This window comes from Apostichopus japonicus, chromosome 2 (assembly GCF_037975245.1).
Source record: "Apostichopus japonicus isolate 1M-3 chromosome 2, ASM3797524v1, whole genome shotgun sequence".
NCBI classification, from domain to species: Eukaryota; Metazoa; Echinodermata; class Holothuroidea; order Aspidochirotida; family Stichopodidae; genus Apostichopus; species Apostichopus japonicus.
The window spans coordinates 4,447,967-4,510,044 of NC_092562.1; the positions used below are offsets into that span (position 1 = coordinate 4,447,967).

Consider the following 62,078-nt stretch of genomic DNA (forward strand, 5'->3'; position numbering starts at 1 on the left):
TATTAACTCTTTGTAATACATCCACGTTAGGTCATGGAATCTTTCAAGATATCATTGCTTCCAACAGGTGCAGGAAATGTATCGTTTAGTCAAGTGTTTGGTGCTACAGTAAATTTGTAATCTAAATGTTTGGCTTGTATATCTGGCGAATAACTTCTGGCAGGAACTTAAGGATTGTATGATTTACTAAAACTGATAGCATAATGTGGTTGTATGTGTATTTGAACTGTTTATTTTTGTAATAACTGTACAGCTTTGAAGTAATTGTTAAGGGAAAAAAACTGTTTTGAAGTACAGAATAAAGCAAAAGAAAAACAACTTTCATACTAAAACCATTTAATGTTGAATCACACTGCAATAAATAATTGTTATTTTCATGTTCATTCGACAGTTGAACTGTATTTTCCATCGCCTAGTTTTTTCGAGTACATGATTTTTCAAATGTAATTGTAAATTCTCCGCCCGTTTCTGTTTTTTACCTCCATGGTTTTACCTGTGTGACAAAAAAACAACAAATGGAATGCAACCTTTAAGGGTGTGCATGATCACCTGCCAAGATGTAACCGTAGAACTTCTCTCTCGGCTAGGGGCACACCTGTTTCATTTACCTTGACATGCTTTTCATGAAGGTGTTGAATGTCAAAGTAGAAAGTTGAAATATGTGGGTGGCAAACAGTAATATCTTCATACTACACATGATCATTTCTGGACTACCATTTCACATAGTTGTGCAGGGATAATGCTAATCCAATCACAAGTAAACCCAATGTACTTCTGCAAATGTTTTATCATTGGTCCAGTCCATGTTTCCCAAGGCAACCCTCTTACCCTATATTGCCTCTTTGATCTTGTTGGTAGACAGAGGTTATAAGGCGGAGGAACGGGCAGTTCCCCTCTAAGAAATCTCTCCCGTCCCTCCCCTTGCCCCACTCCCTCCTTCCCTCTCCCTAATCTCCACTAGTCTTCTATCCCTCTACCTCCCATTATCCCCACTCCCTCTCCTCTTCCTCCCTTTTTCCTTTCCTTAATCCCTCCCCCTCCGATCCCCTCCCCTACCCCACCATCTGAAATATAACTGTGATATCTAAGTTACATGTACACTTCCTCCAGCTTTTGCAACAAAATTCTGATTTCTGATCCATTCCATTCCTTTCCTTTTTTTTTAACCCCAACTGAAGGATTACCATATAAGGTACCATCCCCTGCCCCTCCACATTTTCTTTTTGCCTTTCTTTTTTGTACAGGAATGGCAAACTAAGTATGATAAAAGGAGCATTTGGCCCTTTTGTACTAGCTCAAAGGTTATCAGGTGTAAGTTCCTACTATTGTAGTACCAGTGCTTGTAAATATTTGATCTTATTGTACTCCAGTTAAGTAATTGTTTCTTTTGGGGGCATAAACAATTTTCAGCCCTCATAAATTCAATTTCCATACCACCCCAGAACCACTTGAAGAGGTCAAAAAGAGTTGAAATTCCTGAAAAATGCAGAATCAGAAAATATACATGAATAAATAATAAAAAAACCTTTGTAACTCCAGGTCTTTTAGTTTTTTTTGATTGATTGTAATTATTTCTATATCAAAGTAAAGCCCTAAATTTGGTTAAGGCTGCTGTTGTATTCTTTATTTTCAGTCGTTGGCATAATAAGAACTAGCTTTTTTTTGGGGGGGGGGTGGGTGGGTGGGATGGGGCTCATCTGAGGGTAAAGCACTACCAGGATGAAAACTATAACAAATCCCAAAAGGAGAGTGGTACAAATGGAGATTGGAGGGTTGGGTAGGCAGTGGTAGTGGGGCGAGGGGGGGGGGGCAGGTGGTGTGTGCTGAGGGAGGGTTTTTATCTGAGGTATATTTTTGGTTGATAATGGTTGTCAGTGATTGGTACTGCATAGTGGTACCAATGCACTGGGGGCACAGGAACTGTCTTAAGTCCTTACCTCAGAGGTCAGACCATTATTCATTAATGTTAAAATCTGTTGTCTATGGCCGGGCAGTACCACATCCATGTCAAAATCATCATTGTGAAAGTTTCTGGATGGTCTGTCCCATTCCCCTGGCCATTAATTTACTTCCTGTACCCATACACCATTACAGCCTGCAAGATTGATTTACTATGGATGGTATGAAATTATGAATTAGTGTTTGTTTTTTTGGCGTGGAAAGTATGCCAATTAGTCAATATAACCTAAGGAATACACAACTTGCTTGTCTCACTGTTCTCACAGTTAGTTTAAGTTGTCTCCATCGGAATCACAGCTTGGAACAAACCTTTAAAAACGAGTCTCAGCTGAGTCGTTAGTGATTGTTGGAAACATTACCCCCTGCACTGGTCAAACCACGGCCAAATGGGAATGAACCAAACAGAACATTGACTAAAAAAACTTTTGTAAACATTCTCTAAGCCTTGGCCTTGTTTTTCATTGTTAACAAAAATATATCGAAAAACAAACTGATGATGATAATGTAAAGATACTCACATCTGATGGAAGAGCGAAAACTTCTGCTTAACAACAACAAACAGCATCTGTATCTTACTATACCAGATCACTTTTGAAATTCCAAAAATCACTAAACCATCTGACTTTGAACCTGTCTGTCATCCCTATTCATTAAATGGAGGCGGAGATTTTGATGAGTCTGAGCTATTGATGATTGTCAAAAGGGTTTGATTCATTGAACCTGGTATCAAGTAATAGAGGGGAGTACAATAGGTGGATTAGACAGTATTAAGTTTAACTGACAGTTCACTGCCTTTGTTGTTCTTTTAAATCCTCTTAGCCGGTCCAAAGGATGGGGGAGGGAAAGTTGGACAAGGGGAGTGTAAAAACATGAATAGGTTTTCTTTTGCCTTTCTTTCCTAGTGTTCATTGGCAGACTGTAATTATTGGAAGTTTGACAATGTAGGCATTTTTTGATTGGCTAACTATGTCATTAACTGTTTTTCTGGTTTGTTGCTGATTGTCAAATTTTGAGCATATATATATATATATATATATATATATATATATATATATATATATATATATATATATATATATATATATAATTATATATATATAATTATATATATATAATTATATATATATATATATATATATATATAATTATATATATATATATATATACATATATGTATCAAAAATTGAAAGGCCCCATGTTGAAGTATTTTGAAATACATTCATGTTGCAAAATCATGTCAGCATATTGTTATCATGTGAAAACCCATCAAATTGTGCATTTCGTTGCCTGCATTATTTTCTTTTCACATGATTTATTATAACCATGTCGTCATCACATCGCTGCTTAATCGGCGCTGTATAGCAATAACGTCATTTCAGTGATCATAAACAGCAGAAGTGCAAGGTACCATAAACCGTAGATCGGATCTATATTTAGCAAGACCGTAGTAAACTGTCTTCTTTTACAACCTGTATACATGCTACTATTTATTGGATTATCTGTAAACTTTGTAAGCAGCTCTATCTCAGCCTCCAGTAGTTCTTAAAACAATTAATCTTTGAAACTGGGAATTTATGTTGGCCTACACTCAGGTAATGGGACAGTTTAAAGGAAGACTTTAGGTAGAAAGAACTTAATGTTAAATGTATCAAAGAACAAAAAATAAAGGAAAGGTGGGGGGGGGGGGGGGGGTTGAACACTTTTCTTATAGTGACCTGTTGGTTTACAAAACTTGCACACAATATAATTGAGCTGTTCTTCAGTCCTTACTGTTGGTAGTGGCAATCACTATTCAATGCCCTCCCCCCCCCATTCCAACCTCCGTCCTGAGATGTGCCAACCAGAAGGTACAATGGCTGCAGCCTACCTTGTATACTGAATAACCATTAATTGCAAACCCAATTTCATACGATACAATCCTGTTAGGAATCACAAGAGAAATTCAGTGTTAGATGTTCTGAAGTATTTTTTTCTTTCTTAAATAAGTGAACGACAAAAAACTGAATGAGAAATTTAATGTTTGTAAATGTGTATCAATGTCATGTTAGGAGGTCATTGCTTCTATTCCCATTTTTTCGGCCACCAAATATCTTTAAAATTTTCCAGTATGTTTTTATAATATTCCAGTCAGTTTCCCATTGTTCAATTACAAACCATGAAAATCCAGGAATTGAGTGCAGGCAACCCGAATATGCTTGGTTGGACAACCAAAATTGTCCAAGTTTCAACCAGAAAAATTCATGAAATATTTCTCCTCCATATATAGATAATGATATAATAAAGATTAATGAATTATCTTGTGAGACTCCCGTCACGTATGGGAAGAGTTGACACTCCAAAAATGCTTGGTATTTGCTTTCAGGTATTAATGATTTCCATAACATTACTGTTACATTGGCATGATCTGGGAACTTTGCTATACTATGGATATTAACATTAATACTGCACTATTTAATAAACTGTTCCTGATGTTCTTTTCGTGGACTTTGCACCAGATAATACACAGGGGTATCATGTTTGCAACATTGAAAAAAAAAAATCTTGACTTATCACTCCGGTGTCAATCAAGCACAAGCTATTTAAGGACACCTTTCTTTTCTTTTCTCTTTTTTTTTCCTCCCCTATTCTATCTCAATTCTATGAAAAGGTTTGACTAACTAAACCAAATCACTGATACCCCAATTAATATCACTTCCTCAGTGATCTCCCTGACAAATATTATTTTCTAGTAGACCTTGAACAATTAAACTCCTTCCCCTCCCCAAACTTTGGTTCCCACCACAGAAGCCCAGAATGAATGACAGGTGATCATTAACTGGTGGGCTTGGAAATCAGTTAATCCCCAGAGGCTTGATTTCTCAGAACTGGCAGCTTACCTGTGTAGCCAATGCTGGAAGAATAGGGGTTGGCTGGAATGGGAAAAAACCACAAGAATGCTCAGGACTTTCTGCATTCCAAACAAAACAGTTAGTTTGACATTAGAGGTGTTAGAAAGTTTATGTGACAATATGCTTGGTAGGTGGGTGGGGAGGCAGGAGGAGGGCCAAAGGGTTTAAGGTATAAAAAGAAGTGGCACATCTGACAGCGCTCTTACTTTAAAAAAAAAATCCACAGTGGGACGTAATTTGATTGTCGGTTTTGTTCTGTTCGATTCTTCTTCGCTCACCTGCACAAGGCATATTTGATCAAGATAAATTAAGTCAACGAGGGAAGGAAGGAAAAAAAAAATATATATATATATATACATAGGAAGGACGAGAGATTCGCGTGTGTGTGTGAGTGAGTGGATACCCATTTCTGATTTGTATTCTCTGTTGACAGCGAAGACTTGCCAGTCGTGGATAGCCGGCCGACTGTATAACACTGACCCGAAGGAAAGCTGAGATCATCCATGACCGAGATGGGAGGAAGGAAACGCCAAGGAAGTCTAGCCGTAATATCTGGCACCTTGTTGGCCATCAGTGTGATTATAGAAACTTGCTTCAAATTTACAAATGCCATTGAAGGTGAGTTATTCTATCACAACTTTTTGTTTCTCTATTTCCTTTTTATTTTTTCGTGTTTTGTTTGTTTATTTGTTTGTTTGTTTGTTTATTTCTTTTATTGTATTACCATTATTTTTCTGGAAAGGCAATTTGCATTTCTTGATTTAGTTGTTTTATATAAATAGAAGGCAATTTAAAAAAATAAAAATTGGATTAGGATAGTGTTGGTGGGGTGGTGGTTGGGGGGGGGGTTATGGTGGGGCAATGAGAAGAAGAAAAGCAAACTAAAGTTTTACAAAGAAAACAACTTTAGGGAAGTAAAAACAAATAAGGGAAATTGATAGAAAGTACTGTATTGAACCTGTTTCTTACTAAGGTATATCTTTAGAAATGGTAGGGTGGGGGGGGGGGGTGATGGACGGGAGGAGTTTAGGACAGGAAAAAATAGGGGTATAAAAGCATTCACTCACTCCGAAAAAATCCACATTGGTATAAAATTTGATCTATCAGTATATTATGGGACACATTAAATCTTATTTGACATGCAGATCGGTGATTTACAGCTTCAGCAAATATTTTTTTTTTTTTTTACAATTGTCACAAAAGTTTGTTGGTATAGCCAGTTTCTTGCTAAGTAACTACACCTCAGTAACCAATACTAAATCTGCTGTAGGATGTAGGCTGACTGTGATCTCTTCAAGTGATAGTACCTATTTTGACCTTTATTCAGTGGTATATTTTGTAAATTGCTGCTAGTAACCATAGCGACCAGAGAGAAGCCACTTTAATTATTTGTGGGAAATGAAGGATGGGGAAAAAATTAATCAGTTATTAATCATTGCAAAACTTGATTAAAAAACAATATTTTAACTGACTGAAATTTTAAGTGGTCATTGGCAGTTAGAGAGGGAGAGGGTGTGGGGGGGGGGGGGGGTGTGGCAGGAGGTGGATTGGGTGAGGGAATGGGGATAAGAAAGGTAATTAAGAGTGGCAGAGTTTCAGCACCCACTCTTAATTGGGTATGGTTTATGATTAAAAGCATTGTTCACATCAAGTTTTGCTTTTTCCTATTCTGTGGAAACTGTAAAATAGTGCTTACTTAACAAAGCAAAGTTTGAAGTTTACATTGTTTTTATTATAAATTAATTTTTTGTCCAATTTCCCACATAATGTAGCCTCGGTAACAGCTGACCAAATTGCCCTTTGGGGGTCCACAGTGACAGTTGCTTGTACTATCAACGATCTCCAGCCTCTGTCCGCGTCTGAAATTCTCTGGTACAAAGATTCTCCGGAGGAAGCCCTGCCCGGGGCCCTCAGCCAAGTCGTCGGTAACTCGACCACGTCCAGACTGACTTTGTCGGTCGTCACCGATGAAGACACCGGTACCTACTACTGCGCCCTACCATCCGATGGCAAGGATGTGTCTCTCTACAAGTCATCTAGAGTTGTTGTCGGAAGTAAGTTAAATAACTCTCATTTTCATATCATTTCATTAACCGGGGGGAAGGGGAGGGTCAAAGATTGGTTGAGGAGGAGGAGGAGGAGGGGAAGGGAGGGCATAAGACATGATGACGTTTTCGCAGTTTTTCTTTCTGCATCCCATCGCACCCTACCCTCCATATTTACCGGCAGTGGTTTTGGGGAGAAAAACAAGGTTAGGACGAAAGGTAAGGGGATGCTACACCCAATCGAAAGCTATGGAAAATTGATTGTCAAAAAACCAAACATAAAGACAGTCATCCAAGCCTTCTTTATTCTGCTTTGTAATAATCAAAGTAATGCACAAAATGACAAAAATTATATATTTTGATTAATATTCAAAATTGTTGACTACTTCCCATCATTATTTGACGACATAATGAAACTTAGCATATGTGAGTGAAGACAAGCTAGTTGCCCTGGTTTGGGTATGTTACTGCCGCATTTTGGGAATTTTCCTGCAGTAGTTTGGGGATTTTACTTTAAATACTGTAGTACTACCCAAATGCAATCAAGAAAGCTTGTTTGACTACCAACTTAAGTAGGTTGTGTACCAAGGCACTGCAGCCTTGTGTAAATTTTATAGCTTTATAACAGAAAGATATTCAGTCCATTCTGGGCAATGTACATGATCTTGATAAAGAGCTGTTTTTTTTTTTCTTCCTATTCTTTGTGGTTTCTGAAGCACCTTTATCATTCATTCTATTTTTTTTTAAATGTCAACTTGTGACAGGCCTAAGTATACCCTGCACTTCTTTTTTCTTTTTTTTTTCTTTTTTAAATTCTGTTTGCTATGTCAACCCAAAAAAAACACAGGAAAGTTAAATAACTTAACTTAAGTGGGCTTTAAAGCACAGCACCTTTTGCATACCCTGGTAGCTATAAATCTGCTTGCATTTGCCTATCTCAGGCAGTCGGAACGACACTCTTTGATTCTTCGTACATAAAAAACAGTCTTTTCTTAACTGCAATCGGTCCAAGCCGCATCGCGTGCTAAGGTTTTTTTTCTGTTGTTTGATACTCATCAATGAAAGACCCACAAAATAACCACCACATGTAAACATGTTTTATTCTAGGGTAGGGCGAAGGCCACGGTGTCATTCGGCAATCTGATCAAACTTTGACTACTGTAGGTATTATTGAGTTGCTTCATTCATTTGGCAAGATACCCTCACCACAATGTAAAGAAACCTTTTACCAAAACCCTTGTTTTTTTTTTTCCCTTTCTTTTTTACGTCTCTCTGCGGTTTTTGATTTTCATAACTTTAACCTTGTCTTTGTGTTCTCTGGACAATTACCCATTGAACCTGACGCATGATCTTACTTTTTGGAGGTTACCTTGATTATATCGATTTCCATGGCGATTTTTAATTACATGATATATATTTGTTCAAGGTTGTCAATCGTGGCAAAAGTAGTTCTCGTTAGTTCTCGTAAGTAGTTCTCGTTAGCTAAAATTTATTCCTATAAAGTAGCAAGCAGCTGATCTGTCACTCGAAAAGTATTCCATGTATCGATTTTTGCAGCGTTCAACTATTCATTTTTTATGAGCTCTAAGAAATTTATCTAACTGTGGTGTCATAATTTTAATGGTCTTCTATTTAAGCAACTCAAAATCACACATATTGTAAATAATTTGTGAATTCCAGTGTTTAATGTAGCTCAACCCATGGAGGTAAAACCTCCATGCTCAACCATAGTTTTGAAGGGCAGGTTTGTGGGTGATGGTGGGAGGTGGTGTGTTATGGAGGGGTGGGGGTTGAAGGCCTGTGGGAACTGAATGCAGTTTTGTGGGGGGTGAGAGGTGGCATGTTAGGGAGGGGTGGGGGTTGAAAGCCTGTAGGAACTGAATGTATGAATGCACAGACTGAGAATGGTGCAAAATATTTTCTACTGGTTATGTTTCAGTAAGTATATATGCAGCATGTTATAGGGTTATGACACTCACCCCTATTAACTCATCAAAGGTCCAGTCTTTCTTCCTCTTGATCCTCTTGAAAATGTTGTCATCATTATTTTGTTAAAAATCCAAGATCTCATTTGTTGGATTGGGCATTATTAAAGACTGGGAAGGAGGGAAGGCAAGGGGTTGGGCGGGGGGTTGGGCGGGGTGGGTGGAGGTTGCTATTTCTCTGTCCCACACCCTCTCCCCTGGTTCAATACAATTGATTATTTGTGCTTTAATCACGCTTGCAAAAATATTTGTTGTTTACCATGGTTTTTTTTTTTGTTGCTCTTCTTATGATAGAATTACCTGCACCTGTAACCAACGTAGAGTGCCAAAGTAGAGACATGCTAGCATTCTGGTGTACCTGGCAGCCCGGAGAAGATTCCTTACTGGATACACAGTACAGACTTCAATACAGAGGATTGTAAGTATATACTACTTCATTCACTTAATTACAGTATAGAACTAACAATCCTTGCCACGCAGAGCTCTCTGGAATTCCAGGATCATGGAATGGCAGGTTTTATGTGAAGCAGCTATGATGTCTAAATATTTCAAGTCATAGTGTAAAAGCCGAGGATGTGTACCCATAGCGTCACAGTGGGAGACAGTTATGACATATAATTGAATGTAAGGAAATATCAGAGAGCTGTGCGGAAAAGGGGGGGGGGAAAAAAATAGTGAAAAACAACCGGTAACACTTGGAGGACATTCCTCTTATGTAAGACACTTAGGCCACCTGCAAGCTAGAAAGCAAAAAAAAAAAATGTTTTAAACAGAAGAAGTAAACAAGCAAAATTGATCAGGTCTGGAAGTTCCCAGTCTTTCGACATCGAAGAGTTTACGATCCAACTCCTCTGAAAGTGAGTGTGGCTCGTAAGCAGTGGTAAATAGCAATTAACTTTAATTAACTACCGCAGATGACTGGGTGCACAAACTATTCAGCTTAGTGATGGAAATGCGGACGCTGGCATCTTGGAGAAATCGAGAGGATATTTATAGCAGTCTCAGTCATGTATATGTGGAACGAATATAAGGGATATACCAAGAATTACCGCTCATGAAATAAATAAAAATACATTTTCTAGCTAACACGATCCCATGACAGATAGTAATACAGCAGCAGCATTGCCAAATTCATTCGGGGGGAAATAATTAGGTTTACGTGAGAACTGGACTGAACCCTATTTGTATCATATATAACATTATATGCCAGTTACTCCTATTTGGGTATCGCAAGGGGGATGACTTGATTTATCGTTAAATAGTTACTGCTTAGGACAAAACCTCCTCCTGCTCAATCCCATAGCTAGAGAGACCTAAATATATGAAATGTTCGATGGAGTTACAATCTGGAATAGTTTGGACAACTCAATAAACAATTCTAAAAGTATTCTTTGCTTCAAACAAAATATGAAATCCATTTCACTTAACGATTATGATCATTGAGACAGGGACTCTTTCTTGCTTGCTTTTATTCCTTGTTCTTTTTTTGTTTCTTGTTCCTCATACTTATCTTTGCCATCTTTCGTTTTTGTTTTTGTAAAAGGGGGACTGCTCGTAAAAACTTAGTACTTCTTCAGTCCTCCTCCACCTTCTTGTAATTTTATATTATTCACCATTTGCAGGTTTTTGGTTAAGAAATGTAGTAGGTGGGTCAAGTTGAAAAGTAGGCGGGACTGTCTGTACGCGGACATGGGGGAGGGGTCTAATGGGAGGGGGTGAAAATTGGAATTTAAAAAGTCTCTAGAAGCCAAATGGTGCAATATACAGCTGTTTGGTCAATGATATTGCCCCCTCCCAATCACCCCTATCTTCTGTCCTATTTTTCACAAACAAAAAACAAACTCACGTTGAAGTTTCAATCACACCTGACCTGGTCGTGGGTATTTATTCCTCTTGATTTTTTTGCGTCATTTTTTATATATTTTGTTAGCCGGGTCATGTACGTGCAGTAGGCGGGTCATTTGACCCGGGTCCCGGCTACTAACGAAAACCCTGATTTGTATTTATATTATGTGGCAATAATTCAAACTGAATGATAGTTTTCATGAAGATAGAAGAACTGATAAATTGTAAAGTTTTGGTGAAATATTCTGTGAGGATATTCGTCTTTTGAACAATTGATATATCTTTACTCAGTGAATCCCGTCCTCCCACACTCCCCCCTCATCCCCCCCCCCAAAATAGAGGGGAAAAAGCTTGTTTCATATCATCAAATTATGCTGCATTGCATGCTTATCCAAAGGTTCATGAGGAGATTTCTTAAATGCTGCGAATTACTTAATTAGGTCAGTTTTATTACGTAGATCTGCTTAATTAACCTTTGTATTTTCTTGGAGAGATAGCCAACGAAAATGTTTACTTTAAGAAAATGCCAATACTTAAATTTACACAATAGTAGGGTGCACAGATTGGAGGCCTTTGATAGTAGAGATTTGTATCATAATCTTAAGAAAACAAACAGTATCAAGTTAGGTGGATGTTTTTTCTCTGAAAAGAAAGAAAGAAAAGTTAAAAATGCCTTGTTAAATTATACACAGATACTATACTCAAAAAGTTTTCTTTTGTCAAGTTGCTATTCCAAAAGTAAGAGTTGCTAGATTCTGTAATTTGGAGAAGAAAAATAAGAACAATTAAAAAGCATGTGATTTTTTAAATCTGGTCAACTAGGGTAATAGCTGTCATGTTTTATGAAATACATTCTTTGTGATTGGAAAGATTTTCTTTGAACTATTGAAATGTTTACAAAGGTATCGTTTAACATGTAATTAATGACCATTGTTTGTCATGGTTTTGGCAGTATCAGCAAGAGAAGCTAATCTGAAGTTACCTATTAAAGACTAATTATCTTATCTTTTCTATTGACTATAGTATAAGAACTTGAACAAAGTAACAAACAATATATCTGTTTAACTTTCCTTCAAATCCTCAGCTTTAAAATTTTGCCGGTTAAGATAAGTTTTTCTTCCGAGTTCAATCTTTTGTAGACTTAAAAGGCTACTCTCATGGTAGCAGCTGTTTAAAAGATCATCAAAAACCCAAAATACAAAAATTGTGAAATTGTGCCTTGTAATGTAGCTAAACGGAAAAGTTGCAGTTTTGGAAAGCTGCTACTATATATCTCCATGGTAACAAGGGAAATTCTTATGCTTCCTTCTGTGACAGAGAAAAGCCTGTGCAAATTAACTAATAAAACTCAATTTATTTATTGACCCCAACTTTGGCAGTTTTTTTGGGACCAGTTTGCAAGTGGCGAGAAAATGTCTTGCCATTTTTTTTTTAAATGTTTACAACCGATGTTTACATTGTGTTTTATCAAAATAAAATAAAACTGTTTAGCAACCTGCTTATCCACTAAAGAGCCTGTGTTTTATCAACAGTAATGCACACACACTTGGCTAAAGAAATCCTCTTACGATTCTTAGAAATGATAGCCATTCCTCTCATGCTTTTGAAAATAATTCTAAAATGCCATGATTTCATTAATTGATGTTGCAGATATTCAGTTTCCACGTGGAGGGATTGTCCAGATTACGTCACCAAAGGAGAAAATTCTTGCCACATCCCAGCTCTCAGCAACTCTGGACTAGAACAATCCATCAACATCACCGCTACAAATGCTCTAGGGAGTACTTGGAAATTACACAGATACAACCCAAACCGGAGCAGTAAGTACTTTAAATATCATCCGTTTGAAGAAAAAATATCTGAAGTGATTTGGAGGTGGAGGAAAGGGGGTGGGAGTTGGGCTGGATAGGGGAGAAGGAGGGGAGAAGGAGGGGAGAAGGAGGGGGTGCTTGAGAGGCGGAAAGTCTGATGATGTGTGTCTTGGGCAAAGGTCAGACTGTATTCCAAGAATTTTGATAAAGTTTCACTAAGTATACGGTCAAACAAAAGAAATTTTGTGTGGTTCTGGATTGGATGACTCAATCAGCTACCACATGTATAACTAGTGATTTGATTTACTTAGTTAGGTGGCTTTTGCAAACGATAACATTTACAGCAAACAAAATCAGATAGAAAGTATTGACTGTTTGATGACAAAATTCCCTAGAAAATGCCAGAGTAAATCAAAAGAATGAAAAGTGGCCGCAGCTGGTCAAATGTTTGCATCTCTGTCAATGACACCAATAAGGAGCAGTTTTGCCACACAATAGGGTCAAGGCATGGTTTGACCGTCTGAGCATAGAAATGTTGGGAAATTGGAAACTTCAGGAAAATATCCACTAAAATTTGGAAACTTTTATTAGCAATTTGTAGTGTTTTTCAGGTTATATATATAGCACAATCATCATCATGAGTTTATGAATGATGCATGTACCATGTGCAATGTAATATTGTCTGCATGTATCTCCGATCGTGTCAGGTTAGTCGATCATCAGTAAAATCATGGTTTGTCTCATTGCACTTTGATCCCTCCCTCCCTCCCCCCCCCCCAACTAGAGATAAAATTGTTGAACTTTGTCTAGTATACTATTTACAGCTTATCATATTTTGACTTTGTGTACATAGTAGTTACAGCTCCTCATATAGATCCTCAACGTGACATTCAATCATTGACTCCCAACTTTTTGATACTTTATTTGAAGGGATTTTATACAAACCAAGAGCAAAAAGGAATGGGGTTTTGGGGAATTACGTGAATTTGTTTGGTTTAACTAGGTACCATTACTTCCCACGTTTTTTCGGATTTTCTATGAGCAGCTGTCTTAATTTACATAAAATTGTGAATACTTAGTTATTATAATGAAAGTCGGGGGGTGGGGGAGTCATGGGAGGGGAGGGGGGGAATAAAACTTTAAAGAAAACCCATTAGAATCCACCTAATATCTGGATAACCTAATTCAATGTTATTATATAAACTCCACATGCTGTGAGGAATTTCCTCTTTACCAACTCAACCACTGTCTAAAGTTGTCTATACACAAGTTAATACAAGGACCTTTTCCCTTTCTCTCTCTCTCTTCGTGCAGCAATACCTCATCCACCGACCAATGTCAGAGCAGAGATATGAGCCCTAGACAGGTTCAGGCCCAGTGGGATCTACCCATGGAATGGCAGAACTACATGTCCACTTATCTTTCCTACAAACTCAGGGTTTGGGAAGAAGAGAGTCCTGCCGCGAGAGCAGAAAACAAATGGAGAGAGGTGAGAAATTATGTCCATGCCTTTCTCTGGTTGGTCTTCCTTTTCCTTCTTCCTTCCTTCCTCTCCACCTACTCCCTCCCTCCCTCCCTCCCTCCTCCCTCCCTCCCTCCCTCCCCTCCCTCCCTCCCTCCCTCCCTCCCTCCCTCCCTCCCTCCCTCCCTCCTCCCTCCCTCCCTCCCTCCCTCCCTCCCTCCCTCCCTCCCTCCCTCCCTCCCTCCCTCCCTCCCTCCCTCCCCTCCCTCCCTCCCTCCCTCCCTCCTCCCTCCCTCCCTCCCTCCTCCTCCCTCCCTCCCTCCCTCCCTCCCTCCCTCCCTCCCTCCCTCCCTCCTCCCTCCCTCCCTCCCTCCCTCCCTCCCTCCCTCCCTCCCTCCCTCCCTCCCTCCCTCCCTCCCTCCCTCCCTCCTCCTCCCTCCCTCCCTCCCTCCCTCCCTCCTCCCTCCCTCCTCCCTCCCTCATGCTCCTCCTTCTCCTCTATGCCCCCCTCCAGTCTCCTCCATTCCTCCCTTCCTCATGCTCCATCTCCTTCTCTTAATTGTCAAGCCAGAGATTACAGAATGGTAATTCAATAACATTGATGTGGTGGATTGTTTGTGGCAAATAAGTTAATTACTTTAACATGCATCGTGACAGAATCAGTCTTACCCTAATTCATTGTGATTTTTAGAACATCCCCCTTTTTCTCCAAATTTCTTTCTTGTGAATTTCAATACCAAACGTCGTAAAACAAGTTGTTTCCGGTCATGCATGCTGTGTGATAAAAAGTGGTATTTCCCTACCGAATAAAAAAAAACTCTTCCTTGGGCCACCCAACCTAGTGGTGAAGGTTTTAGCCATATGGATAAACATCAGCAATTGTTTTTTGGCCACCCGACCGAGTGGTGAATGTGTTAGCCATATGGATAAACATCAGCAGTTTGTTTCTAGTCACACCCTCCTGTTTTCTCTAACATTTTTATGGCTCTGAAATTCATATTTAAAGGAAGTATCTTTCAGGTTTCTGCTTCAATCTCGATCTTCACGGTTCTTGGCTGTCTTTAATGCCCTGACCAGATATCCAGCTAACCAAATGATGGTTGGGTTGTGGCTGTAAAAATTGGTCAGTGTTTTCGGAGAGATTTCTCCGAAAGCCGACCAGCGATCCAAACAATATCAAACTGCCCAATGAATGTCCTGGGGGTCCATTTTGACATGACCACACATTTGTTGGAACCAAAAAAACATAAAAAAATTCTCAGATGAAGCAACCCTTTTTTTTCATTTCTTTGAAGTCTGTGATAATGTCATGTTTCTAAACAAACAGTGGGTTTTTTTTTTTTGGTAACTCATTTTTTTTTATGGCAGATGTGTTAATGAGAATAAAGAACAGAAAAACCAAGTTGGACAAGTTCAGCCAGATGTCATATCTAACCATGACACTTTTTCATTTATGTTTTCCTTTTCATATTGTTGAAATCTTTCTCTTTTCCATTAATTACTCCTGTGTTTATGTAAACACCTAAACTGGTGTTTTCAACTTTTGGATCTTACAATGCCAGTGTTTTGGGTTTTTTTTTTTTGGCTTCTTTTGTGGACACATTTTTAACAAGTGCTATTAATTCTTAGTATAACAAATGTAACCCTGTTGTGTACGTGCCAGTAAGATAGAAGTCAATTATGTTCCTGTTTAACACTGACATTGCAAGCGGACGGGCTGGGGTTCACTAAGAGTTCATAGAGTTGATCCAAAAGGAATCTTCCCTAAAAAATATTACTTTTCAGTGGCCTTTTTCCCGAAACTTTCCTGATTGCAAAGTTTTGATGACAATACACAAGTTTTGTCTTAATTTACACCCAGACTATAACTCACACCATTTTCGTTGGTATTGTTGTTTGCATTTTTTTTGATCCACTCTTTGTTTTCCTCCTTTCCAGAGGTCAAGAATAACCCCAATTTTTAACAAAACTAATAAATAAACAGTTGTTTGCCCTTATCAGGTACCCTGAGAGTTGTTTGAGGTCTCAACTGTTTTGGTTAAACCCGACAAAAATCTGGGAAAAGGGTAACAGTTTGCCACTTAGTAATGGGTCACAAAAGTTTATGTAAACATAAACATTTATTTTGAAAAGTGTCACCTGTACTTTCAGCACAAAAAGTGAAATATTCTACCTTCTTTTTTTAAGAGAATAGAATGAAAAGGATCAAATGCTTGTTCCTTCCTCATTTTTGCATAAACTCCCTGGGAATAACTGGTTTGATTCCATAGCACAGTGCTAGTGAAAAAAATTATGGCAAGATAATACTACCCCCAAAACAACACATGTATGCCTTAGGTAACACACCCATTTTTGTTGTTGTTGCAATTTATGATAAACAAAATCCATAGTCATAAAAACAGTCACAAAAATACTATTAAAATGTGAAAATATTCCCAAGATCACCTTTAGTGTCAACATTGTTTTGGACTTCAACGGTCATAGTTATACCTTGAGCAACAGTGACGCTAGAAAGGTGTTAGAGAGGTATTCAAAACTAAGTATGAACATTTTTTATATAGTCTGGGTATGGGTATCGGTATGAAGGTTCCAGGTGTCTACTGGAGTTTGTTGTGAGTGTTGAATTTTTTATACGATTTCCGTCTGTTTTCAGATCCCGTCTCGACAGCTGATTCGCAGAGGGCGCTTCATCCAAGCGAGCTTCCACGTCATACAGAACCTCAAACCTGGTTCGGAAATCCGCATTCAGGCCGCTTGCAAGTACCGATTCTCGAGACCAAGGGGAGAATGCTGGTCAAACTGGTCTATGCCCGTCGGAGTGGAACTACCTGCACTAGGTATTTATTAATTAGTCACAGATTAATTCGTTAGTGTTCAGTTCAGTGATTCAGCTTCTTTACACCGGTTTATGTTGTATTAACCATGCATCATTTAAGCAAGAAAATGTTGAAATTAATTAATAGTCTATTTAAAATGGAAGTAGGAAGAGGGGGGGATGGTGAAGGGGGAGGGGAGGGGGATGTGGTGATGGTGGAGGTAGGAGTAAAGTTAACAATCTTTTATTATGTTATAAAAATATTCCTTTCCCTTACGAAAACCCGTCTCTGCAGCAATCTGCAAAAACTTTATCAATTAATTAATAGATTTTTTTTTAAATTTTTACAGCACCGTCTGGCACTGTGAATGACCTAGAGGTATCAGAGCACCGTCTGGCACTGTGAATGACCTAGAGGTATCAGAGTATCCCCAAATTGACTCCAACGAACTTAGACGAGACGTGGTCCTGACTTGGGAACCAGTACCCCTCGATTTGCAAAACGGTCACATCTTCAACTACACCCTCTTCTTGGGATCGAAAGTGGAGGGAGAATCGAACGGAACCCTAGAAATTTTCAACCTGCCCGTGGACGTCACCTCATTTCAAATAAATGGTAGGTATTAATAATAATAATTTTTAAGTCTGTACCCCCATGCTGCTACCCATGTATATTGTAGTGAGAGTATTTCTAGGATTGTGCTTTCTAGTAACTTGGAGCTATATATATATATATATATATATATATATATTGGTATGATATTGTACACTCAGAGGACAGTTCATTGTTTGAGTGGGGTTAAGGAAACAAATATATAGATATCTATTTGTGGCCACTTTAGATTTTGTGTGAAGGGCGGGTTAGAAATATTCCTTGAGATCTCTTGACGTGACTTCAATGGAGAAAGAGGATAGTTGTTAAAAGTAAATTTGTTTACTTGTAGCAACATTGACAAAAAAAAGTATAATGAGGGCAATGCAATATTAGTGATTTGAACTTTAAAAAAAAAGAGAAAATATTGTAGTAAATTAACCTTTCCATACGATTGATTGATTGATTTATATATTGATCCGTTTATTTGCAGACTTGAATTTATCGCAGGAGTACAACATCGGCATATCTGCATGTAACAGAGCTGGTTGCGGACCAAATGCGACGATAAATCTTGAAAGCATCAAACAGCTGGGTAAGAGACTAAGGTTGCTACTTGTTTTAATAGAAGTACATTCCGTTACGGGTAAATAACGGATTAATATCAGCATCGTGCAAGAGAGAGATTTATTCTGTAAAATTTGAGAGACAAGCACCTAACTGCTTGGATGGGCTCAACATGTGTGTAGAATACCCCAGCGTTGCTTAAAGGAGACAAACAATAAATTTCAAGGGATGTGGCTGTATCGCCTCCCAAAGTGGTTGCCATGACTCCAGTTCTCTTCATCACTAAACGTCCCTCCCCTTCCCTTCCCTCCACTCATAATTCTATACTTAAAACTACCATCTCTTCCATTAAGACAGTTATAATCATGCCTTGGTCTATCATATTTGTTTTTTTCTGTTAATATCCACAGTTCCACTTCAGCCAGTACATTTAAGGGTACTAGACTTGGCCAACCAGTCACTTTTACTAACATGGAGCATTCATGAATTTGGTAGTTATGTTGACCACTTCTTGTTGCAATGGACGGATACTCCTCAAGCTACTGTCTGGTAAGTATTCATTAAATCTCAGTTATTTTGTTCATCCATCCTTTTTTCTTTGCTAAAAGCATGGAATTGGTTTTGATATGTTGTAGACCCCCCCCTCCCCCTCCACTGCTATTCACCAGGTTGTATTCCTACAACTCTTTGTGTTTTTGTTGAGAAATGACCATTTAAACATCTGAGGTCTATCAATGAAAGTGGCTGGACTAGTTAGTCTAACACAACGACCACTAGGTCAGTTCTCCAGATGCAACACAAAACTCAAATGGGAAACATAATGCTCTGTTTAATTTTTATTTATTGCCATATGACCTAAAGTGAACTATTATTGAATATCAATTTTTTTTTTTTATTGTTCCTTTAGGCAAGAACTGGAGATTCCAGGAGGCGAATTACAGTACCTTATAAATAACCCCGAAAACCCGGCGACATATTCGTTCAGGGTCCAGGCCTTCAACTCCCTCGAGCAAGCGGGACCCTGGTCCAGGACACTAACGGTGCACCTCGATGGTATTCAATTAACGTTAGTTTAATCTTCTGAAATTTACTGAAACAAAACTGCTGGACGAACCTTGCTGCTACTCTAGATCAAATATTCACTTATATTTTATCCTTCCCTCTCTCTCTCTCTCTGTATTTTTGTTTCTTCACCAATTTTCCAGAATTTATTGCATAACTTATAGCTTGGAGTAAAACTGCATAAAGCTTGTTGCAAAGGTGGTGGTGGTGCATATTATCTATGTATATAAATATTTATGTTTTTTTTATTTTTTTTTCCCTAAAGTGCTAGTTCTGTCTGGGGTGGAGATCATAATCCAATCTCATATTGGAGAAACAGATTATTTTTTATGTAACATCATGTTATACATAGGCAGTATTATTTTGAACCTGAAGTTGTCGATATATATAAGAAAAAGGTGTAAAGAAAATGAAAGACCAAAAAAAAAAATGAAATATGAGTATGTACATATGCATATAAATATATATAAACCACTAAAAAAAAAATATATATAAAGTATCAAAATAAGGCTTCTCGAAAGATTGTTACTTTAATACTAAGATTTAAAATACATCGAGTGGAAGTTTGAAGGGAAGATAGTTGTGGGGGGTGGGGAGGTGAGGTGGTGGTCCTGGGGGTATGGAAGATGGAGGGGAAGGGGAAAGGAGTTCAGTGGTTCAGTGGAGTTGTAGATATAACGCATTTCTATCTTGAATTAGAAGAAATTTGTAAAATAGGTAAAATATTGGTTCAAGATTTTTTGTTTTGTTTTTTTGGTTACATCTGACTTAAAGATGAAGACGGATGTACCGTCATCATCATCATCATCATTCTTTTTTAGACGAGAGTTTACGACTGCTTCCTCTACGGCAGAGTGAATGATAAAGGAACTTAAGTAAGCTATCAAGAGCTATAATCTTGCCATTTTTAAAGAATCTAAACTCTATAATAGCTTTAATTTGAGTCACAATATACTTACAGAAAAGGGAGCACAGAATCATTGGCCATGCAGTCTTTGAAACTTTGAATTTTAAAGTTGCTACTCGTTTATGACTCAGACCTCTTACCTTGGGCTGGGCTACTAACTAAAAGGGTTTTGAGTACCACATGTCATTTCTTTAAGCAAAAGAGAAGTCTGTTTGCATCCGTCTCCTGATGCCATTTTAACATCTTTTTGAAGTCTGTGTCCATGCTTTGGTGCCCCCAATAGTCAGTGGCAGAGCTAGGGGTATTGGTCAGGAGGGGCGAGAATGGTCTGTAGGGGCGCTTTCGACACTATCTAAGCGGAGCGCCACCACAGGTTGGCGCGTAGCGTACATAATTTTTTTGAGTAAAGATACTCCCTAGATCGCCGGAAATGACCCTTTCAGGGCCTGGCTAATTTGCAGATAAACGAAGATTAAATAGGTGTCATCGCCAAATTACACCAACAAAATGTGACAAATGTCAATAGCTAAATGAGAGCGCAGTAAAAAAGTAAATAATCGCTAATAAGTAAAAAGTGGTAAAGAGCTGAAAAGGGCGCCAGTAGTCCATTTGAGTCCGTCAGGGGGCATCCGCCCCCCCCCCTGACTATATGGACGCTCCGCCACTGTCTGTCATTCTGACCAGCAGTAGGCCTCCTTTTCATTCATGGGAGACGAGTTCTCACTCGATGAACAAGGAAACCAGACCAATATCTGTCTGAGTACGACAACCTTAATATTGCTGGGCATGTTTTCTGCATAGCAGCAACATCAGTATATGTCATGATTGCATTGATGGCAGCAACATTATGTATCTGTAGTTTGTGTCTTTGGAGGAATTCTTTGCTTTGCAATGCAGGATTCCAATATTTGACTTTTATGTAACCAGTTTGTGAACTCCAGGTACCTCAGCAACCCTGACACATGTTTAGAGAGGGCTAGTAATCAGACCAGTCTTCAATGCAAGGTGTTGAAATTTGCTACTTGTGGTGCCACCATTGTCCATGTGAAAAACATTTACAGTGACAATTTTAGGGGGTCCATAGCCCCTTACCCTCTTGCCTAGTGTCTGGGACCCTGAGTTGTAAATATTCTCTATATAGTATTTCATATGGGGATATTGTTTGTTGAGGGGAGTTTAATATGCATCTCTTTCCCTATTAAGAGCTTTAGGAGTTTTATTATCAGTTTTGAATAACAATAAAAAAGTAACAAAATTTGTTGTCTGTGATCATATCATTAAACTCATACAAATAATGAGTATAATATCGTGTAATTTATTCAAAATCTAGTAACTTGACTTGTAAATCATAGAAGATGAAGAAGATAAAACAAAGAAGGAAATTTTATGAAAACTGAGTATATATTGAATTTCATGCAAATATTTCCATTTTGTGTGATCACGGTTACAAGAAATATTTCGTTAGGAGAGGGAGCTACTGATATCACTAATATTTTTGCATACATCATAATTAAGCACCGTTCCATCATGAAACATATGTACCTCTGTAAAAAACTGCCTATTTTCAGGATTGAAAATAAAATGCGACAGTGTTATTTATCATAGTAACAAAGACATCTCATCTCTGTCTCTGTCTCTGCTTTATTTTATCTCTCTGTTGTGTTCATTAAAGTTGGACAAATTCAAACATCCAAGTTTTCTCAAAAGAATAGAAAACCCCCATCATAAGTTTTGATCTTTGCTGGAATATCATAAATTAAGTTGATACAATTCATTGGTGACTACACAATCAATAAACTTTATTATTTTCGTGAAGCATTTTTGGAATGTGCAAGAACAGTTTGCAGACGAAAGAAGAGGAATTCCTTATGTTGCCCCCCCCCCCCCAGTTACTCTAGAAAAACGACCAGTCTGATTGATTGTGCAGTTTATTGCACAAAACTGATTGCAAGAAAGCAAGTTAAGTTAACTATGTTGGGTTGTTCATACTGTATAGTGAATGAATTTGCTATGATAATTCAATAATTTTGTATCCATTAACACCATTCATATAGAAAAGTTGGGGATGGGGGATGATGAATGTTCATCTGGGGACAGCGGCAGGGGAATGGAAAGAGGGAAGTGATTGGGGGGGGGTGTGGGGGGAGGGAGAACGAAGATCTAAATGTAGAGGGCCAACATTCTGACAACCTCATCCCACCAGAGTAGTGTGGGGCATGTTCAATAGTACTGAAAACTTCAGTTTATTGAGAGAGTCTTCGATTTCCAACAATTTTCCCCTCAATTTGATGGATTATGACTCGAAATAATGTAGACAGTCCAACAGAAATAGATCTTCTCCGCCTTATAAACGCTAAATTTTGTGAGCAGTTGGTAATTTCATTCACAGATTAAATTTTGGTATCTCAGACACACTAATGCATAGGTGGGAAAATTTGCCTTTGCTTAATTGCCTTCGCAAAGTTTTTCAAAACACCATGAAGACAGTCCGCCAAAAAAGTTGTCATATCAGAGCAATCGTTTCATCCACCATAGATCAACTATAACAATGAATTTCACGAAATGACCGAATACGCTGAGATGCATATCTCATTGCCAGCAAAACTACACTAAAAATATACATTTCACATGACCTTTGATCTCAGATAACCATTTCAAATACATAATTTGATAGCACTTGACAATCTCATTATATCTGTGAAGGTTCCATTTCAATTAATAAAAAATCACTGAATTTGAACTTTGATTTCAGAGGTCTGTGAGACACAATTTCCCACCATAGGGCACCTTCCTGAAACATTTGAAGAAAATCGGTGCAACCGTGTAGGAGTTTCGGAAATAAACATCTACATTTGACCTTTAATCATGTGACCTTTGACCTAGGTTCCCATTGTAACCACATATTTGGTAGTACTTGACATTCCCATTATAGCTGCAGAGGCGTAGGAGCCTAATTTGATTGGGGGGGGGGGGGGGGGAGGCTGTAACGACTTGCCCGAAACGTTCAACGTGTTAATGTGCATATTATAAAGGCATTCATAGGTTATTACATCACATGCCAATAACATACAATCATTTTCCGTGTTATTACCCTTCCATAAGTTGGTTATAATAATTGGGGAAGTCGTTACAACAATAATAATAATAATATAAGTTTAACCATTGAAAAACACATTGCAAATTATTATTCTTTCAGTAGGTGCCCGAAAAATTCTCAGCATATTGCCCGAATTTTCACCCAAACATTTGGTTGGGGGGGGGGGTGCAGCCCCCCATGCCTCCTACGCCTATGTATAGCTGTGATGGTTCTATTTCAATTTAATGTTTTCCCTTTTGCCAAAAAAATAAAGAAGCCATTTAGGACTTGTTGACACAAACTTGGACGAACACGCCCACCAAATGCACACGGACACGTTTTGAGCCCTCCCTCAGTATTTCCTCTTCCAAGTCTTTAGGTATCCTCTTGATTTAAATAGAAAACTTATCGATGAACCACCAGTCCCAATGTGCGTCCCAAACTTGACGACCGTCGCCCAATCACCGGGATTCCCACACCTTTCACTATGCGTAATATAGTTCGCCAACCAGGACACACTTTACGTGTTCATCTTCACAAACAAGAACAATTATCACGCGCTGGTACACGGTAAAACATATATTAACCTACCTAATTATAGAACTAGTCTTAGCCAAGATAATTTGCAATAAACGATATAGGTTAGGCCTAACGTAAGATGAATGTGTAAGCTAACCTAACAAGTAAGATAATATAAGTTTGACCAAAAAAAGTGGGATACCAATTGTAAAAAAAAAGACAAAAATGAAGCGACAAGGAGTTTTCGCTGAACAAACTTTTATTCATGATTAAACATTAATAGGCAAGTACTGACAGACATCTTTTAGTAAGTATTCATGATATTGATATTAATAATGTAGTCCAAGCTAGGTTTGTCTACTTGTGTTCTAGTTGTACTAGCCTACACATGGGCAAAGTAAACGATTGAAGTTTGCTAAGAAAATACCTGCTTCAGCTAATTGTTCCTCCCATATACCAGGGGTTTGTAGAATAAATTTATTTAATTTGTATCTGGTTATCACAATTGTCCAAAAGTGTTGGTTTTTAATGAATATTGGCTCCCTCCCTCCCTCCCCTCCCCCCCCCCCACCATTGAAAATGACATACAACTTTGGTGTCATAGGAGGTACAAACATTCTGTGACATTTTTTTTTTAAATTTAAATGAAACCGAGTTTATTATGATGGTTATGATGATTATTCAAGAACAATTAGATTTTACATCATACACAAGGTGTATAAGGTGATGTAACACTATCTGAGGAGTTGGAATTACCACGGTAACCACTCTATATCATTACTGAATGATACATAGGTCATCTGCTAACATTAATAAGCAACTCAGTATGCTCTGTACACTTAATTTATACATTTTTCAAAATAGCAAAATATTGATTGTAGATCACATTATCAGCTAGTTAGTTTAATGAAGATTATAATTTCACAAGAAAAAACTGACACAAAATGGTCACATAAAAATCTTTCTGTTATATACAAAAGGCTTTGTAATGTTTCATAGAAACTGCAATGGACTCAACTATTGCGCAGATCACAATACACAAACAAACAAAACTCAGAAACTAAACAAAAACAGTACATACATCGATACTCATGACTATGTTCCTATTTTTTTTTATCACTTCCAACCCCTTTCCAAACCCCTTCCCTATCTGAACCACTAAAGAACAGGACACAGATAATGAGAAAACGAATCCTATATGAATTGCTCAGCATTCTATATAAGCAAGAACATTTCTTTCAATAAAAGAGAGCAAATTCAAATGGGATAGAATTATATTATCAGGTTCGGATCAGGGAACAGGTTACCCTGCAAGAGGGGGGGGGGGGGAGAGAAGGAGGTCCTTATCTAATAATGCAATTGTAAACCACACAAATCTGCGATTTATAGCTGATCACGATAATGTTACCCCTGAATTGATGTTAGAAATGTGTCTTTAAAATAATTCTTCACTGTAGTGTATGAGATTAAGAGTAATTGCAGTTCCCCCTTCCCCCACAGCTAATCCAATAACTACACCTCTCCTATACTCTTGATCCCCACTCTCCATTCTACTCAATTCTTATGATAATAACAACAAGGTGTACAATATATATTTTTTTTAAATCATTTTTGACAATCTCTCTAATTTTACTTCACATTTCTTTAAGAGTGATACTGAAAATAACTATTATGATTATCCCCTAGTATAAAATTAAGAAACTTGTCATATCTTAAGCTGTAATCAGCAAACATTTAAGGAGTACTTGCCATGACAAACCAGCTGTTCTGTAAGAACTTTTCACCGTATTGTATATTAATTGATCAAGCTGACAGAGCTTACCGTGTAGATTGGATCCAAATTAAAACTTTCATAGGTCTTCAAAGAGCTTGATCACCATGCAAGATGAAGGAATGTCAAGAAATTAGACAAAATGACATACAGTACAAAATAAAAAAAGATATTAAAACAACCCATATTTTGCACAAATCCCTCCTTCAATTCCTTAAAAAGAATGAATTAGTCTTTATAATACAAAAAGATAAAATGATTATTTATCAGTTTTTTTTTTCTTTCAATTTTTGTTATACATCTTGATAAATTGAACTATAAACAGCTAATGTTTCACTCTGGTTATGAACATCAAACTTACTTAGTTCTGGGGGCAGACTTGTATAAACGGTTTGATCGATGACAGCTTTAGAGCTCATTCTTAGCCTGTTTGGTCAATCTGTGACATTTGACCCTATGAGATATAGCTATACCTGTTCTCATATATTCCACGCCATAAACGGATCTAGCCACCTTGTTTGGTATAAAGCTGTGTGCGATTGCAAGTTCAGTGCAAGGGCATGATTGATAATTTGATCTTAATTGTTGCATTGTATTTCACATCACATGCACTCTGTTAAACAGTGATCATTCATTGCTTAAAGGTTATCAGCATTGCCCCAAAATATGCTAGAATACGCTAGAAAGACAAATAATGGCCATCCATGCTGAAACTTGAATGTATGTATACATTCTACTGTCCAGTAGTATTCCCCACTGAGATAATTTAATGGTCTGTTTTGAATATTTTAAATATTCATAAATGTCTAGGAAATAATGATGAGGGTCAGAACTGCTTGGAGAGTACCTTTGGAAACTTCTAGCAATTTTTAGCTTGGTAAGACTTGAGGGATGGGGAGGGGATGGGGGGGGGGGGGCGGGAAGTAATGCTGATGATCATTACAGTCACAAAATCATTTTCCAAATCATTTTCCAATCCAAATCATTTTCTGGGGTGTTCTGTTAAAACATTGAGCTCTGTCTTACTCCATGTTAAATATATATGTTAAATCCACAATTATTACACAGTGCCACTAGATTCTGACAGCATATATTCTAGATTGACTGACAGCCTTGGACAAATACTCAGTACATGTTAATGGACCACCATGAGTTGGTGCAAGCTTGATGGTTACTCCAAGGCTGGTAACCAGACTATTTATCTGGTAAAAATACTCAGAATAAACTTTCTATTCTATCTTGCTGCAAGATTAAATTCACAAATTAAAAACGATATGATGAATTCCTTATGTATTTCAGAACTGTTTTTAACCTTTTTCACCTTCTGTTCTTGTGAAAGCTGCCATTGAATTTGTTGAACAAATATATATCTTTGCAAATATAGTTTTGGCTGTTTTCAGGAATATATAATTTGCTGTATATATGGAAGGAATCTGTTCCTTTGTTTTATATGTAACAATTACACAACTTAGGAAGAAGAAAAAAGACATGAAATTTTGTAGTACTGGTTGTGAGTAATTGTAAAACTAGTTAGAAAGATCTGGGAAAAAATGTCTGCTGCACAAAACCATTCAGTTTAATCTGATGAGATTTTGTAATATTCTCTGATAACGAAGAAAGACATAAAAAAAAAACCTGGACTTTTCGCCCGATTCCTTCTCGTCACCCTTTGCTCTCACTGTATCATAGAGAGTTTTGAGTACGGCATACTTGAAGCTGTCGAAGAATCGCTGTTGCTTTGGGAAACTTGGTTTGGGGACGGGCCGTTGCCAGACGAGCCGGGAATCGACTGGTGCTGGATATAATTATCTTGTGGATTCAGTTTATCGTCGGAGAACTTGTTCTGATCGAAGTTCGGGTAGCTGTCGTGATATTCCGTGAGGTCTGGGGATAACGACTGGTGTGCGATGTATCCTTCTGGTTGGGGCGGTGACAATTGGTTCATATTTTCATGTTGCAGGTAACCCCCAGAAGTGGACATTTGACTATATTCCACGGATGGTAGATTTTCCTGATGGCTCTTGGCGATGCCGTTAGACGACTCTGGTAATGATGCAGTGGCTACGTACCCGTTTGGCATGCCGGAGGTGATGGGTGGGGGTGACCCTGGAGCCATGGTCATGTAAGGTGCAGTACTTACGTAGTTGGGTATCATCTGTGTGCCGTCTTCCAGTATGCCTTGCCTGACGTAGTTGCCGACTATCTCGGCTTCGTGGGATTGGCTGACGACTTTCAGATTGTGAGGTGAGTAAGGGGATTCTTCCACACAATGTGTATTAGGCGACAAAGTCAGTTTCAAGTTAGGATCATGACTCGTAGGTTTATCATTTTTAGAAGAGCTTAGGGACGAAGGACAAAGAGTGACACCAGCTGGGTCCTGGTTTGAGGGCAGCACCTCTGCACAACTGTCCTGTGACCCCTCTGAGAAACAGCTGTTCCTCCAGGAGAGGACATCCGTTTCCTGTGTATCCGTTGAGATAGCCCTACTGACAGTAGGAACGACGTCCTTCTTGGCGGTAGTCTCATCTTCCACAAACGCCGAATTACCAAACCCCTCAATGTCCACATGTTCCGTGGGTGAATCTGGTACCCCCGCTGTCGTGGCTGTAGTTTCGTTCCATGGGGTATTTTGGCTCATTTCGGGGACTAGTGAGGTATGGGTTGAGATTAGTCTGCTGTATGCTGCCCTCAATGTCTAGAGTCATACTGACTGGATTCACTCGTGGTTTCAGATCGTCAAAGATCTCCTTCTCTTTCTGTCTGGTTGGTGGAACAAGCTGTTTAAGTTGACCATTCTGCAAGGTAAATGGAGAAAAAAAATTACAAAGTCGAAATTTCCGCCATCCACAACAGGCAACAGTTATTGTGAAAAACATTGCCTCGTTGAATTTTTCTGCAAGAACAGGAGGTACGTGCGTGCTCCCTAGCAGCCGTCCCCCCGCCCACCCCGTCCCTGCTCAACTGCCCCCCTGAAGAAAGACTTACTTTATAGATGGAAGGAGAGAGTTGTGGATCCGGGGGTTCCACACAGGTATCCTTGAAGCAGTTCCAAAGGATGAGTGCGATGATACAAGAGACGATAACAGTGGTTGGGACAAAAATACCAACAAAGATGGCATTGAATTCCTCTGGAATAGGTGTTTCTAAAAGATAAAAAGGCACTATTATTAGATTGGTGGTGATACATTTTGGGAGGAAGGTTTAACGGTCATCACTTTTTGCCCTCAAATATACTTGAAAGTAAGCCATTTTTTTGCATCCTTCAGCAATATCTCCCATTGAGTACATTTTGTTGTAATTGAAGCTAGAATGGGAATTTTACTTCCATCAATTTGATAGACTCTCTCAAAGAAAGAGGAAAATGCATTCAAACGGCCAGCAGAGATGCAATTGAATATTGGACATGAAATAACCTGAGGATTTCATGCCTTTTAACTGTAAAGTTAAGACAGTAAGTTATTCTCTTAACATTTAACCTTTGGGGTACATTTAATTGGTCACCACATAAGCTTAAAGTTAATCACAAAGCATTTTTCTGACCCTCTCAACTAAGTTATCAACGTTGAGACACTACATTGTCTAATTTGTGTCATTCTTAATTATTCGGAATACATTTGTAGGGTCAGAGTCTCTAGAAAATGTACCTTTGAAAACTTCTAGCAATTTTAAGAGTGCTCAAATTTGCAGCCCAATACTCATGGGCCCTTAATTGTAAAATGTGACCAATTAATTTGAAACCTGAGGAGACAAACAGAAGTTTTACAAAAGGAAAACAAAGATGTAATTGCTCCTAGCAATATAACATCTGAATTTTAGCCATATTTATTAACTTTTTTTTAACTCTTAATTACAACATTGAATTGTCAAAAGACAAATTTATATTATATCACTTTTGAAATTGCAAACACTGTATCATCATGAATAAGTCTCTTCAATTTTTTTTTTCATTTTTTATTGGAGGGTCGGGTTAAGGTGACTCAAAGAGTATTAACTAACCTTTACAAGCTCCTTGTATCATTTTGGTGGATTTGTCCGAGTAGAAGAAATGATCGGTAAAGTTTTTGGTTGCTGCGGAAACCCAGACTTGGAATACCTCTCCTGTTGCTGTAAGTTCTTTACATTGTATGTTTACAGCCATTGCCAAGGAATCAGTACGCTCTAGGAATGTATTCTCTTGGTCTCCAGTGTCGTTAGATAAAAAGATGGCACCCCCTTCCACTTGTACCTCATACTCATAAATGAGTCCATTTGGACTGACGGGAGGCCCCCAGCTAATCGTCAGCAGGGTATTGCTCGACGCTGATGCGTTGAGGTTACTTGGAGGACTGGGCTCTGTTAAATGTAAGGAAAATCAACACCTGATTGATTAACGATGCCAATTTTATGTAAGAACTTTGTACCTGTATAGTTTTTCACATTCTTATGCTAATTAATCAAAGATTTCAAGTAAATACAGATGTGGTTGTCCTTGGACTGAAAAATACAAGATTGCAAGACATACTGTCAAAGAAACTGAACATCTCAAGACAATAAATATCATTTATATTTAAATAAATAAATGACAGAAAACTGTCTAGGAATTAGCAATATAGGAATCACCACCAAGGGCTGGAAGGCTTAGTTGGTATAGCGATTTTTGCTGAGCCTTATTACCCTATAATCCTGTTCTAGCCATACAATTCATCGCTCTCTTCCAATTGTCTAAACTCTCCCCAGACACTTTTCTGTTATTCACTCACTTATATCATGATATGCAACAAGTCAAAATGTTTCTTGAAAACCCTTCCCATCCGCTTTCTGGGAGAATTGTATCGAACGAAACTGGGATGTGATCCCAGTTATGCAAGATACTGTCGCTTCTGAAAGGTACCCCCCAAGCAATGAAATGACTATTACAGAGATTGCCACCAACTGAGAGCTGGCTAGTTCATGCAGTTAGCATATAAGCCTTGTTACCCAGAGCTCACTGGTTCAAATCCCATTATAGCCATCAACTAAGGGCTGGCTAGATCTTGCAGTGGGCAGAACACTAGGCTTTAAGTCTGACCCCCTGACTTCATTCTGGGAGACTGACCCCCCTGACTTTTTTCTAGGAGGGACTTAAGCCCCAGCAGAAGTATACATGGTTGTGCTCCTGCTTGCAACCAGCTGGTTTATTAAGAACTTAATATGATTTTACTTTGTTAAGAAGGCCCAGCATAGTTCTCACTGTTATCATGTAAAACACTATAGTGTATATGCAATGGCCAGGGCTAGTGCAAATCTAGCAATGGGATTACAGCTATCGTTACCAGAGTGGGCTATGTAATATATTAGCTACCCAATATACTGCTAGCTAGCTTATACTGCCCACTAAAGGGCTTATAAATGTGCTAATATATACCTCCTACTGGACTGTTATAGCTTGTGAGCTGTCCGATGGGGAGTTGCAGTACGTACTAAACCCCACTAAAGTTATGCAGCACTATAGGCTACTTCCTGTATTGAACAGGGTTTTAATTCATCCTGTTAAATGGATAGCTCACTAGCAAGAGAGTGAAGGGCTCAATCTAGCTCTTGGAAAGCCCCTTGCGAAAAAAGTTAATGTCGAGAGGAGTAAAAAATGTTAAGGCAAGTATGGAAGTGTTTCCACATGTACTTCCATGAATCCGATCTTGCAATGAGGATCTTCAGCGTACATGCAGAGGGCGCCTTCTTATTTCCTGTGATCATTCCTGTTCTGTTTTGTACAGCTCTCCAAAGATTTTGTATCTAAGTGCATACTGTAACATATATCTCAATCTATGTGCTAGTTAGAAAATATGTTTCAAAAGTTACCGTCTTCAATAATTATCAGAAGAATCACAGGTATTAGTCCATTACATTTCAGAGACTTGGATACAACTTTACTGACCCGGGTTCCAGGCTTAAACTCAGTTGAGAGGATGTGATTGGAAATACTGTACTTCAAACAAGCTTTCTGACTGGTTATAGTATTGGGCAACATTTCATTGCGCTGGTTATGAGTGGTAAACACTGTATGTTGGATCGAATATATGCCACACTACTGTATGTGTGAGTCAGGGAAAGTGCAGGCCCTATTTTGCCCAGAAGTGTCTGTCAGGGATTCATCAAATTAAATCTCTGCAGTGACTTCTGAGACTGCACCATGCCAAGTTTTACGGAACTAGAAAGGAGCGATACGAAGACAACATCTGTCCAGTGGCGGAGCGTCCATACAGTCAGGGGGGCGGATGCCCCCCCCCCCTGACGGACTCAAATGAACTGCTGCCCACTTTTGAGCTTTTTACCACTTTTACTTATTCCCGATTATTGACTTTTTTTTATCTCATCTACCTATTGACCTTTGTCACATAATCTGCAAATTAGCAAGGCCCGGAAAGGGTCATTTCCGGCGATCTAGGGAGTATCTTTACTCAAAAACTTTCTGTACGCTCCGCAACAACCTGTGCTGGCGCTACGCTTAGATAGTGTCAAAAGCGCCCCTACAGACCATTCTCGCCCCCTCTGACCAATACCCTTAGCTCCGCCAATGCATCTGTCGATTTGTAGGGAGTGACTGTAGATCCCCATTATGACACTACTCTCGTAAGAGATTCTTTCCCCCAAAAAAAATGTGAAACTAGACTCACCCATGGTTCGGTCTGGAATGATGTTTCCAAATTCAGATAAGTCGCCAGTACCATGGCTGTTGAACGGTTGCACTTTCACTTCATAAGTCTGGTATTTATCAAGATCTTTGGAAGGAGTATAACCAATGGCCAAAAGTTTAATGACTATACATGAAACTTTTCTTTTTTTCTCATATTAATCATGTGGTCTTGCATAACGATGGGTACATAATGTTGCTCACAAGGATGTGTCAATTGTACTTATCCTTTTCATATGATTTCAACAATTTAAATATTTTTTACTTTTTTAGCATAAAATTCATTTACATCTTCACCATCATACAAAATGTTATTAAGGATGTGATTTGGACCTAAAGAGGTGCAAGAAATGTTTTAGCATTTTGGATTTTTTGGTGCAGGCCACATGTTGTCATGGGTAACAGGCAAGATATGTAAGCTTGTGGGTTTGGTGTAATGTTATTAATGTGTCTGGAAATGTCATTTGTTGAGCAGTTGCTGACAAACCACCCTGTTTGATTTTGGCTTGACTTTCAAAAAGAGCTACAAAGCTCAAACAAATATTTTATAAAATTCAGATAAACTGATATTGTTACTGGGATTATACACTAAGAGTGGGTTTTTGAGCTGACTTTTTTTTGTATATTAAGTGTCACATTTTCTGCCATTGGATTACCATATAAACTGCCTACAAATACTTTAAATTCTGTATGACGGAAATTTCTTCAAAATCTCTGACATTCTAAAGATCAAAACATTTGACACTCTTTTAAATTGTCCAATTTGAGAAACATTTGATATGAGTTTGGAGATATGACTTACCATGAAATGTGGCAACTGTATGAGAGTCACTTTGTGTGTGTGAAACCAATGAATGGCCAGGCGATTTGTCTTGAGGAATAAGAGTTACCTCATAGCTGATGGATGGGCTTCCCCACTGATAATCAGGAACAGGCTAAAAAAAAATATATAAAAAAAACGATAAAAAAGTAAATACATGAATAAATAAACCTTGATACAACTTGAAAGGAAAGGTTAACAAACATATATATATATATATATATATATATATATATATATATATATATTTATATATATATATTTATTTATATATGTATGTATGTATGTATATATATATATATATATATATATATATATATATATATATATATATATATTCTTGATACAGAGAGTATTACTTCATTTGCTGTGATACTAGGTTGTAAACTATGTCATGTTTCCAAGAAAAAAAGAGTTCTAACGGCACAGTAATGATATGTATGTATGTGGCAAAATAATTGCAATATGTGACTGTAAACGTATGAACAAACCCAATGATCTGCTGCACAAAGTATTATATAAAGACAACTTCTTCACCTTTTTTCATATTTCTTCAAAGGAAACTAATATTAAGCAATTTAATTGAAATGATGAGAGAAGATATATATAAAGTACTATCTGTAAGAACAAAAATATTCTACCTTTAAAAGCCCTTTTTTTTGTTGACAAATTGAAGCTTATAGAATTATAAGATTGAGCTATGATTCTACGATACTTACATTCCATTCTAGTTCTACATTCCGCTGATGTTTCTTAGCACTGTCGAATTCAGTTTTGATCCTTACATCTGAAGGGTGGCCGAAAGGAACTGCGCATGAACAGAAAGGAATTCTCATTCTACAAAGTATGTGACGGATAAAACCATTTCCCCCAATTGATTTCCACTTTGTTACTGTTAGATATAGAAGTTTCCTGATTAGTTGCTAACCTCTTATAATGGTACCTATAAAAATGCTCCAAGATTGAAATATTTATCGTAATACACAGGTCTGTGAATTTTCTCTCTTCCAAACCAATTCACAAGACGTCTGGTAGACACCCCCCCCCCCCCCCTCTAACCTTCCTTTCCAAGCAGAATGGTAAAGTTTGCAGGCATTTCAGAATAATTTCAGAGCTAGCTCTGTACCTATAAAATTAATTAAGCTACCCGTAAAAGTGTGAAATCAGAAAATGCTTCTATTAAGTACTGATAAAGTACCTACCACTATGATTTGTGGTTGAGGTAGTCACTGCTGGTTCACTCCAGTACAGTTCTCTATTGAAAGGATCAGCAGTCCGAGTCCTAGCTGTAACCTCGATGGTGTACTCTGTGTAAGGAGTCAACTCATCGAGCACTATTGACTTAAATCCACTTGTCTGGAGGTAAATTTGTCAACATTGTGATCGAGTTGGTTAATATAAGATGTAAAGCAAAGAACTGATGAGAACCATTCCATAAATAAGTTACAAACACAGAAAATAAATAAATAAATTGGATATAGAATTCAATAAATATCTTAGACCTATAGCATCATCCGATTAACACTACCTGGTGATTAATGACTGTGTACACAGAATGATTCGGTTGCAATCAACTGCACATCGAATGATTCCCTTGCACACTGACTGCACACACCATGATTCGATTGCACACTGACTGCACACCGAATGATTCGATTGCAATGGACTGCACATCGAATGATTCCATTGCACACTGACTGCACACACCAATGATTCGATTGCACACTGACTGCACACCGAATGATTCGATTGCAATAGACTGCACATTGAATGATTCCATTGCACACTGCCTGCACATCGAATGATTCCATTGCACACTGACTGCATAGAATGATTCCATTGCAATAGACTGCACATTGAATGATTCCATTGCACACTGACTGCACACTGAATGGTTCCATTGCACACTGACTGCACACTGAATGGTTCCATTGCAATAGACTGCACACTGAATGGTTCCATTGCACACTCTGACTTACGACCCACCAGTAAAGCTTGGTGCATCCTTTTTGTGGTTTGCAACCTGTAGTTTGAGTTTGAGAAGCGTGGCTTTAATTAAGATTTATGTAAGATTAAATAGAACAGCTCTTTGTACTTACTACGTCTTTGCTTTGAGTACCATTAGTCGTTTGACTTCTGTAAAATACTCGATAGTCAAGGGAAATGTAAGGTGGCAGACCTTCAGGTGTAGTCCAGGTCACAAGTAAACTTATACGGTCGCCTTCCTGTTTAGGCACTACTTTCAAGTCTTGAGGTGGATGAGGAGTTGCTTGAAAATTAGAAGACAAATTTGAAGTCATTGCTGAGGGCTTAAGTATGTACACATCATGACTTTAATCATTAAAGGAGACATTAATACAACTATCAATGTCATCACATGCTTGTTCCCCCCCCCTCCTTGACCTACACACTCCTTATCAAGATGTGCAGGTAACCCCTGCCCCCAAAAATATAAGATACATATGTCTTGCCAGGAATTGTTCACATAGCCCCATTGACTTTGGGAGCCGCTTGATCTTGTACTTATAGGTACTTGCCTTTAGCTGCCATTATTCAGTATTATCTGCCACTTATAAGTGGCATATATGAATATTCATATATGAATCAACCCATACCATGGACATAACAATGGGGGAAAATAGTGGAAAATTGTTGAATTGCATCTCCTAATATCACTTATAAATTGCAAAACTTTGCTTCAATTTTACTTGAGTGTCTATCTCACTACTAATTTTAAGCTCGCTGTCATATGAATGATTAATTCGGTAATTTTTACTGAAATGAGCCAACACGAGTCCTGACAGTGGTAAACATATAAATAACCTTTGACCTGAATTTCTTAGTTAGATCCCCCCAGACATTTACTTTAGGAATAATGTATGCATTTCGGAGAAAGTTAAGTATTTTGACAATTTCTGCAGAAAAAAGAACTGGCAGTTGGATAGATAATTCCCCAAAATCATGAAAAGAAAATGAGAGGAAAACAAACAAAACAAAAGAATTAATAGAATTAGCATGTGAAGAATGTCAAAAGAAACTTTGCAGAGAGTAATTTATATATAAACTTACTTTGTGTCGATGGTTGAAACGTGTAACCATCATCTGTAAACGCATTTCCAAGACCGTTAGACGTCTTGACGCGGATGCAGTATGTTTCGAAGTAGTCATCGATACTGGTATCCAACTCACAGAGGTTTTCGCCAGAAGTTGGAGTGCAAGTCTGCCAGTCTTGTGTACTGAATTGAAAGGAAGATCCAAGTTATTAAAGTCCCTAAAGTAACCCCAGAGAATTAGAGATATTCCCCAGACTGTATTTCATTATAGAGAGCCTTTAAAGGCATTGAAGACTCGCCCAAACCGCGTGCCGCCCTCTGAAAAAAGTTGACTTTCCGTTGCTTGCAAGTGAAGTTTTCTTCTTGTCACTACAAAATGCAGACAGTAATGTAACGTGATACCTTGTTATACATCTGGACCTGATATGTCCATCGCTGCTATGTACACTGTGCTGTGGGTATTGACCGTAGCTGTATGTATTGACTGTACACTAGTGCCTAATTACCGACGGTAGCAAGCTGTGTGTGTATTTTCTGGGATCTATGGTGGTGTCTAACACTTCTGTTACACCTCATTCAAAACTAGGTCAGATCACCAGCATCAGACGTTTCTTTGTGCGCGAGTCTTCACTCCCTTTAAAGAATGTTATTAAAATACTAGTGACACCTCGCCAACCTGCCCCATATTCAGTACATTTGTTGTACATGAGATAATCTCATTCAAAATCTGTTGAAAATATTCTAAAAGTTCTTTTTGTTTCCAATGTATACACATTTGAAGTTTTGACAAATCTGGGAAACTCATTTAGTATGTGCAAACTATGATGTGGAGTGTTGTGCTCATCAAAATTTCTTATTTTAACCCCTAATAAGTTAACCCCTAATTTTTAACCCACATATAACATGTTTGAATAAAGTGTTGTTCCTCTTTTCAAAGAAGTACCATAAAATATTTTAAATTGTCTAATAGGCCACAAACCTGTGTTCAGTGTCCTTGAAATGAAGGTTGTTAATACGAAGGGGATGACATAATGGAAAATTAAGGCAGTCACTCTCTTAACATCATCAATCTGCATGATTAACTAATGTTTATTGATAAATAAAACTAGTATTAAGAAAAGACAAAAGGTCAATCTTTGATGGATTTTGATGGTAGTTGCAGCTATTTTCATGATTTCTAATGCCTATGAGAGAGATTAGGACAATGTTGTTCCATAGGTGTCTGTAGACCTTTAAGCATATTGATTCTATTTACTTAAACTCATGCAGAAGAATATAAGTATTTTTAGCTCCAGGTTTTCCTTTCTTGATTGCACGCAAGTAGGTAATAGCTCACTTGGGAATGCTTCACCTTAACTTTTAAAAATGAAGTTTGTCATGGCTTTTCAAAGCAAATACTAACATGGTTACGAAATTTCAATATTGAGTAAATTGGATGCAAGTTTAATCAACATTTAAGTCAAACAGGTGCTGTAATCAAATTACATACAGTAAGCCCCCCCCCCTCCCCAACCCCAAGAAAAAAAAATTCTTTGGATGAGCAATTATTATGACATCTTAATTAGAACAGACTGTCATCATTTCCAGGAAAAAGGAAGGTTTGATTATTTTTCAAATTGATCACGTTCGGTAAAGTCTCCATTAATGACCAACTTAAGTTTTTCTATATAGGTATATATGCCAAAGATTGTATGTACAGTGTATTGCTGTGTTCACACTAATTAACTCTCCCGTGCCGTTGCCATGGGTAACATGGACTTGGATATAAGAACATGCAGCCAATGTTTGCACTGCAATGCATAAAGTCAGACCAACATGATTCTTGAAACTTGTGAATTAGCGATCTAATAATAAATTTTGCGGTGGATATAGCAGTTGGATTATTATATTAACTCCTTTGGAAAATTAACTGTCATATAAATTGAAAAAGAATACTCAGTAATTACCTGCAATCTGCTTTATACTGCACTTCATCAGTGGTCCATAAGTTAGTGTCAAGGGTTGCATCATTCCACCGACAAATGATGCTGGACATAGTATATGCAGTGCAAATTAAATTCTCAGCTTTATCAGGTGGAACTGGAGAGAATTGAAATGGAGAGACATTCATATTGAGTATTATACATTTATGCAAGGCAAAATTAAAATTAAAAAAAATTAAATTAAAATAAACCAGAGAAAAACCCTTAATCATAATTAAGTAACACATGAACGTCTGGCAATATAATTATATCTTGAGGATTGAACAACCTTAAATAATACCGCTGAAAAACAAATCTGCTTGTACAGCAAACTAGCATAACTAATTAATCGTAGGCTGTATCAAAACTCATTAGGTATTAATTAAACTGCATGTTCATATTTACAGTCTAAACAATCAATGGAAACAGAGAAACGAGGGGGTAATAAAGAAAAGGAATAGAGAAGTAGCTTTCTCGTAAGCGATTTAGAATTTTCAGAACTGAAACGCATCACTCTTAGATCATAGTTTGAAGGCCAACATTTGATACACATGAGAAACAAGATCTCGGCCAAAGAGGGACAAAACATCCACGACCATAGCCACAGTCACATGCTCTGGCTTGGTATGACCTTTTCTACATGCATCTGTCACACTTAAATGGACAAACGTTAGTGGTATTTTAATAAATTTCTGGCTTTGCTGGCAAAGGGTGAATCGGAAAAAACAAGCAGAGGGGAATTATTGTTAATCATCTTCAGATTAATTACCACGTCTTCACTGGATTGAAAACTAAATTTGAGCTAACTGAAGTTGTGAAAAGTTGGTCTTTGTGAATCAAAAATTGTTCTGCAAAGACGTGATACCGTCTTAATTTCAATATATATGAAAATATATATATATTTATATGAAAGATTGGTGTTAAAATGCTCAAAACATCAATTTCAAAGGTTGAAAAACTATTGTTATGTATACATGTCAAAAAAGTTGTAATGTTCTTGACTGCCAACAGGATACCAAAATGTCATTTTGATTTGAATATTCATTGAAATCCATTTGACCAATAGGAATGGATAATTTAGATCACATGATGATGTATTTAGTAAAGGCTGACATGCAGGTTTAAAATAAGTGCACTTACGCCCCACACGGACGACTAAAGTCGGTTTATTGCTGTCCCCAGCAAACCCACACGCATAGTTTCCGGAGTCCTCAAAGGTGACATTGACCACATTCAGTTTGGAAATGCTGCCATTGAGGGCAGTATACAGGCTGTCTGAGAGTGTAACGCCATTCTTGTACCATAGAACATCTCCAGCGGATTGCGTTGAATTAGGAGTCAGATCGAGAATGCACTGAATGTTAATCTCGTTTCCTTTCTCCACGATGAGTTCATCGCTAGGAATGATCTCGGCTGAGGGGCAAAAGAAAATCCCACCATGCATATTTGAATGAAGAGCATTTTGATCAATCGATTCTTTAGGCAAAGTACATTGGCCTACATGTAGTCTGGACTGATCAGGTTTTTACTTTGCAATAAATATTAAGAAATCGTAGACCTATCATCTGCATGCCAAGAAACAAGAAAGGAGTTGAATCCTCCCCCCCCCCCCATCTTGCCCCATACCCTCTCCTGTACCCCTCTGCCTCAGCATGTGATGATTGGCGTAATACTTTTACGGCGTGAAACATATATTTATATGAGAATTGCAACAATAGCCTATTGTGTAACAAATAAAACAGATAAAAAGGACAAAGGGACAACTAGTTTTTGTAGACTTTCCTAGTTCATTGCTGTTTTTTGACAATGAATTAAGTAAAAACACTGGGATAGAATCCTTAGATTTTTAGAACAATGGAATTAACCTATTTTTTCCAACTGTGAGCTGGAACATGGAATCAACAGTTCTTTCTTTCGTTGGTTCATCACTACATGTTAACAAACAAAGAGTACATACATGGTATCATGGTGCGCTAATTCCTTCTACTAGTACTACGAATATATAATGCCACGGCGTACCTCTATCTTTGTCACGTTGATTATAACCCAGCAATTTCTTTTGTTTTAAACTAGAAATCTGGATGATTACTATGATTCACAATTAAGTTCGAAACCACCCATTCATCTGAGTAGAGAGGGGTCAACACTTACCGGAAATGGCACCAGAACTAGGAAGTGTTGTGCCCAGTACCATACAGAAAGCGAATACTCCCAGCATCCTGACTGATATTTTCTTTGTAGCAAGTTGTTGATAACAATTTCTTCCTGTCAGAAGGGAAATGAACAGGATAGTTTCATAAGCTATAGCAATGGAAAATGCCTTTTTACTAGGAAAAAAAAACCAAATAGCAACGTATAACGTTTAATCCTAGAAATTGTGTAGACCTGTATATGTATATATGTCAAAGCCTGTGGACTGTTATGTACTGTGTTCTGGATGTCGTATTTCAGGTCTTCATATTCTAATAAATTGTATACACATACATTACAATCTTGTTTACCTATAGGATTGGATTGTATTGTCACATATATGTAGATATATATATACATAGATCTTGATATACATATATATATATATATATATATGTATATATATATATATATATATATATATACATATATATATATATATATATATATGTATATATATATATATTTATATATATATATATATATATATACATATATATATATATATATATATATATATATATATATATATATATGTATGTATATCAAGATCTGTGTATATATATATCTACATATATGTGACAATACAATCCATTCCTATAGGTATATATATATATATTCCTATAGGTATATATATATATATATATATATATATATATATATATATATATATATATAATTGAAATTGTAGTGAGTTGGAAAATCCAGAACAGCTGACAAAACTTCCAGCCTCCACTGGGAGTCGAATGCTGACTTCCACTTTATATGCGCAGACCCCAGTATATATATTGAGATACATATATTGATATATATATACTGTATATACATGTATATATATATATATATATTGAGATATATATATATTGATATATATATATAAATGAATATATATATATATATATATATATATATATATATATATAGATATATAGATATAGATATATACATACAGATATATGTATGCTAATTACTTGTACCATACAACATGGTTTAGAAAACACAATGTAGGCATACGGCTGTTAAGTCGACAGACTCATATTTTTTAAAGGTTATAGCCAGTTATAATCATTCTAGTTCATTACCTTTTCAATTCTTAAATAATTAATATAACTTCGTGCTCAAAACAAGTTGATGGATGTGATTTTGCTTCAGATTTATGCCTGCTTAACTGATACAAGGATTTTCAGTCATACAATTTATTGCATTCAGTCATGCAATTTATTGCAATATATTGTTAATCAGTCACATGTACGAAACGTCCATCCATTAGTCTTCAGATTTGATAAATTCATTTTAAGGTATGAAAAGTTACAGATTTATGACAATATTGCAGTTATGAATTTTATAATAGGCATTTCGTTTGACGATGCAAATGGACATCAGGGGCTGAGCAGTGGGAATTGGGGAAAGTTACATAGATCGTTTCGACAAATGTAAAAACATTAGGAATTCCTAATTCTTTTATTACTGAGACCCACCTTTCATCGGAACCCAGCCTGAGTATCCAATTCATATCTGACTTTTTTTGGGATACGGCTGAGGTAAAGTTCGAAGTGATTATAAGGTATCCTTAACATTTAGTACTTACAGAATGATTGGGTATATTAAAATGAAGCTGCAAGGAGGTAACCCCTAATATTATTCACAGTCAAGTTTCTTTGTTGAGTACCCTATGACTAAAGGGAGTAATAATACCACCCACATAAGTGCCCCAATTATAGTCATAGATAGGGAGGCATATGGTTAATTCATTCACATTGGCCGCCTTATAATTAATTTCTTTTACAGGATTACTTCATGCATGTATTAACTGTACGTCTCAGAGTCCACATGAATCCTTTTCGGTTTGAACTTGTGCGATTGTGTATCCTACATGGTATTAGTCATCTTCAAAGCCTCATCTCCCCCACCCCCCCTCTCCCACCCTCACCAACAGTACCCTCAACTGTGTATAAGCAATTCTTGATGTTCAGTATTTCTTTGAGTTTGAACTGGCTTAACCCTGCCTGTGTTACATTAGACCCTGTGCTCAGATCAGATGCCGTTCGCAGGATCACTAAGCAGGACGCTGTGGTTTCTTTACCAAACGAAAAGGTGTGAAACCGAATACAATCCACTGAAACTAATGCACACAGTTACGAAGATCCCGTCAAATTACGCACACAGCGAAAAAACAACAACAGAAGTAAACAGTTGCCACTGATCCTGGGTCAAACCCTTTAGCTGGGTGTATGTACATTACAAATTTAAAAGGATTGTCTGGTGGCCCAAAGAAGTTACCTCAAAATATGATATAAAATTTTCCAAACATGTTGTTCAAGTATGAGATTGCTAAGGTTGCGTTTGACAGAGAAACGATTTTTTAATCGTTAAGGATAGACATTTCAAATATGATTTGAACAGTACAGAACGTGACGTCAGCTCTGCTAATGCAGATTGCAGAATAACTCACTCCTGCACAGTACCTACAGTAATCACAACAAAAACCGCTTTTGTATACAGATTAATTTCTTCCTTAATTTTTAGTGAAATTTCTTATAAATTAGATATGTTTTCAAAAAGCTGCCATATATGTAGTAGATTGGTGGTCTTTGTGTAACACAAGATTAGTTTGAACAGCAGACTCTTCATTGTTTATACAGTTTTAGTGGTAGACTGAACCTACTCAATCCCTGGGTTCGATTGGTTGGTTACGATCGGCTTTCACATTAAAAATTCAACACAGCCGCTCGGGGGTTCCGCACTGCGGCTCGTGGACTAATGTAACAGCTGCTGGGCTTCAGTATCAAATTGACATAAAATCAACGCACATCATAATTCAAACAGCTCCTGATTAATATGACCATTATTTTCCTGTGCATGTACAGCTATAAATAAACATGAAGTCGAGAAAGCCAAAAAAAACCCATCCGATTCGTTGAAATATTAATTGAGAAGTATGATCGAACCATTTGAAAAATGGTGACATTTTCGACATGTTGTTTGAATGAACATGATATTTACCTTACAAGTGAGACAAAGCTGTAGCCTTCCCAAGCCCCCCCCATCCCCCCCCCCCCCAAAGTGCCCATAATTGATAGTAAACGAAAACTGAGAGTGATAAGCAATATCCTTAAAAATCTTTGGGGAAATTAAAAACAAAGTTTCCAGATTTTTACCATCGTAGATCCTGTCCAATATATTTGTACAGCTCATAAACCACCTTGTTCATTGCTTCTATCTTAATTTATTTTGGTTTTGCGTTAGGGAAGACATAAAACCACATGACGTTAGCATCTATCTGTGAGAACATTATATAAGTTCATTTAGTAGTCAGAGAGAATTATTGTTTACCAAAAAAAGCCCAATAAATATACAGTTTCATTGGAAATTAATAATATTAGCCTCGAAAATTCAGGCAAAGAATAAGCAACTTAAAAACTACAGACTGCAGTTTTGTTTAAATTATTTTAAAGAAAAGAAAAAGGAAGGAGGGAAGTAAATAAAAAACCAACCCAAAAATCATATCAGTTCATAACTGTTGTTTTGTACATTGTACGAAAAGACAATTTGTACTCACCTGCGATCATAAAACAGAGCGGTTCGTTTGTAATTATGTTGGACTTCTCACATAGTACAGTATCACTTACAGTTGGTCTTGCAGTCAGATTTCTCTAACATTTGGTAACCCACTGACATGCTTCGCTAGTTATGCCTTTTATATTAAATACACCCTACCTGCGTATCTAAATAGTTACATTTTCCACTTCAGTAAACTAGGCTTTTATGTTCCACAAGCTGGGTTAAATTCTTGCATATTCTGTTTGCTGTCTAAGTGTCAATACTGTTCTGTATAATCCTTTTAACTTGTAGATGTCTATAAAACTGCACACACAGTAAGATCAAAGTACAAAGACGGAATTAATTTCCTGTACTGTACGACTCGGTCGGGACGTTGATAACGTGGTAAACACCGTACGATTAGAAAACTGAGAACACCGTCAACGTTACAAGTACCCTGTAAATATTAATGTCTTGACATAATTTATCAGCTCCACCAGTTTGTGTCAGTAGGAACACGGTATAAAAGACGTCAGTCAACCTTTTAAATTCTGCCTAATCAGGACACAAACTATATAACAGACATTGAACCCAAACTGTAAATTGTTGCATAAAGAAAACGTCAACCCCCCTTTTGTTTCTTTTCTTGTTAACATTTATCTATCCACACTAGTTGTGTAAACATTGCTTCAGGATCAGCGGTTATTAATTAATCAATCAGTCAGATTTGAAGGGCATTTTTTGGAGACATTTACAATGTTAATGTGCCATTCTGTAGTTTCAGAGAACGAAAGGACTCTGGGTGTATATATAGATATACATATAGATATATGTATATATATATATATATATATATAGACATATATATATATATATATATATTTTAAATATTGAACAACTATATATATATATATAGATATATATATATATATATATATATATATATATATATATATATATATATAGATATATATATATATATTGCATAAAGAAAATGTCAACCCCCCTTTTGTTTCTTTTCTTGTTAACATTTATCTATCCACACTAGTTGTGTAAACATTGCTTCAGGATCAGCGGTTATTAATTAATCAATCAGTCAGATTTTAGGGACGTTTTTTGGAGACATTTACAATGTTAATGTGCCATTCTGTAGTTTCAGAGAACGAAAGGACTCTGGGTGTATATATAGATATACATATAGATATGTGTATATATATATATATATATATATATATATATATATATAACTATGGATCCTACCTTAGATCGACAGTTACATTGACTTACACACTAAATTTAATCTAACCCTAACCCTTTTTTCTAACCCTAACCCTGAACCGACCCTAACCAAAACTTTTAAATGAACGTTTTAGAGGACGGAGAACATTATAAAGCTATTTGTGACAATAAAAAAGTGTCTTAAAATGGTAGTGAAAACATTAGGTCGACACTGAAATGTTGATCTAAGGTACACTGTTGACCTAATGTACACTTTTTTACCATAAACTGTCGACCTAAGGTACATATTATGCTTATATATATATATATATATATAGTTGTATATGGTTTTTAAGATATTTGCCTTCAAACATTGCTAATTCTCTGTAAATTGCTTCTTTTAGCTAAAATTGATGATGACCTTCAATGTTATCCTAAATTTGAATGTTTCAACCACTGTTTTATATAAATTCAATCGAAATACCTTGATGTTCTTTAACATAATGTTCTTTTTACAAAATATATATGTTCTGTATTGGATTACATTCAATTACATTTGTCATTGGCACATTTGTGACAGTGTTGTAAGCAAGTCATTTGAGGTCATGAATGTTTTCCATACATTCACATGAGGACAAAGGTGAGGCAATGGGTCTAGTCATCCAGGTCTCTGGGACCCCCTTTAACAGGATTCACTTACACCTTAACATCTTACTTTCATACATCCATCAACAAATTTACTGGTATTGCTTGTATAGGTAAGAGAGTTGTTTACAATCATCTCTGAAATTAAAATCAAATTCAATCTCAGTGGCTTTCTCTGTCAAAGTTCACTGTAGTGCTTCAAAAATAAAACCAAGAAATCCCCCCCCCTAAATAAATAATGATTACAAATGCAGCATTGGAAAATAAACGCTCTAAAATAGAAGCTTGCAAACCCATCATCATTGATGGATCTAAGTGATAAAGTTGATAGTAATAGACAATTCTGCCTTTTTTTAATTTAATTACTTATTAATTTTAAATTAATTTATTAATATAATTAATTAATAATCAATTTTATTTTTTACCTCACTTAGAAGATAGAACTATTTTGGTTTGTTCCAATATGGTAATTTCCAATATCTAAATTTTGCAATCTGGACTCACGGTGCTCTTCACTCAAGACATGTTCGACGCTTCGTAGGAGTAGGATGTTAAAACATTAATTTATTTCTTCTTCAAGAGAATATATCATTTCTTAACATAGACTTGAAAAAACAAAGAGTGTAACCACTGCTTTGGCAGGGCATCAATCTTACTTTTGGTATTTATCTAAGTTATTAGTCATTTAATTGAAAAACAATTTCTTCATGCAACCTATTCTCATGATAGAAAATGGAAAACTGCTCAAAGTTAAAGAGCTTCCATCTGTCCAGTTGTATCTATTAAAGCCAAATAGAGTAACATTATTATTGTGTACAAAAGGGGTATTTGTCAAGTTTTTCAAATTTCTAAATTTGCTCTTTTCATTGCAAACGATAGATTTTGCTACTGAATATTCATGAAAACAAGTTTCTGTCTGACAATATTATATAACTGAGTGAAGTTATCAATTATTTTAAGTTATTTCAATGTTAAACCGGTGAAGAAAATCCTTGTAGTCTGTCTTACATAAGATATTATCAAATGCAGAATTATTCTGAGTAATATTTGATTACAATTAGCTTTGGTAATATTTCATATGCCAATAATTTTTATTAATTTTGATCATACAATTGATCCACAAGGTTGATTTCAATCCGTAACTTACATTCCTTTTTTCCCTAAAACATAGTTGATGCATGATGCATCAGGTTTCATTAAGTTTACTTTTTGATATGGTTATCCTTGCCTGGTTCTTGTTAATTGTAATTCATAAATATATTTGTTTTAATTGAATAATTCATAAATATAATATTATAATTATTAACATAGAACACAGTAAGGTATATAGCTAGAGGTCTGCAAGCATCTTTATACTTCATGGTTGTAGTGTAAATAGTACATTAGTGTATACATACATGTACGTCGTTCAACCGACGTCCGTAACGAGAGGCCTGCATTAGATACATACAGTTAATTAGTAATTAATTACAGCTTCATGATTTATTGTTCTTACCTGAGACAAATGAAATTTCCTGTGATTACGAAGCCAGCATTGATTACCCACTCCAACTATTTTGACTGAATTGATGATGTTTGTGTAGTCAAGAAGCTCCAATGAAAGGAAACACGAAAATTATATACTATTTTGCTGTGAATGCCTCCACAGTTTTCTATCCTCTCCATAAACTTGAGGGTAACATGTCAGAATACAGAGTGAAAACCAGAGACCGAGCAACACTTACAAGATGAGGTTGATAATAAGCATCACACAGGGAAATACTATTACTAGAGACTTAATTGAACAGATTATGAGCCTACTACTTTTACTACAAAAAAAAATCATAATACTACAATCCAGATAGATTTGTAATGACCAGGAAGTGGTATATTGTCTTCTGATTGGTCCATTGTCAGTAACGACTGCTGTGGATTCCAGGTATAGATTGCTATCCTATGTGCACCTCAGCACAGCTTGGGTCTCCCTTAAGGCTAAATTGAGTTTATGCTTTAAAGTGATATCATGATCATTCCTGATATTTCAGTTGGTTACAGGTTTTTTTTTTTTTTTGTGCTTTCTTTAGAATGATGATTGTTGTTGTCGTTATTTTTGCTTTAAAAAAAAAAAGAGTCCTTTTCCAAACTGAAGAGAGTGGCTATATTAGTTTCTACCATGGAGATCACTAACCAAGAATGACTCATCCTTTCCCACCAGATTTGAAAAAGTAAAATCACCAACTTTTCATGATGGTGTTAGGAGAGTTTACAAGCATGCATTTTGTTGATCAAAACCAAGTTATACTTGGCAGCATGTCTGGGATGCAGGATGGCCTGATGAAGGGGATCAAGCCAATAGAAAGAACAACCATCAATGGTTCTAGCTGAGATGCCAATGTGCTCAGCTATATCGTCTACAGTAGGATGCCAGGCCTAGTTGCTATACAGTAGTACCACTAATGATGAATCACTTCTCAACTTGATGTAATGTTAAATTAGTATTTTTATCTGTATATCTCTGATACCCCTCTCCTCACAGTAATCCAACAGCAGCATAGCAATAATCCCAGCAAGCCAATTTGACACCCAGCAGCTCTCTCCATTGCCACAGCACCAGCCATGGCCACACAATAATGACATACTTGCAAGAATACTGCCTAGTCCATAATTCCTCCTCCCCCCCCCCCCTGCCACTCCTCTCATCTTTATGAAGCGGTCTAGTGGGCCCTGACCCTCTGCAAATATTTCCTAGTTTGTTACATTCTGTTGCCAGCAGTCTGACAAACATTATCTGACATCAGGACAACCTACCAGATGTTCAACAAAAGCACATAAAATTTAGGGAGAAACTTCAACTTGATTCCATTTGCCGACCCCCCCCCCCCCCGCCCCCTCCAAAAAAAAATGGAGTTCACCATATATTTTAAACATTTTTAATTAGCAAGTTCTTACACCAATTGTATTTATTTGAATAACTTATTACCTTCCTTTCTCATTAATTAAAACTGAATTAGTCAAGATTATACAGTCAGTGTTAGATGAACTGTTGCCGTGTGATGTCAATGCTGCATACAGATACTATAAACTGGTACATCATCAAAACATTGACTCTGTTAACGTGACCCCACTCTTCAAGACACAGTGTCACTTTAACAGTGTTATTGCCAACATCTAGCTACAAGAAGGATGGTATCATAGATAAGGATGAACCATGACTTCCCCCTCTTGATTTCCAGGGAGTTGTTGGATCACTTTGTTGGTTTAGAATTAGTTTAACCAGGCATTGGGTTTTTTAGGGATGGAAGCTGCTGTTCCATATAAGGGAATATTTCCTTTCATTTCTGGCTGGAACAAAGACTAATACACACAGCTGTATGTCCTTGCAGGGAGTTCCATAACAACTCCCTGGTCCTTGCTAGATTTATTTGTTTCACAATAGAAAAGAAATGGAAAAAAAAGGTAAAAATACACAGATGGTCACTTCTTAGAAAAAGAATAACGGACATGTAGCACGCAAGTTGGTAACTCTTGGACATTAAAGGCTTATTTTTATAGACTTTCTTTCTCTGTATCTATTTCTTTTTAGTTGGGGATGGGGGGGGGGGAGGGGAGGGGAGGTGTCAATTGGCTTTCTTGTCTTTTATCTGGAGGGAGGAGTCTTTTCCTTGGAAGGCAAGGGAGCATTGGTTGGGGATTCTTAAATATTTTGAGAGGAGGTGAGAAAGGAAGGAAGATTTGGTCAAGTTGCTACACCACATATGTTTGGCACTTTGTCAAGTTTTATGCAGAATTTGTATGCTGTTAAATTATTCATATTTATTGGCAATTTTGTATATTAATTGCTCAATTTTTTTTCATTATTAGATTTGCATAGTATAATGACAAGAGTGAGAAAAAGGGTCTAGGTTAAGAACTGTTGAGAATTATACAGAATCTCTAATTACTCACTCTTTTACCTTATACAACAGTATGGGTACGAGTACAGCAGCATGGGTACGAGTACAACAGTATGAGTAAAACAGTATGAGTATGAGTACAACAGTACGAGTTCGGTAGTATGTGTACGATAACACCAGTATGAGTACGATAACACCAGTACGAGTATGAGTACAACAGTACGAGTACAACAGTATGAGTACGAGTACAAAAGTATGAGTACGATAACACCAGTATGAGTACGATAACACGAGTATGAGTACGATAACACCAGTACGAGTATGAGTACAACCACAGGCGTAGGAGCCTAATTTGATTTGGGGGGGCTGTAAAGACTTGCCCGAAAAATATAACCAAATTTTTCGCGCACTACGCGCGCGCTCAACGTCTTAATGTGCATATCATATAGGCATTCATCTGTTAATACATTACATGCAAATGCAATGATTAATGCCTATATTATATATACATTAAGATGTTGAACGCGTGCGGTGCGCGCGAAAAATTTTGGTTATATTTTCCGTGTTATTACCCTTCCATATTGGTTATAATTATTGGGAAGTCGTTACAATAATAACGATCATTATAATATCAGTTTAACCATTGAAAAACACATTGCAAATTATTCTTCTTTCAGTAGGTGCCCGAAAAATTCTCAGCATATTGCCCGAATTTTCACCAAAAAAAATTGAAAAACACATTGCAAATTATTCTGCTTTCAGTAGGTGCCCGAGAAATTCTCAGCATATTGCCCGAGTTTTCACCAAAAAAATTGAAAACACACTGCAAATTTTTCTTCTTTCAGTAGGTGCCCGGAAAATTCTCAGGATATTGCCCGAATTTTCACCAAAAACAAATCCATTCAGTCAAGTTCATGAGTATGTACGGGCAACAATGCTTGTTAATGTTGAAGGGTAAATGGGCTCACTTGTTACTGCAAGTTTAGCAGTAAATCAACAGACATATTATTGGATGAAAAGGCACAGATCTAACTTTGGATTTTGAGAATCAACCTCTTCCCGTATAATGCTGCTGCAATGCCAAAGTTTTTCTTGATCGTGTCACTGTGGCATAGTACTGGCAGACAAGTTTGGCAGTTGTTTTATGGGGGTTTTTTTGTTTGTTTTTTGTCTAGAAGGCTCTTTGAAGTGAAGTGGAATCATGTTTTACTTCCTTCTTCTCATTCATCAAGATAGCAATCAACAGATTTATGATTACAATGCAATAAATGCCTTCTAAAGTTAAGTCTCAAAGAAGGTGATGCAGCAATATTAAAGCTACTTTTTGAAAGTTACTCTGACACTTTTCCCTGAACACATAAGTAATTTTTTTATTTTTTTTTATTATTTCTTATTTGTATTTATTTGTAATTTATACTCATGATTACAATCCATCAAGATTTTACCATAATCCATTTTTTTCATTGAATTTTTTGGTATCAAATAAAATGGAATATACCGATATCAATTATATGATTAAACAAAAGCATACTGGAAAGTACACGTTATATGTACACGTTATTAATACTCGAAAATGCTCGGATATGCCCTCATTGGTCATGTTTAGTTGGGAAATTTGTTTTTATATTTAAATATTGCTAGCAGTTTCACCTTTATGAAAGCCATCCCAATTTGACCCAAATGTGGTAACAAAATTGAATAACGGTCAGTCATTTCGAAACTTCAAACTTTAGAGCATTTTACTGCAACCGTGAAAGGAATATCTGCCTAAGTAAACTGTCCAATGTAACTATACTTTAATTAGTCTGTTATGAATAGTCTAAGAGAATTGACATGTCACCATGGTACCATGTCGGATATATACCAGTGACCTCCAAAGGTCACTAAAAAGTCGCTGATTCAGGTTTTGGTCACAAAATTTTCATCATATTCAAGGTTTCTTTAGACCTGTTTTTAACCACTGCTTTAAAAACTGGGTTAGTGGCTGCCAAATATTGGTTTGAGCGTATATGTGTGTGTGTCTCTGTCATTCTGTATTACAGTTCATACAGTACATGAACATGATTCGTGTGCATGTACCAACTAATAAAGGATTCGGTCATAAACAAATAAAATACGTCAGTGTTCAAGCACTATTGACTAACTAAGGATGCATGAAAACTAAAGAAAAAAATAAATAATGGTCTCTGTACACCTTCCACGAACTGGTATTTTTTTTCCCCGTTCTTTTTTTGATGTAACTTGACCTTTAATGCATTGCTGACGTGTTTATGACAGGATCATATAGTTTCATTGTTGCAACCCTAGCATCCAATCAGGAAATATCGGGAGGTCACAAGGATGTGACAATGGGATTTCAAAATACAAATAAAAAACTGTGGCTTATTCCGTAGAAAATGGGGGGAAATGCCTTAATAAGTCTTCTGACCAGTCTGTGTTACAAGTATACAGCATATCACTGTACATGATAAACATACAACGGAAAAGTGTGTCTGGGCAAAGAAACTTAAGAATTACTTATAACCATGGTTGAAGGGGGATGAGGCCCTGGGGAGGGGAAGGCAGGAGTGGAGTGTTTCATTATCCAATAGGCAGATGAGGCAAGTTCAGCCTAGGGCCTCACAAGATAACAGACCTCTTTAATCACTTCCAGAAAAGACAAACCAACTTTTTTATGATGTTAAATCAGCTGTATTGATGTCTGGATATAGTCAGGAACATCCAGAAAAATATATTTGTAAGCTGATTAAATTTGAGGAAAATACCGATGAACTTTGAATACATGTTTGCTGATAAAGGAAAATGTCATTCCTGTGCATGGAGCGGCCCTATGGCGGGCCATCAGTCTCAAATCGTGGGGAATGGACTTATACCAGATTTAAACCGATTTAAATCGGTAGAAGGCAATTTAAGCTGCTAAAAACTAGTATGAGTCCAAGGAAATTGACTTCTACAGATTTAATTCGACATATCATTGATTTAAACTGTTAGATGTTGTTTTTAATTGACATATACTGATTTACTTGATATATCATCGATTTTAATTGGTATATGCCGATTTAAATCGGTACCTGTCGATTTAAACTGGTATGAGTCAAATTTAATTGGTATATATGTATGACGATTTAAAATGACATATACCGATTTAATTCGACATATCATCGATTTAAACTGGTATATGTCGATTTAAATCGACAAATACCGATTTATTTTACATATCATCGATTTAAACTGTTAGATGTTGTTTTAAATTGACATATACTGATAATAATTTATATATCATCGATTTTAATTGGTATATGCCGATTTAAATCGACAAATACCGATTTATTTTACATATCATCGATTTAAATCGACATATACCAATTCATCGATTTAAATTGGTATATTTCGATTTAAATCGATGATATGTCGCATTGAACTGGTACAAGTCAAGTTAAATCGACATCTACCAGTTTAAATTGATGATGTGTCAATTTTTAATTGGTAGAAGTCAATTTATAAGCTGCTAGAAATTGGTATAGTTAGAAGGAAATTGGTATATGTCAATTTAAATCGGTATATGTCGATTCTTACGATTTGAGACGGATGGCCCGCCATATGGTTCATCACTGTAGGAGTATAATTAAATTGAATCTCTGGATTATGTCGCGATCGCAGATTATCTGGACTCTTTCATCCAGATTATCCAGTGTCCCATTTGTGACATTCCTCTTTTTATTTTCCTGAGCGTGCATGTCTTACATTCTGGTTCTATCATCACCATAATTGACAGAAGTTGAGAAAGTGTTTTCTCCACCCGACACACCCCACTCCTCTACGTCGTCAAACCTGGACTGAAGATGTGCTAACTGGACACTTAACAGCTCAACAGTTTTGTGACTAAACAGCTTTGTATTTGCCTTCGGCAACAGATTAGTTTTAAGTAAGATCACATTTAGATTAGTTTTTGCCAACATTTTTATGCCTTTAAATAAAAAGCAAAAAGACTGCATTGTGGTTACGATGATGTAGCATGAGCAGTTTTCTTTATAAATCTGACTTCAAATGACCTTTGAAACTCCACCAAAAGCAATAGGCTTCATTTAATCAATGTTATATATACTCATTCATACCAAGTGTGAGATCTGCCCAAGCTTCTAATATTAGTTCGAGTCACTCCCAGATTAATGTATGTCGTCCAGTTATTAGTTCGAGTCCAGTTATTAGTTCGAGTCACTCCCAGATTAATGTATGTCGTCCAGTTACAGAGTTGTTGACAATTCATAATCATGGACGTTAAATATGAATGTAAGAGACTGACTTAGGTCAGCTTGCGGCTTTGATAAGCCAATGAGGCTTCTTCGCGAGTTCCTGCTTGCAGGAGGATCTAATATACATACATACATACAAACATACATTAAGATATCATGTTACAAGGTTGTCACATTTTGACCCCAGTTGACCTTTGACCTCCACCAAAACAATAAGCTTATTGTACTCAATGTGGTACTTCTACACAGCAAATATGAGATCTGCCAAAGTTTCCCTTCTTGAGATACCGTGTTTACAAGGTTTTTACCTCTGGTGACCCCAAATGACCTTTGAACTACTCAAAAAACAATAGGCTACTTGTACTCAATGTGGCTCTTCTACACACCAAATATGAAATTGGTCCGAGTATCCCTTATTCAGATATCGTGTTTAAAAGCTGGGCGTCACAAACGCACACACGCACGCATACATACACACATACGCCACCATGAATGCAATGGTTGCGATTATCATCGTAACCAAAAAGGTGGGTGGGGGGTCAGCAGGTATGGCTTGCTGATTCATAACTTATGAAGTCAGATGGAGGGCTCATCTACAAAGAGAAGATAAGCAGAGACAGGCGTCACCACATTCATGGTGGACTAGTTGATTGAAGTTGTTTGAGAAATGATTGACTGTCTACCACGAAAAATTGTCTCTCTGTGATATGACCGTACGTTGTAAGTACGTGGACCTGAGATGGCCTGTACAACTCAAAATGTAATTAATTAACAATTATGTACCACACTGTTGTTTGATCTTGTTACATTGTAGGTTTCTTTTAAGCCTTTAACTGTAATTATCTTTATACGCTAAGTGACAGAAGTTCTGGTATGCCTAGTTCCCTTTTGCGGCATTTCAAAGAACCAATAAACATTGAAAACCAGAACCAAGAAACTTCGTTACAAGGCCACATCTTTCGTACGGGCGTTGTAACCACTGGTTCAGCTAAGAGTGTAACGTATAACAATTTCAACCGGACTCAGAGCGATAAACTTCCTTACTGCTATCTAGCCTAACACAACTTTACAAGAACCGTTAAACTCACATATGGTCCGCTTTCACTACACGTAAAAATAAATTTTTACCTTAGTTCGATCAAATTCAAGACTTCACTTGTAGTCAATATACATATGTCTTCCAAAGTTAATATAGGCTCGAACTACCGTCTTCAAAGAGAGAAAGCCTAGCGCATCTTAGGAGCCGAGTTTGTTGAAACCTTCGACTCGAACTTGACACCACGACCTTAATAATATAACTCCAGAACAGAACCGAACAAATTACACAAGGCTTACACAATTCCAGTGGGTGTATGGTTTACAGTATTACACTCGTGCCAAACATCTGATTTACACGCATTAAAGATGCCGTTCGGGGAAAATCCCTTCGTCATTCGTTCGAAGTTCATATTTACACTGTAGAGTTTCAAGAGCTAGTTTCAAGTGACACTTATAGCTTGGGATGCGAGAAGGTGAATCTCAGGTGTCGCACCACTTCCAGTACTTACACAATAATCTCGTCATATTTTAAGATCCTGCCAAAGCATAGATAGAAGTTTTCAACTGGTATATGCTACCCACCATATGATAGGATCTTGGCCTATCATGGCACTTGCAAACTTCCATATCATGACCGTTTAGGTTTTGAGCTAGAAGAGGAGCAAGTTTAGCATACTGAATCTCAACCCTTCCATCTGCTCGCTCGGAGTAATGTCAATATTTGACCAAAGGTTTTCTAAAATGGTTTATATCACATTCAATCTTCCCTATTTTCACACCATCTGTACTTTCAATTATGCTCTTTCGCATAGAGGCAGCAAAAACAATGATGTTAACTGATAATATATTTAAACAAGCATTACATTAGGTCGTTTTTAGCTCTCTTTTTTTCCGACAACACTACTCTAATTGTGGTGTTGGTACCTACAAAAATTGTACATTTTCGGACGCGAGAAGGCCGGGATGATTAAAGTGGGATACTTGTGGACTGGGCTACAGTAATTTACACGCGCAAAAACGCAGGATTGCATTGAACTAACACAACTTATTGGCTACGTTTGTTTGGTGATGTACCAAATCACGAGGTTGGAGGGGTGAGGGTGGGGGGGGGGTAGGTGAATAGTGAGTTTTATATGTAAATTATGTTCCATCTTGCAGGTATATGTGGTACCGGCGATCAAGTGTTGTATATCGATCGATGTGTAGTAATATTTGCTTTGTAAATTAACGGAATTTCGTCCAGGAATTTCAGGATGTAGTTATATTATGAATGAGCCAAAATGGCGATTTATTTTTGTGCCCATATTCTTAAAGGGATAATAAAGTTCCAGACAATGTGGCACTAACACGGAAAAAGAAAGAAAATTCTACACTGTTAGTTGAAAGACCAGTCTCAATATCTTTTCCCCTGCTGAAGTTACAGTTGATTAAATGTGACCTATATTAACTGGTTGAATTGTCAAATTCCTCATTAGAGTGGATCATAGTAGGGGGTCTGTGATGTCAGAACGGCAAAGTTCTTCAAAGCTTTATACTTTACATTTTAAAACATTACTACATTTGGTATGTAAGTTATAGCTGTGAAGGTCTCTGTAGTTAGAATTTCAACAAACTGCATTCGGCACTCTTATGAAGAAACAATATTTTCTTTTATGAATAAATAGTCGAAAGAGAAACAAATCAAAACAAAATTAAAAAAATTACAGCTCAGTTGCCATGGTGACATCATTCATTGTGCATTTACCAGATGTAATCACAGAATACCACCGTCACCCGCATATTTATTATTATTATTATTATTATTATAATAATTATTATTATTATTATTATTATTATTATTATTGTTATTATTGTTATTATTATTATTATTGTCATTGTTGTTATTATTGTTATTATTATTGTTGTTATTATTATGATTACTATTATCAAGGAAGAAGATATGAGACTTGTATATACTACAAACATAGAAAACGTGGACTTTCTATTACCAAATAGCTCTTTCTAATTATAGAAGAAGGGGGCGCTCTTGGTGCACTGGGGTACGTGTCCACTTACCCCCTCCTCCCTATTCCCTCTCCATTCCACATTTCCTGTCAAAACAACTTCCCTTTTTATTTCATTGTAAGTTCTGATGGTAGCCTACTCCATTAAAAGCAAAAACATAAGATGCTTGGAATAACCATGTTTTTATAATCCAGTCCAGCAAACTTGTTCCAAAATCAGTAGAAGACGTCACGGCTTCGCAAATGATAAAATAAACATATTCAACAAAATGTAGAACATCAATATGTAATTAGTGCAGCCATGCAGATGGCTGTAGACTAATCACACTATAGATGCCCCAGTTAACTCAGAGAGGTGTCATCTAAATAACATCTTCCTTTAATAAATGTATAAAGGTACCGTGTACAATTTTGTGCAGTGAATGCCACATAGTGTGGTCTGGATCAGTGATTGAAGTACAATATGATATGGGGGGGGGGGGGGTTGGGGTTGGAGGGGCTGTAACGACTTGCTCGAATAATGTGGACGGGCGTATGGAAAGCCATTTTAACATTTAATCGGGAATTTTAGATATATTTTCAATTGTTTCTTATTTTAGATATCTAAAATTCTATTTCAGATATCTAAAATTGAATTCGAGATATCTAAAATTGAATTCGAGATATCTGCATTTCTATTTCAGATATCTGAAATTTAATTCGAAATATCTGAAATTCTATTTCAGATATCTGAAATAGAATTGCAGATATCTTGAATTCAATTTCAGATATCTCGAATTCAATGTCAGATATCTCGAATTCAATGTCAGATATCTCGAATTCAATTTCAGATATCTGAAATTCTCTGGTATTTCGAGATATCTGAAATTGATTTTAAGATATCTGCAATTATTTGTAGATATCTTAAATAAATTGGAGATATCTGTAATTTAATTTGAGATATCTGAAATTATTTCGAGATATCTGAAATTCCTTATTAAAAGTTAAAACGGCTTTCCATACGGGCGTACAGGTGAGATCTCAATCACCTTTGAAATTCGAGTTCGTTATAAGGCATGCCAACAGTGATACATATCATAACATCGTCTTGGACAGCGACAGAAAGCATGGAGTGCTCAACAACATCAACGTCAGATTAGTCGGGCAAGCTTATAACGTTAGTCTATCTAAGGATAAGCCTTTGACGGAACAACTACTGAAACTCATGAAGCAAACAAGATTACTTGCAGTTTTTATGTTTATTGTTTTTTTACCCGAAACGATGTCAGTATATTGCCCGAATTTACATGAAAATATCTTGCGGGGGCTACAGCCCCCTCGCCCCGCCTCCTACGCCAATCTTGAAATATATCCGAATAATGTTTTGATTGGGCTGCAGCTTTAATTTTCTTTTTCCGTGTACTTACAGTGTGCCCAACGTTTTCTAATTCTCCGTTTATATAATTCTCCGTTTATATAATATCAAAGTCATTTTAACATTATTCAATAAAATACTGTTCAGGCTTTATGCTTCTTTTTTTTTTGAAAGTAAGAAAAAACAATTCTTAGTCGTAATTAATGTATTTGTCTTCATTTAAACCATAAAGATACTACCTGAGCCGTATATATCTATATAGTATACGGCTCTGGATACTTAGGGTAAGGGTATATATATATATATATATATATATATATATATACATATATATATATATATATCAGAAACATTTATATAGCGCCAATATCAACATAATGTGTTCAAAAGTGCTGTGAGATGGTTGCATGAGATGTTACGTGCCTATGCACGTAAATATAATGTAAAGAATATATATATATATATATATATATATATATATATATATATATATATATATATATATATATATATATATATATATATATATATATGGTTGTATGAGATGGTATGAGATGGTTGATGGTATGAGATGTTAACTATCGTACGCTTGTTTTAACCAGGAAATGTTTTAGCAGTTTCTTGAAAATATCGATAGTCTGAGAGTTTTTGATACGGCTTCTGCCACATTTAGTCACTTTCACTTGAAAATAAAGAGTTAATGATAACTACTTGATGACATGCCTCTGAGTAATTTACCTTTGCTTGCTACTGCTGCATGAGATAGGGCCCCAATGTTTTGCTCGTTGTTGTTGTTTTGATATGGAAATTTGTTGGCAAAATAAATAACTGCGTGAGTGGACAATGGGCAAGTGTTTGTTTACCGCAGGCGTGGCAAACTAATTAACTTGCGTGAGGGTCAATGCCCGCCCAGTTAGTACATTAGTCACTTTCATGGTCCGACCACCGGATACAAAGTTACAACACAAACGTAAAATGCAAGAATTAATTCTATCAGAATACCGATAAATACACTGTAAAGGTCTGTGATTTATCTATATCTATCTATATATATATATATATATATATATATATATATATATATATATATATATATATATATATTCTTTATATTATTTACGTGCATAGGCACGTTAGGACGGTAGTGTAGGCCTAATTTATATTCATGTAGCGCTTTACTTTAAAAGCATATCGCAAAGCACTACTAGAGTAAAATCTTAATAAGTACAAAATGTAGTAGCGAAAGGAATAAAGTAGTCAATGCAAGAATAAAATCAATCAATAAATTAATGAAACTAATATCAACAATTAAAGTTAAGACACATAAAAGCAGGATCAGTGATTAAAGTATATATGATAAACTAGATGATTTGTGAAGAGTCACGGTTTGAATAGCTGAATACTGTAATTGTTGGTTGTTTGCAAGATAGAGCTGTTTGCCTTTTCTTGTCAAATTTAAAATGGAAGTTGGCCAAAACCTATTTCGAGCATAGCTATATACACATGTATGCATTGTCAGTGACATAACTAAGCTAACGCACTATGTCTTTACGAACTGAACATTTTACTTATAGAGAAAAAATAGAAAATTCTATAATTTTTCCACGGAAATGAGACTTTTTCAACCTTTCTAATTTTTGTTGAGAATTTTCTTCTCTATCTCAGAATTTAACTTTTTAACTTGTTTAAAAATATTAGAATAAATATATAATAATCCGCAATTTCTGGAGTATTTCAACATTATAAATTGTGACTAAGTTGATACTTAAAACAGGAAGTTGGCAAATGATCTGTAAAACCACAGCTTCCGGGGTATACACAATGTAAGGATATGGGTGTTATATTAGCTGTTGCCTGAACCTGGCAATTGAGTTTATGTAATACACGAGTAATGACTTTCACAACTGTATATAAAAGGAATCGATGTATGGTGATTGGGATGTGACTGAGGGGGGGGGGGGGTTGGAGGGGCACGTCTCACCCCAACTTATAAAACTAAACATTCCCCTTTTCATAAACTAGAAGTGCCCCTTTTGCCAATAAAGGTATCTTTTTGTACTTAAAAAGTGCCCTGCCCTGTTGCAAAATTAGGAATAAAATATAACTAAACAAACGCCATTTTATTGACCAAAATTTGTGGTAAGGAAAACTCTGTCTAACATTGTATCCATTTTGTCGGAAAGTTTTAAGGAAACTTTGCGGTTTACCACCGACGAATCAAAGTCACATCTCCTACCTTCTCATGAAGTCCCCCCCCCAACTCCCTCCCCTCTCGCCCCCTCCTCCCTAATTAAAAAATAAATCAAGCATTCTTCGCTGCAACTGTAGGTTAATACTCATGCATATAATGGATAGAATGTATTGAGGGTTCGATCGCTCAATCATGTTGATAAGATACATTTTTATGTTGCAACATGCTTTTAGCACCTTTGAAATATATTTCGGATTTTTGTTTTTCTCAAGGTAATATTTGAAGGGTAAAAAAAGTAAACGACCTTTGACTAAGTCTATATTTGAATTACCAATGAATAAGTATTGAACTAACAGTATATATGTATATGCAATATCTTGCATTCTGCTTTATAACGGTACCGTATTAAATGACTGAGGACTGTTGTGTATATATGTAATCCTACATATTCAGCAAAATATTTGATTAATTCTCAACCAGAATAGAAAAAGCTAACATTTGGAGGGTAAAAAGTAACGACATTTGACTAAGTCTATATTTGATTTACCACTAATTGTTTGGACTAGAGTGTTGAATTATTCTTATCAGAATATATATCCTATGCATTCTCTTGTATTTTTATAGTGGGGGTGTGAAGTTACTGAGGGCTGCTGTGTATAGCCTCGACCTATATTCAACAATACCGGGGAAAAAAAGTAAAAAACAAACAAAAAACAAAATATACCCGAAGAAATCTGGAGAGTCAAAACAAAGTTATTCGAAATATATCCATATATGTATTATGTTTGTTTTCTAGAATCGGGTCAGCCGTATTTCTAATATTCCTATACATCTAAAGGGTGCTGTTCTTTCTTACATTATAGCCTAACTGTGATACCATACAGTCTCAGGCACAAGGGCGGCGGAAGCACTTTTAATCTGGGGGGGGGGCACCGACATCAAAGGACACTTCGAAGAAATTCGAATTAAATTACCCTTTATAACTCTTATTGTATTATCTTATTTGCGTATACACATCACTCCATCAACCCCCCCCCCCCCCTCAAGAAAAATATGCATACTAGCACTGCAATATCCAATGTGCAAATTGGGAAACAAGGAACAAGTTTTCTTTTGAGACAAAATGAGGTTAAATCATGTTAGTTGCTAATGTAGGAATCTTCCGAATTATAGGGTTTATTTCTTGTTAATATCTGAACAAATTTTCCCATTCGAAAGAGCTTTGAGTTTGACCTACAGAAATTCATTGAAAGTCAGGAACGTAGCCAGGATTTGCAAAGTTGTATGCACGACTATCTGAGCGGAGCGCCACCATCGGTTGGCGCGGAGCGTACAAGAAACTTTTGGTTTTACAAACCCCTCAGATGGCCGGAAACGGCCCTTCCCGAGTGTTCATTTTGGTTCCCTGGCCTCTTGCTAACTTGAGACACCTCAATTTTTATGTAGAAAAAGGGCACATTTTTAACCTGAGGAAAAGTGGGGGCACATGCCCCCTGTGCCCCACCGGTTCCGCCGCCCTTGCTCAGGCACCAGCAGCTTATTTTCTCCTTTGTATATAACCAGGGGGTTTGGAGGGGGGAGGGGTGACACCACTGACTGAAATGTCTGGATTATCTTATATCACCATCTGGAAGCAACAGACCTATGATATAATCAATTCCTGGTATAACCTCATACATGTTTGCAAGCAGTTCCTAACCATTATTGTTATTATTATTATTATTACTATTACTATTACTATTACTATTATTATTATTATCATTATTATTATTATTATTATTATTACTATTATTATTATTATTATTATTATTATTATTATTATTATTATTATTATTATTATGATTATGATTATGATTATGATTATTATGATGATGATGATTATTATTATTATTATTATTATTATTATTATGGTTATTATGATTATTATAATTGTTATTATGTATTTCAAAGAAATATCTCAATTTATTAGTTGTTGCACCCTCTCCGC

At 36.6% G+C, this 62,078-nt stretch overlaps 2 protein-coding genes across 4 annotated transcripts; one reads left to right on the forward strand and one right to left on the reverse strand.

The window, feature by feature from the left end:
* The first annotated feature begins 5,359 nt into the window (after positions 1-5,359).
* LOC139972731 (netrin receptor DCC-like) lies at positions 5,360-24,606 on the forward strand. The gene is made up of 11 exons (XM_071979199.1): positions 5,360-5,465; positions 6,620-6,901; positions 9,172-9,295; positions 10,500-10,506; positions 12,373-12,542; positions 13,848-14,022; positions 16,649-16,832; positions 17,199-17,426; positions 17,896-17,997; positions 18,380-18,518; positions 18,877-24,606. Exons 1-11 carry the CDS (start codon positions 5,360-5,362, stop codon positions 19,043-19,045), a joined length of 1,686 nt encoding a protein of 561 aa, XP_071835300.1. The 3' UTR covers positions 19,046-24,606.
* LOC139975116 (interleukin-6 receptor subunit beta-like) lies at positions 23,772-54,878 on the reverse strand. 3 transcript variants are annotated; one of them, XM_071982757.1, is made up of 13 exons: positions 54,634-54,878; positions 39,939-40,052; positions 38,928-39,200; positions 37,773-37,905; positions 35,843-36,009; positions 34,873-35,042; positions 33,976-34,129; positions 33,493-33,581; positions 32,756-32,888; positions 31,937-32,041; positions 29,301-29,636; positions 28,290-28,447; positions 23,772-28,099 (listed from the first exon to the last, which is right to left on the reverse strand). In XM_071982757.1, exons 2-13 carry the CDS (start codon positions 40,003-40,005, stop codon positions 27,860-27,862), a joined length of 2,025 nt encoding a protein of 674 aa, XP_071838858.1. In that variant the 5' UTR covers positions 40,006-40,052; positions 54,634-54,878; the 3' UTR covers positions 23,772-27,859. The 3 variants fall into 3 exon arrangements, with proteins under 3 accessions (XP_071838858.1, XP_071838868.1, XP_071838850.1); XM_071982767.1 differs by lacking the exon at positions 54,634-54,878 and adding an exon at positions 46,876-47,210; XM_071982749.1 differs by lacking the exon at positions 54,634-54,878 and adding an exon at positions 43,537-44,079.
* Positions 54,879-62,078: the final 7,200 nt, after the last annotated feature.

Coding starts and splice junctions, on each gene's coding strand:
- LOC139975116 (XM_071982749.1), bottom strand. Junction 36,010..37,772: donor CAGTATAAAGCAGATTGCAG/GTAATTACTGAG, acceptor CTTTCAATTCAG/TACACAAGACTGGCAGACTT. Junction 33,582..33,975: donor CTCAACCACAAATCATAGTG/GTAGGTACTTTA, acceptor GTTCATGCGCAG/TTCCTTTCGGCCACCCTTCA.
- LOC139972731 (XM_071979199.1), top strand. CDS start 5,360: ATGGGAGGAAGGAAACGCCAAGGAAGTCTAGCCGTAATATCTGGCACC. Junction 5,466..6,619: donor ATTTACAAATGCCATTGAAG/GTGAGTTATTCT, acceptor CACATAATGTAG/CCTCGGTAACAGCTGACCAA. Junction 16,833..17,198: donor AGTGGAACTACCTGCACTAG/GTATTTATTAAT, acceptor GAGGTATCAGAG/CACCGTCTGGCACTGTGAAT.